We start from the raw sequence: 72,089 nt of genomic DNA on the forward strand, positions 1-72,089 counted from the left end.
ATGGAAAGAGAAGGAATCCTGTCCACCATACATCTGCGGAGATGGTTGTTCACAGTGGTTAGAGCCTCTTCCATTGCAGAGGTGACTGTGATCTTGTCTGCTGGATCCTTATGTCCTTTAAGGGCAGAAAATAGTGGAGACAAAGTGGAGGTGGGCAGGTCCAAATAACTCTTTATCCAATTCAGCTGCCCAAGAATTTGTTGTAAATCCACCAGTTTAAGATGATCAGGGAACTGTAGTTGAGGCATGACTGGAATGGCAGCAGATGCTGTCAGCTTGTGTCCCAGGTACGTAATGGGTAAAGTCCGCTGGATTTTTTTCCTTAGCCACTGTCAAGCCAACAGGTTTTATCCTTTGCAGGATTTTGGGACACGGCGGAGGACAAGGCCGTGGCTAGCAGGCCGTGGCTAGCAGTGCCCACTGACTGGCAGGCTTTAAGCATATCAGCAATGGCTATATTTGATGTTGCCATTAGAAGGCGCAGCGCTTGCTTATGGTTCTCATTTACATTAGTGAACGCAAGCTGGTTTACAGTCAGGTCTTGTGCTGCCAGGTCCTGAACTTGCCGCTTGAAGGTATTATACAAGCGATCAACAAATTGTCCATAGGGCTTTGCAGGGCCCTGTCTGACGCTCCCCCACCGGCCATTGCGCTCAGTCTTGTCATCAGGGACAGAGGCCAAAGCCTCTTGAGCTGAGGCTGTGGTGGCTACCCAATACATAGGATCAAGGGCCAACTGTTGGGCAATGGTAAGAAAATTGCCTCCTCCCGTCAGCCCATCGAGAACATCGGTTTGGGTCAGCATGACGGGGGCTGGGGGTGCAGGAGCAATCACAGTAAAGAGATTTGGAGTATCAGAGTCAAAAGGCAGCAACGGAGCGGCGGCACGGAGAGATTTTTGAAGAGTAGTGGTAGAAGCGGTGCCAGATGCCTTGGGTGGAGGAGGTGGAAGAGCGGGGGGTGCTGAATGCGAAGATTCTTGGAGAGGAGTAGTAACGGGAGACGCAGGAAGCGAAGAATGCGGAGAATGCAGGGGAGGGAGGACAGGAGCCTTTGGTGGTGCATATACAGCAGAAGGCGGCAATGCTGGATATATCAAGGGAAAGTCGGCAGGCAAAGGAACAGATGCGGCAGCCAAAAGGAGATTGGCTGGAGTCAAACTTTGCTGTTGAGACTGAAGGTCAGCATCTGAGACGAGAAGGCTGTTGCTGGCCAAAAGAGATTTAAGGTCTTCAGAAAACTTTTTCTGTGGTGCAGATAGAGATGTCCCCATGATTGCAAGAGTTGCAAAAAGAGCAGGGAGCACTTACCGAGGGATCCACAAAGGATGAGTAGGCGCCTTTAACCCTTTCCGGGCGGAGTAAGTGCTAAGTCCGTAACGTAGTCCAGAATCACGCACACGCGGTCCGAAAGAGACTGCCCCACAATGGCAGAAGAAAAGGGAGCACTCACCGGGATCCGAAGCGGATGAAAGACGCGTGGTGAGCGCTGAACGATGAGAAACAACGTGGAGTCCGAAGGTAGTCACACGGGGCACCAAATGTCGAGTGCCAGCTCAACATCCGAAGAAATCAGTCTCACACCAAGATAGGTTGAAGAAATATGGCTGCTCTGGCTCCTTTAGAGCTACTGCAGCACAGCCTTTATTGTGTGAAGTCAGAAAGATACAAAATACAAGCAAAGCAATTTGTTCTCTCTCAGCAGATAAGGGCCATCACACTAGACCACGCGAGCATCAGGCCATGCTAGTTGACCAATCATTTGGGACAGCACGAGCTAGTCACGCGCTGTTCATGCTCCAAGGATGCTCTTAGCTATGAAATCACCCTGCAATAATAAGAACTTTGCTCATGCTCTCATGTACAAGCAATCATTTTCCCACAAACAACATCTAGAGGGCACTACCTTGTCTCTCTGGACTAGGCTATGTGAGGGTAAAAGAAATGTCAGGTGGATGGGTAGGTAGTTCAGTGATGACACTGGCAAATAAGGATAGACAAGTGAATGCAAAATAACACTCAGGAGAACTACTAAGCATCAGGAGACAGGTGTTTGAAGGAAAAGAGTTAAGACTCACTCAGCAGGAAATGGTGATACATTTCAAGCTCTCCCTGAGATCGCTGAGGGCCCATGAGTTTTTATTCCAGGCCTCCTGAGATTAAAAGAATATGGAAGCTATTTAGCAATGGAGAGACTGTTAGGCAGCTGCTCAGTTTTGAGTGAATATTTCTCTGTTTCTGATATGAGTTTACTGCGGCACTTAAACAGCTACATAAGGCATTAAAGAGGAGAACAATAACATTTCAACTATTCCACTCTGCTATCATTTCTCCCATGTTGCTTCTACAGCCCTTCAAGTTACTGGATATTATTTTACATTCCCCCTCCCCACATCAATGTTTGGAGCTTGACTGTTTTGCTGGGGTTATGACAACACTGTCAATTTTAAATGATGCCTAAATGGAAACCAGGGGCTGTAAAATCGCTTGCAGTATGGTTGAGTCTGTATGGGAGAGCCTCTCATTTTATCGTCCACTCCCCACCAAAAAACCAGAGCAACAGTATAACCACTTTACAAGAAATACATGGAACTATTCTTCAGATCAGCTCATTGCCCAAGTTGCTGTTTAGTAAAAGTGTTTTGCACACATTTCTGTACAAAGTGGACAATATGTTTGTCTCTTAAGTGTCAGTTCAGATGGGAGAATAATGGTGATAAACCATCTTGTTCATAAATCAAACTGGACAGCATTAAAGGACGGAATCAGTTGTAGAAAGATTGTCTTTTCATAAAATCATTTTGAAGCATAACAGGGTCTTTAAAGGACCCAATTACTATTGTTAATAATACAGAAGGTGAGGGATGTGTTGGCAACATTGCAAATTAAATTGCAGTGACCTGTGTCAATTTCATATCCATCCCAAGAGCTCAAGCAATTTCTGTGGAGTTCCTGCCATAGGCTGCTTTGCTACAATCCATTCGTTTCCATGGGAACACACCATGAGGCATGTTGATAGCATCATGTTATGTCCCAGTGATGAGGGTATTAACTCACATCCTTGTATCTCCAATATTTATGAATGATCTCTGCCTAGAACAATGCAAGTAATTAATATGGATTCACACAAGATTGAAAAGCTTGTTCAGTATGTTTTGGGGTCATTAAAAAGTGAATTGCCTCCCCACAAATGGACGCTTTCAATGGACACAAAGTAGTGTTCCATCCAACTTTTTCCTTAATTCTGTGGTGTTATAACTCCTTAGGTTTCCTCTGCTACTCATGCAAATTATAGATCCCAGCAACTCTGAGAGTAGATCCATATTGTATTACTATCAGTAAATGTTAAAATGGCTCATAAAAGCCCAATGTTTGGCCTGTTGCGATCACTTGTTGCATATTTTGCCCAAACACTTTCCCCCTGCAGATTTACAGAATGTGCAGTTCCATCCAGGCTTGAAACATATCTGTGCAATATGAATCCTGTGCAATCATGCAGCCACTCACCTAGGAGTAAGACCCAAGGAATTCAATACGACAGACATCTGAGTTCAATAAAACAGGAATTTAAAGCTGTATACTTCTTTTTCTTAAGGCACTTACAACACCTATCAACTCAGATGTTGATAGGTGTTATAAGTGCCTTAAGAAAAACAATTATACTACTTTAAATTCCTACTTTATTGAACTTTCCCACAAATTAATAGAATACATCCAAGCTGCTTCAGAAGCTTTCTTTGCTTTCTTGATGGTACAATTTCAGTGTTGCCCATCTGTGGTGATTTTCCATAACCACAAATTAGGCAACTAGGATTTTTGCAGCAGATAAGAGGTTCTAAGTAAGGTCTTTTTGTTCCTTTCTTATAGGAACCTCTTAGCGTCTGATCAGAAAGAGTATGCATGGACATATGCTTTGGCCACAAACCTGGATAGCTTCAAAAGAGGATTAGACAAATTCATGAAAGAAAAGGCTTTCAATGGCTACCTGCCCATCCACTCCAAGTGTCCTTGTTTTCCAGGGACAGTTCTGGAGTTACAGAAGCCATCCTGGTTTTTGATTTGATCCCAGAATGACCCCCGTTTTCCTTTTTCCTCTCCTCCACATCTCAGAGAACAATTAAAATTTTTGTGTGGGTTTTTGTGTAGATGCAAAAATTGAGTCCTGCTGATCCTGAAAATAAAATTCCTGCACCCAATGAAGGAAATGGTGAAGCTGGCATATGAAGCCCTTCCTATAATTTAGAAGGAAAATGTTGCCAATCCACTTTAAATTATTTAACTGCCATTAGTCAGCCATTGTTTAGGAAATGTGTGGAGTGCTTTATTGTAAATGCAGTCTACTCAGAAGTAAGCCCCACGGTATTCAATGGAACTTACTCCCAGGTAACTGGGCACAAACTGGGCAGCCTTACACTGTAATACTAAGCATTTTTACTCAGAAAGTCCCACTGCGTTCAATAGGATTTACTCTCTGTTATGTTCCTGATAATTCCCACAGTTTCTTCTTCTCCTTCTCCTCCTTCTTATTGTTATCTACCTTAATCTATCATTAAGGTTTTGTACATGATCCCTTTCCACACACATTTATTTCCTTTACGACAGTCCTGTAAAGTTGGTGAGGTAGAGATTTTATAATGGGCTAAGGTGACAGATACATATGTGTTTATGATGCATGTGTGTGCGGGAGATCAAACACGGGAGAAGCTTCCTGATGTAGAATAGGATGTCCCTATTTTCACTGGAGAAATTTTGGATGATATGCTAGCCACGATGGCTAGGTTCTATCCCCACTGTCAGAGGCAATACGTCTCTGAATGCCAGGTTCTGGGAATCAGAAGTGCGGAGAGGCTCTTACACTCACCTTCTGCTTGTAGGCTTCCCACAGGCATCTGGTTCTCTACTCTGGGAACAGGATGCTTGACTAGATGGACTATTGGCCTGATCTGGCAGACTCTTTGTATGCTCTTGTGGAGGAAGGGGGAACATAGGTGTTCGCTACATAGCATTGCATATGTAGGGTTGAAAGAAAGGTTAGAATTGATCATTAATTTAATCTTAATGTTCTTTCTAGTTTTACCATACCCACCAACATTTCTCTGATGCAAATAGGGATGTCCCATTCCATAATGATACTTTTACTATTTATACCCTACACATCTTACTGGCTTGCCCCAGCCACTCTGGGCAGCTTACAAAATATAAAAGAGCATAATAAAACATTTTTTTAAAAAAAAATCCACTTCGCTCTACAGGATGCCTTCAGGCGGCTCAGGGGTCGGATAACTCCAAACCCTTCAACATTTCTCTGACGAAAATAGCGACATCCAACCATACGCTCCACCATCTCTCCAATGAAAATAGGAATGCCCTAAGGAAAAGTGGGACATTCCGGTATCAAATAAAAAACCGGGGTGGCTTCTGTAAATCTGGGACTGTACCTGAAAAAGAGGGACGCTTGGAGGGTCTGGTATACTCGTATATTTGCAGGCCCACCAGAACTGTATAAAATTTACTGCAGGTTTACTGCAGACCCGTCAAACTCCCCCCCCCCCCATTTCCATTGTTTTTATTCAGCTTTCATGGGATATTGGGAATACATAATTTTATAATGAGATTCTTTAAAATTAATAAGGGGGAAGCTTATGGGCCTTTGGGAAAGATTTTCTCCCCGCCCATATTTCTTCAGAGAAAACAGTACTAATCATTTTTCTCCATTTCTTCTTAAAATTGCTTCCCAGATTGCTTTTCTAATTCCAGCAAGAAGAGCATCCCTTTAATTGACAGACAGTGGTCGATAAAATCTATCACGAAAAAAGAAAATATAACGGTGTATCAACAATGGATTTGCAAATACAAAGGCAAGGGCAATCAAACAAGGCCACTAAGACAAACACAATCAAGTTAGATACAGGGGTAGCATGTGTGAAATAACATGATCCAATATGGAGAGATACATAAGGAATTAGAAAAGATCTACAAAGAGCAATTCGGCAGCTCAGCTGCTACAACTGCATGGCTGAACGTGAGACCAGTCAGCCCCAATTCATGCTCTGGTTATCTCCTGCTTGGACTACTGCAATGCACTTTATGTGAAGGTGACTACAACTAATCTGGAATGCAGCAGCTAGCTTGGTGAGAGGGAGTGCCACCAGGACCATATGACACTGGTCCTAAAGGATCTAAACTGGCTCCCAGTACGTTTCCGAACACAATTCACAGTGCTGCTGCTATAGTTTAAAGCCCTAAACAGCCTTCGCCCTGTATACCTGAAGGAGCGTCTCCATCCCCATTGTTGAGTCCGGACACTGAGGTCCAGCTTCCTCACTGCGAGAAGCAAGGTTACAGGGAACCAGGCAGAGGGCCTTCTCGATAGTGGCACCTGCCCTGTGGAACACCTTCCCATCAGATGTCAAACAGATAAAAAACTACACAACTTTTAGAACACATCTGAAGGCAGCCCTGTATTGGGAAGTTTTTAATGCTTGAAGTTTTATTATGTTTTTACATGTGTTGGAAGCTACCTAGAGTGTCTGAGAGGGTTCCTTAACCCTCTGAAGTAGATTTTCAGGGTGTGCAAAGGCCCAGAGTAGGAAGCAGGGGGCAGAAAAATCCTATTGCTTAAGTCTCACAACTTTGGATCCAAGCCACTGAAAATAGAAGGAATCAATCACCCTATTAAATTGCTGCTATGTCTGGTTGAAATATTTCAAAAATGCTGCAAACATTCAATATTCATTCATTCATTTATTATATCATCCATTCAAAAATTTTGTCTTACCTTTCAGTTTAACAAACTCCCAGGATGATGATGATACAACAAAACTATAAAATGAACCAATCTAAAACTTTTAAAATAATTCAAAAGAACAAAAGCACAATCAAGTCAATAAAGGATCATCAGATTAAAATGAGTATAATTGACAGGCTGGGAAGCCTTGGCAAATAAAAAGTTTTCTATACCTGGTGTGGGAAAGAGGGTGTTCCATAGGTGGCACATGGCAACTGAAAACAACCCTTTCTCACACTAACTAGCCAGCAATCTTCATAAGTGGGGGCCGTTGATTAACACTGAGGCATACACATGGAGAAGATAGACCTTCAGATACCAGGGTCCCAAGCTGTTTGGGATTTAAAGAGAAACACCATCACTGTGAATTGTGCTCAGAAGCAGACTGTCAACCAAAGTAGTTGCTTAAGGACTGGTGAGATAGGTTCTCCATGCTTGGTGCCAGTGAGCAAGTACATCAGCATCCTAGAATAACTGAACGTTCCAAGCAATTTCCAAAGCCATCTATGCAGAACACATCAAAACTTTTTGACCTGGAGGTTACCTGAGCAAAGTTAAATATTCAGGAGAGGTCATCATCATAGGAGCCAATTTCTAGAGGTCAATGTACCTTTGCCTTCCCCTAAAATATTTGGGGGCCCATCCCAAAGTTGATGAGCATTGCCATTCAAATGGTGTGTGTGCCCCATGTTTTGTGGTCAAATATGTGGGGAGGGGCATACATGCCCCCCCCATTTTTTTCCACAAGTTTCCATTGTGTCTTACAGTCATTTTCCAACTGGTTCTCTAATACCTATAAACACAGAATTAATGGCAGACAACTGCCCCTTCAATGCCACAGTTTCATTTCATGGATCTGATTGACAGATGAGCTTCCAAAGAGGGATGGGGAGGTTGATAGGATTAGTAGTAGTAGTAGTAGTAGTAGTAGTAGTAGTAGTAGTAGTATACTGCTTTCTGTCCATAGATCTCATGGCAGTTAACAAGATAAAAACACAAAATACATAATGAAAACAAAAACAAAACAATAATCCAAATCAAATTGCGTGTGTTTTATTTCTTAGCAACCTTTCACACTTCCCACAAAGTTGTTAAGAGTGGGCAAAGTGTGCTTTCCTTTTGAATTTTGTTAATTGATTTTTGGCTTTTTGAAGGGGAAAATTATATTTTCGTGGGAGGATAAATGGAGGCTGATGAACATTCACCTGATATCTTCTGTAGTATTGACCAGAAAAAGGAATTCAGGAGACATTGTGCCTCTTGTGTTGTTTTTTAACACATGGAAATGTTAGTGGTGACATATTAGACAAAGTCTGATTCAGAATGAGTGTTGGAAGCTGTGCTCATGCTGAATTTCACATGAATCCAAACTTAGGGCAAATTTGGAGGCTCTTGCTTTGGCAAAACATCTGAGGATTTCCAAGGGAAACTAAAAGGGCTTTGATAGGACTAACTGAATTCCTCAGGGAGGATCTGTAAATCCCAGTGCTACTGCCAAATTCCATTTAAAGCAAAATATGGGGGAAGACTTTTGAATAATTTTGAGGGAGGTTAAGAAAAAGAGGCTTGGTTGGCAAGCTAAGCCTCCACCCTTGAGAGACAGGGGAGAAGCATCCCTGTTGGATATCACATACACAAGTAAAGTGTTTTTAGTAGCTGAGAGGTTGCTTCAACTGGAACCTTACATTAGCCATTTATTGATTGAGTTTTGTATGCTGCCTTTCATGTCCATGAGGAGCCTGCTAATTGCTTGCGAAAAGCAAGCTTAAAATCAATAGAACCATACCAAAAAATATTACTATATTACATATTACAATTAACAACATGGGTTTCTGACAATACAACCCTATGCATAATTATTTGGAAAGAAATCTTGGTGTGTTAAATGGGGCATAAATGATTCAGATCAGAGGATTCGTGGAAGATGAGGCTTATTATCAGTGGCTCCTAACCATGATGACAGAGTTCTTTCTCCACTGGTGGAGGCAATATGTTTCTGAATACCAGTTGCTGGGAATCACAAGTGGTTCCTCATGCCCCCCTTGAAGGTTCCTGTATGCATCTGGTTGGCCACTGGGAGAAAAGGATGCTAGTTTCATACTCTACAAGTATCTCTCTGTGTGTGATTACAAGAAGTCTACTGTTTAACCAAGATTCACTTTATTTTTTGAACCGCCCGGGGATCTTATGATGGAAGACAGTATATAAACAACAATAACAACAACAACAACATTTCTTCACTTGCCAAACACAACTCATTCTACATACGGAAAAGGGTTTCAATAGGAAATTGACACAGGTAATCCCAACCCAAGTATCTCCATTATCATACAATTAGTGAAATGAAACGATCAGTTATCTCAACATCTACATGAAATGCTGTTTATAATGTGATCCAGTCAATTTCTGAATGAATAGGGTGTTCCTCTCACAAGGGAAAATACTATTTTTTTAAAAAATAAAAATTTACTTTTTTCTTTTTCTTTTTTTAAAAAAGACATTTTACTTTGGGATACTTACAGCACAAATCAATGCATATGTTCTCATAAGTAATTCCCATTTAGTTCATTGAGTGGGTATAGGATTATAGATTTCTGAAAATCATTTTTACTACTTTTACAGGCAACTACATTTTTCAGTGGAAGGCACAACAGAGGGGGAAATGAACAGAACACCTCTGTGAAGACAAGATCACAAATAGATAAGAGGAAAACTGTGCCCAAGACTAGCATCTTTCCAGTGCCTAAATGAAGCAATTTCTTGACTTTAGTTTCTTATAGTTCTGCCTGTGCAACACTCTCCGGTTTCTCAAAAAAATTGAGGAAGAAGTCTTCCATTTCACAATGTACTTTAGAATTTCAGAGGTAGTGGGAAAAGGATGGAGGAGAAAATCAATTTCATTTCCACTTTGATGAGAATTTGCCTATTTCACATGTCTCAGACCAATATGTGGAATGAAATACAGCTACCCTTTAAAATTCCCACTTCTCCCAATTTTGAGATGTAGTTCTCCAGCCAAACACTATGTGCATGTATGTTTATAAAAATGCATGCGTTTGTGAAAATAACATACTAAATATTAGAGAAAATTGCATGCAGAAATGTGTACATTAAGGAAAATGCATACCAAAAAACATACTGATTAACAAAGATCCATAGTCAATTTCTGATGAATTTTCATGCAGACTTGTTTATTTTTTTAAAAAAAAATCACAAATTGCTGTAGACATGTGAGGAAACCAAATTTAAGATGGGGAAAACAGAAAATCAAAATTGTCCAGGATTTATCATTACAAAATCAGGGATAGCCAACACAGTAACTTCTAGATGTGTGGTTGCAAACTTTGTAGAATAGGCAACTTTTCTACAGGCATGCAAGAGTCATTGTCAGAATTCAAGGAGGCACTCCAGCCAGGCAAAAACTCTCAAGGAACATGTGACGCAAGCACAGTGTCGTATGTGATTAGGGCAGAGGAAAGCCCTGAAGGTCAGACGAAGGTGTGCATCTAGGTAACCCCACTGCTGTCCAGAACCAACCACAACCACACACTATGATTCTTAAAGAGTTTGGAAGAGGAAGAAGAGTTTGGATTTGATATCCTGCCTTTCACTCCCTTTAAGGAGTCTCAAAACAACTAACATTCTCCTCTCCCTTCCTCCCCCACAACAAACACTCTGTGAGGTGAGTGGGGCTGAGAGACTTCAAAGAAGTGTGACTGGCCCAAGATCACTCAGCAGCTGTATGTGAAGGAGCAGAGACGCGAAACCGGTTCCCCAGATTACGAGACTACCGCTCTTAACCGCTACACCACACTAGCTCAGGACCTCCTTTCCAGTGGTATGGTGGAAGGAAAGGGCCTCACCATGGTCTAGATTCCCAGAAGCATCTGACTGACTAGGAAGATGGTGAATTAATGGTTCCTTGTTTTGACTTGCTGAGGTTCTCAGATACAGCAGATTCCTGATTTGTTTTCACTGATGAAGTAAATGTGCAGGTTCTTCCTCAAATGAAACATCAGAGGAGTAGTCAGGGGGCCTGGAAGAGTTGTGATGTGACTAGCAAAAATATTTTCACAAGAGGCTTCACACATTTCCATGTGTAATTAATGAATTAAGCAATTAACTAAACTAATCAACGTGTGCATCTGTGTATTTTCAGTTATAGCAAGTGTTTTAAATATCTGATACTTAATGTATCGGAAGTATTCCGGGGAGAATTATTTTTAAGGTCATTATTTTTTATATTTCTGTGTTCTTTATTTTTTTTCATGTGATACAAGGACCAGAATTTTTCTTAGTCTTCTCTCTTTTCCTTTCTTTTACTTCCCATTTTCAGCATCGCACCTGTGCATGTAGCAAATATTTAGTTCTGGTCTGCTCCTGCTGCTGTCATTCCTTTTTTTGAAAGCTGTCAAGATAGACACTATCCTCTGCCACTATTATGTGTAATGCTGAATTCCTTGAGGCTTTTGATCTATTCAGAAAGTGGTTGGTTGGCTATGTGGATAGACTATTATGGGAGCTCTCTGTCTGCACATTTGACAGAATCAGGTAGGAGACTGAAGTGTAGAATTTTGGACTGGAAGACTTCCATCTGAAAATGTGGAAGGGGCAGGGTCATCTCAGGTAGATAGGACTGCCTGGCAATGGAGAGCAGGTAAGGAATGTAATTAATTAACAAACAAACAAAGTTTCCCTGGTCTTCTTTCTTTTTTAAAAAATTCCTCGCATGCAAAGGTAGATAGGGGTTAGAGAGATTACAATGCTAATATTTTATTGTCTGATGTGCCTCTTTATTAAATGCTGGAAGTATTGTATATGCAGTGCTAATTTTTTCAGAAAAAGAGGTACCAGAACTCCCCATGAGTGCCTCTTATAATGAAGAAGAAGAGGAGGAGGAGGAGGAGTTTAGATTTGATATCCCGCTTTATCACTACCCTAAGGAGTCTCAAAGGGACGCGGGTGGGTTAAACCACAGAGCCTAGGACTTGCCAATCAGAAGGTCGGTGGTTTGAATCCCCATGTTGGGGTGAGCTCCCATTGCTCGGTCCCAGCTCCTGCTAACCTAGCAGTTCGAAAGCACATCAAAAGTGCAAGTAGATAAATAGGTACCACTCCAGCGGGAAGGTAAACGGCATTTCCGTGCGCTGCTCTGGTTCTCCAGAAGCGGCTTTGTCATGCTGGCCACATGACCCGGAAGCTGTCTGCGGACAAACACCAGCTCCCTCGGCCTATAGAGTGAGATGAGCACACAACCCCAGAGTCGGTCACGACTGGACCTAATGATCAGGGGTACCTTTACCTTTAAGGAGTCTCAAAGTGGCTAACAATCTCCTTTCCCTTCCTCTCCCGCAACAAAAACTCTGTGAGGTGAGTGAGTCAAAGAAGTGTGACTAGCTCAAGGTCACCCAGCAGCTGCATGTGGAGGAGCGGAGACGTGAACCCAGTTCATCAGATTACAAGACTACCGCTCTTACTACACCACACATGGCAATGGAGTCCACTTGCAGGTGCCAGAATTCAGTTCCTGTGACTTCCAACTAGAAAAAAAGTGCCCTGTGTATATGTTCTTCCTCTTGTTGGCATCTGTCTGTCTCAAGAGACAATGGAGTGCGCCTCCTGGGGGGAAGTCAAACTACTGTGTTAGCAGCACCAAAGTGCCTCCCTGTCATGCAAGCCTGGGCCATGCACAGACTGGAGGTGCTGGGCTGCCCAGATGACCACCCTGCAGCCTCACTTATGTGGTTCAAAGGCACCAGCTTAGCTGCAGGAGTTGTGTGCAAGGATGTGTACAAGGCAGCACCCAATTGTCTTAGGGACTCCACTATGGATTTGTGTAGAATTTCTTCTCCTGAAGATATCCCGCAAGGCAGCAAGGGTCTCCTAGGCGGGCTACCTTCCCAGGTTGACAAGCTCCACCTGTCCCTAATGTCCCTCCACAGCACATGCAGATACTGCCTTGTTTACTATTGGACCCACTATTGGTCTTTTCTGCTTAATCCCTGATTTTGAGACCCATCTCAAACTACCCTCGCCTAGTTTAGTCAGCCATTCGAAGATGTTTCCCAGGGTGCGGCCGCTGTTGCATGTTGACAACTTCTAAGTGCAGGGTGGGGACCAAAGGTGGACCTCAAAAGGAGCATGACATGCCCCCACCAGAGGTAATACCCCTCCCCCATGGGATCTTTACTGACCTTATCGAGATGCATGGTTATTTTTCTGTTTTACAAGAGGGTACATTTGAGTTGGACCCTTTCCCTTCTCAGATGGATATTGATCCATTATTTAATGTACTTTCATTTGTACCTTTCTAGTTTTGTGGGTAAGTATGGAGTAGTAGTGCCATCTTTGCGCATTACCTTTTTCAAAATATGTCTTTGGCATTTCTTTATTGTATAAACTAGTTATCCAGAAAATTACCATTACTTCAGAAAAGTGCACCCCCCCCCCCTTTCCTCAAACTATGCAGGGATTACATGCTCTTAAAGGTACTTTGAAAATGACGGGTTTTTCCAAAGTAAGTCTTAAAAGCATTTATGGGAGAGTTTTTAAAAAATGCTTTCAAAAAAAAGGGAGAGAGAGGGAGAGATACTTTGATACCGTTAAATAGATCACCAAAATTGCTCTCTTCACAGCTTTTCCGCAGCATTTTCTGTTGCCTTTTCATTTCCATCGCTATAATTGTCCCTTCCAAGATTATTACATATAATGTAATTTTGATTGCATTAATGGAATAGTTTATGAGAACAGTCAAAAACAGAAAAGGAGAAAGAAGTAGAACAAAATGAAGGAGCAATGCCTAGAGAAAAGTAAAACCCATTAAGAAGGCCGATGTGGTTGGCTGCTGCATTTGCATCAATGCTTGAATGGCTCTTGGGCTGTAGTTCCCTTTCAGTGCCTTCTTGAGAAAGAAGGATGGAATCCAGTTCTGATACATCTGTGCAGAAACACAATCCCTGTGCATATAAAAACTGCTTGTGTAGCCATCAAACAATCACCATGCTAGCTGTGTGCCATGAGTACCATGCTTTCATGGTCTGGTCCCCTCATCCCTAACCTGATGCTCTCTAGATGTTTTGGACTATAATTCCATCATCCATGGCCAATGGTCATCCTAACTGGAGGTGCAGAAGGAGAGGGGTGAACCCCATTGCACAAACAGAATTCCTTCCCCAGGGTTTCCACTGATAGAACTTATTAAATTAATCTTATCTATCTATCTATCTATCTATCTATCTATCTATCTATCTATCTATCTATTATCTATCATCTATCTATCATCTATCTATCTATCTATCTATCTATCTATCTATCTATCATCTATCATCTATCATCTATCTATCTATATCTATCATCTATCATCTATCTATCCTTCAGCTGGATAAAACATAAATCTTTGCTTCTCAGATTAGGCATAATAATAATGGTAAACGGTTTTTGTTAACCTGTTGCATTCCAGAATCACCACATGCGTGAACTGTCTCCCAGCTTTACGTAAGTTTACAGTCTCCATTTTGTCGTGCAGTGGTACCTTGGTTCTCAAACCTAATCCATTCCAGGAGTCTGTTCGACTTATAAAACCATTCAAAAACCAAGGCATTGCTTCTGATTAGCTGCAAGAGCTTCCAGCACTAAATCGGAAACTATGGAAGTCACATCAGAGGTTTGGCTTCTGGAAAACGTTCACAAACCGGAACACTCACTTCTGGGTTTGTGGTGTTTGGGAGATGATTTGTTTGGAAGCGAAGCCATTCGACTACCAAGGTACCACTGTATAAATTACAAATGTGTGGTCTCTTCATTACTTGCTGACAGAGCCGGCACCAAATGGCAGTGCTACCAATGTACCCCACCCCGAAACACACAAACTCCACCCATCCCAAAGCAGCCATGCAGATGTTACTCTTCTTCTTTTTTTTTTATAAAATTTTTATTGGTTTTACAACATTTTTGAGAAAAACAGACAAACATTAAAAAAGACAGACATACACGTATAGTTTCAAACATATTTTCATAAACCTCTTTTCTAGGACTTCCCCATACCCCCCCTCTCTGCATCCCAATGTCCATAGTTCAACTAGCAACTCCCAATTATTACTTTCCGATCTCTATCATCTTAGTCCTCTCTTACACTCTGACCTTATGTCCCTGTACCCCTTTGTTTCTGGAAACCACGACATTTTAACATTCAATAAGTTTATAGTAGTCCTTAAGATAGCTTTTAAATTTTCTCCATTCTTCTTCCACCGTCTCTTTTCGTTGGTCACGGATTCTGCCTGTCATCTCGGCCAGTGTCATGTAGTCCATCACTTTCATCTGCCATTCTTCCAAAGTGGGTAGATCTTGTGTCTTCCAATACTTTGCGATGAGTATTCTTGCTGCTGTTGTGGCATACATGAAAAAAGCTCTATCTTTCTTTGTCACCAATTGGCCGACAATGCCCAAGAGGAAGGCCTCTGGTTTTTTAGAAAAAGTACATTTAAGTACCTTTTTCATTTCATTATAGATCATTTCCCAGAAGGCCTTAATCTTCGGGCATGTCCACCAAAGGTGATAAAAGGTACCTTCAGTCTCTTTACACTTCCAACATTTATTATCGGGCAAATGATAGATTTTTGCCAGCTTGACTGGGGTCATGTACCACCTGTATACCATTTTCATAATGTTTTCCTTTAAGGCATTACATGCCGTAAATTTTATACCGGTGTTCCATAACCATTCCCAGTCAGCTGACATAATGTTATGTCCAACATCCTGAGCCCACTTAATCATAGCCGATTTAACTGTTTCATCCTGTGTGTTCCATTTCAACAGCAAGTTGTACATTCTAGATAAATTCTTAGTATTGGGTTCTAACAGTTCGGTTTCTAATTTTGATTTTTCCACCTGGAAACCGACTTTCCTGTCCTGTTTAAAAAATTCCATTATTTGGCGATATTGGAACCAATTTTCTACTTTATGCTTCAATTTCTCCTGACTTTGTAGTTTGAACTTATCTCCATCCTGTTCTAAAATTTCCCAATACTTCGGCCATCCGACCTCCATATTGAGTTTTTTCACTGCTTTAGCCTCCACTGGTGACACCCATCTAGGGGTTTTGTTTTCCAATAGATCTTTATATCTTATCCAAACATTAAACAATGCTTTTCTGACAATGTGATTTTTGAAGGCACTGTTAACTTTATCATACCAAAGATATGCATGCCAACCAAAAGCATTATTGAAACCTTCCAGATCCAAGATGTCTGTGTTCTCGAGGAGCATCCATTCTCTGAGCCAGTAAAAAGCTGCTGCCTCATAGTACAATTTTAAGTCCGGCAGGGCAAAACCCCCTCTTTCTTTAGCATCTGTCAATATTTTAAATTTAATTCGGGGCTTTTTGCCCTGCCAGACAAATTTCGAGATATCTTTGTGCCACCTCTTAAAACATTCCATCTTATCAATAATCTGCAAGGTCTGAAACAAAAATAACATTCTAGGCAATACATTCATTTTAATTACTGCAATTCGGCCTAACATTGACAATTTCAAATTTGACCATATTTCTAAATCTTTTTTAATTTCTGACCAACATTTTTCATAATTGTCCTTATACAAATTCTGATTCTTGGATGTTAGATAAACCCCTAGATATTTGACCTTCTTGACCACAGTCAAACCTGTTTCCTCTTGAAATTTCTCCTTTTCCATATCTGTTAGGTTTTTCCCTAAAACTTTGGTTTTTTGCTTGTTCAACTTAAATCCAGCTACCTGGCCAAACTGTTGTATTATTTCTAATACCTTTTTCGTACTAGTGTTTGGCTCTTGCAAAGTCAATACTAGGTCATCTGCGAACGCTCTTAACTTGTAATGTTTAGCTCCGACCTGCACACCTTTGACCTGCTGGTCATTTCTTATCATGTTCAGCAACACCTCCAGAACTGAAATAAAAAGTAATGGGGAAATCGGGCACCCCTGTCGTGTTCCTTTTTCTATTTTAAGCTCCTCAGTCACAACATTATTTACAATCAGTTTGGCTTTTTGTTCAGAGTATATTGCAGCCATACCATTCTCAAAACCCCGGCCTACCCCCATCCCATGAAGATTCTTCTTCATAAAACTCCAAGAAATATTGTCGAAGGCTTTCTCCGCATCCACAAAGATCAATACTGCTTTAGTGTTTATATTCACCTCTAGCTTTTCCAGAATGTCTATTACATTCCTTACATTGTCTGCCAGGTGTCTTTTAGGGAGAAAGCCTGCTTGGTCCTTATGAATCATCTCCATCAAAACTCTTTTGAGTCTTTTTGCCAAAATATCTGCAAAAATTTTGTAATCCACATTAAGCAATGATATTGGGCGGTAGTTCTTGAGTTGGGTCTTTTCAGTCTCTGACTTTGGTATGAGTGAAATATATGCCTCTTTCCACGATTCAGGTGCCCTTTTTCCTTCAAGAATCTCATTACAAACTTCTCTTAATGGTTGAGTCAACCATTCCTTCAACGATTTGTAGTATCTAGAAGTCAGTCCATCCGGTCCCGGAGATTTGCCCAGTTGCATATTCTGAATGGCAGCCTCTATCTCTTGTTCTGAGATTCTCTGGTTCAAGTCCATCTTACTTTGATGAGAGATATTTTGTAGTCCATATTTTCCAAGGAATTTGTCTATATCTTCTTCATTTTGCGGGCCTTGAGTGTAAAGTTTTTTGAAATAACTTAAAAAGCAATTTCTAATTTCATTGGGTTTAGATATATTCTTTCCATCCACCTCCAGGCTTGTAACTGTATTTAGTTTCTGCCTTTTCTTCAGTTGCCATGCCAAAAGTTTGCCACATTTATTTGCTGATTCAAAAGTCTTTTGCTTCATTTGACTTATCTTCCATTCAATCTCTTGGTTCATCAATTCCATATATTGTGTTTGATATAATTTGATCTCTCTTAGGATGTCCTGAGACTTTGGTTTTGTTCTTAATTTCCTCTCTCCTTCCTTTATCATTTCCAGAATCTTCTCTTTTTTCTCATTTTGTTTTTTCCTCTTTATTGAGTTTTGTTGAATCAAAAATCCTCTCATCACCGCTTTACTTGCGTCCCAGATCACTCTTTTCTCCACGTCGGTCCTCAAATTTATTTCAAAATAGTCTTTTAGAGTCTTTTGGGCCTTCGTGAGAATCTCCTTATCTCGAAAGAGGGTGTCATTCATTCTCCATCTAAATTGACCAGTTATTGCGAGTTTCATCTCCATCTTCACGGCGTTATGGTCGGAGCAAGTTTTTGGGCAGATTTCCACTTTCTTAATCTTTGGGGCCATTCCACTAGTAACCCAGATTTGATCAATTCTGGTCCAGGTCATCATTGCTTGGGAGAAAAAGGTTCCCTCTCTCTCCAGAGGGTTCCTTGTTCTCCAAATATCTATCAAGTCCATATTTTCAGTCATTTCAAAGAAAGTCTTAGGGAGTCTCCCTTCTTTGGTGACTGTAAGTCTTTGTGCCTTGTCCATATTAGTGGAGACCACGCCATTCATGTCTCCCATAATTATCATATTATAATCCAAATAGTCCATCAAAGTTTCATGAAGTCTCTTAAAGAAGTCGGATTTGCCTTCGTTTGGTGCATAAATTCCAACAACTAAGAATTTTTCTCCTTGTACTTGTATCTCCACAGCCAGATATCTCCCTTGTTCATCTTTGAATATCATTTTTGGAGCCCATTTCTCCTTCACATATATTACAACTCCTCTCTTCTTAACTTTGTCTGATGAAATAAATTCTTGTCCTAGCCTTTTATTTGAAAGTAATCTCCTGTGGGCTCTGGTTATGTGAGTTTCTTGTAAGCATATCAAGTCCAATTGTTCTCTATTCAATATATGAAATACTTGTCTTCTCTTCAAAGGCCCATTGAGCCCATTACAATTCCAACTAAGGAATTGCAAAGCCATCTTGTTATTTTCCTAAGGCTCCTCCAACAGCTCCGAGTTGTTGCTCTTCTTCTGATGGTGGTGGTTTTTGTCCAAATGAGAGATTCAGGATGTCCAGTGCTCTCCTCTGTTCTGCAAGTACGTCCACAGTCCCCTTCTGTAAGTCCTCCTGGTATCTTGCCAAAAATTTGTCTTTATCTTGAATTGTCTTTATTTTCACTTTCTTTGCCTTGTAGTCGAATGACAGTCCTTGTGGAAACTCCCACCTGAAACGAATAGAGTTCTTCTTTAGCAGGAGAACCAAGTCCTTGTAAAAGTTTCTTAAATCCAAAATGTATTTTGGGATGTCTTTGAAGATCTGTACAGCTGAATTTCCAATTTGCAGGGCCTTTTCAAAGTGTAATCCTAATATTTTGTCTCTTTCCTCCTTGGATCTGAGTGTAATCAGACAGTCTCTCGGTGTCTTTCTATCTTGCTTTTTACCCAATCTGAAGGCAGTCGTAATTTTGAATTCGTCTTCCTCAAGGTCCCAGCAATCCGCAAACTCCCGTGTCAAATATTCCACAAGGCTGTCTCTTTCATTCTCCGGAATCAGTCTTAATTTTAAATTTCTCTCTTTCCTCTGTAACTCCCACAAGGCCAAAGTTGCATCATGCTCGTAGACCTTCTTGGCAAGTGGCTCTAATTTCTCCTGCGTCTCTCCGGCAGTGGCTTTTGCCTCTTCGGCAATTTGGCGCGTGGTGGCGTTTTCCTCGACCAATTTGTTTATAGATTCTGTATTCTGGTTTAATCTTGCTGATATTTCTGTTAATTTTTGTGTGTTCTCTGAAGTCTGTTTTGTCAAAGACTCCAGAGATTGGTTTATCTTGAGCAAGGCCTCTGTCACAGCTTCCATAGAAACGGCTGCTCCTTTGTCTTGTCCTGTTGTTCCTGCTGATCCGGCTGTTGCACCTGAAATTGAGCCTCTTTTCTTTGCCTGTTGCTGCTGCAGCTGCTGTTGTTGTTGTTGTTGCTTAATCTTGGCTCTTGTGACTATCTCTTCTTGTGGGCCACTCATGTCAAGGTCAATTCCCACGGGATTATTCTCCCTTGGAAAGTTCCACTGTCTTAGGCCGTCAAGTTTTACTTTATCCTCTAGAGGGAGCAAATCAAAATGGCCATAGGACGAGAGCAAAATTTCCAAATACCAAAACAAAGGAGACAGTCCAAAAAGTAAGAAAAAAGGAGATTAACACAGTCAAAGTCAATGTTGCTAAATACTTATAACTTCAAATTGCCACAGTTGCCCAATTTATACTGTTTCTTCTTATAATATACAATAGTCAGGCAGTGTGGAAACTTTGTATCAAAGTATCACTTCACAGGGAAAAGTCAGTTCAGTGTACTAAAAAGGCAGACCGTTTCGTATTTTCAAACAGATGAGACAGCAGAGGTTTTTTTCCAAATAAATCATGCAGTTATTGGTCAGATTCACCTCCCCTCTGCCCTGCTTGCTAGAGGGGAGATCAAAGGTTTAAATGTCCGGTTTAGCTGATCAAAGGACGGGTTTAAACGGATGCAGGTTTAGAGCTCCGTTGCTTTCGCTTTCATGCAGTCGGGGGGAGGCAGACTTCCTTTGTTTAAATCTCCCCCGTTTTTAGCCCAATTTTTAAAATTGAAAGAGTCCCGGTTATTTTTCAGTTCTTACTCACGGGGAATCAGTCCGAATTTTCTTTTCAGGAAGGAATCGGCGCTCTCCGCTTATGGCGACGCGGCTTCACTTCGCAGGCTGGGTAGCGACTCTCAGCACCGCGCTCACTCCCGATGTCGATCCGTAGCCTTTAAAAAGGCTCTTTCACGGTACCGGGGGGCGCGAAGGTGCCCACCGAGTCTCCTTGTTCTCAGGCTTCAGCGCCTGGGATTTTAGGGGTCCCCCGCTTGCCGTAGCGGGTAAGACCCGAACTTGCGAAGCAGTCCTTCTCCGGAGCTCGGAGCTAGGACCGCCATTAAGCGCTGGCACCGACCGGAAGTCCAGATGTTACTCTTCTTCTTCCTCCTCCTCCTCTTCCTCCTCCTCCTTACATAGATGAGAGCATTGCTTTGAAGGTAAATTAAGATGTGGAGAACAAGAAATGGAACATACTTATTGCCTGCATTCCACTTTAGAAACAAAAGCAAGTAATTGAAGACTCTTAATTGAGGGTCATAATAAATAACAAGATGAAAGATGAAAAAATATTTTAAAATAATTCCATAATTTAATAATTAAAATTTAATAATAAATAATTGGGGTGTGTGAGTAAAACAGAGGAGGATAGTTTTGAAAGGGAACCTATTTGCAGTGACATAGTTGGTACTCTAATGATCTGCGTTCAAAACAAACGTTAGAAATGGCTTGAAGTCTTCCTTATCCTCCCTTCTGAAACAGGTTTTCATCAACAGAGCTTTGCTAAAATGCCAAATCTGGTATATCATCTTCATGCATCACCCTTACTGCAACTTAGCTAGAGCATGAGGAAGATTAAATGCTGATTCAATCATTTATTAAACTGAGACATATATTCTTCTGTAGCGGAGGTTGAACAGGAAACTAGCCCTCCACAGAGAAGGTCTGCGTCTGAGATGTTTTCATCAAGACTCCCGCATTTTACAAATCGGAGAGGTCTGCCACGATAAACACTTAAGCAGGAAACACTAATGTATTTTGAGATGGGGATTTAAGAGCTTCATATCATTTTATGTAATGTCTTGAAATGAAAGCCTGCCATAAAGTGATGAGTACTGAGCACTTTTAAATTACTATTAAAATTGCCTGTAGGCAGATCAAACATGCCTGGTGCCAGAGAACTTATGCCATTCTACTAAGGTAATCATTACATTTATATATTTTTTAGTGCACCGATTCTGTCATAAATATTTAATCTATGCTGTGAAACCTACATATTATTCAGTATATGACATCTTCCTCCGCCCCTCTCCCTGGGGTAAAGTTATGGTGGAGTTTATTTTTTTAAAAAAAAAATTGCTGTTTTCATTGTAAGCATAGTTACTGTTGATATCTAGCGATGGGAGTGAATTTCTTATCGTATTTCTACTAGAAATATTAATTTGCAGTAATCTAACTCCTTTACACAACAATCCTGTACATGTTTACTCAAAAGCAAGTTCGCCATCTTTGCTCAAGCTTACTCCCAGAATGCAATGTTGGAGAATTCCAGTGAAAACAGGAATGGAAATTGCTGTCATTCGCTTATTTGTCCCATATCCAGAACACAAACAAATTCAGCAAATGTGATCAGTATCCACTGGTGTTGTTTTCAATCCACAAACAATGTATAACTGATTACTTTCCCCCACTTGTAATACATTTCATTTCCACTGATATGAATAGCGTGGATTAACTTATTGATAATGTAATTACCTACACAAGGACTGCTTATCATTTTAGCTAGGCAGCAGCAAATGCAGCCTGGCATGGCTGTGGGCAAGGTAGGTGTGTGTGAATTATTCATTTCCTGCACAGCTGCCTGGCATCATCAGTGCGACACATGGCTGTGCAGGAGGGCTGGGAATTGCCCAGACAGGGGCTAAACGGTATCCCAGAAGGATTGCCTGGAATTGACTCATGTCATAGAGTGACCCTTTAATCCACAATAGACCCTGGAGGCTTAATCAACCAGCAAGCAGGCAGGTTGACTCACAATTCATACCCAATGCCTATGCCAAAGCATACTGACATGTGTAATCAATAACGTTGTGGCCATTTTGATCCCAAGACACTGTCTTGCCTTCATTTCCACCTATCATAGAATCATAGAATCATAGAATCATAGAATCATAGAATCATAGAATCATAGAATCATAGAATCATAGAGTTGGAAGAGATCACAAGGGCCATCGAGTCCAACCCCCTGCCAAGCAGGAAACCCCTGGTGACCTCAGGATACTGTTCTTGGGCCTGCAATTAACTATGTAAAATTCTGCTGCAGTGGACAGTGGGATGACTAACATAGTTTTTTTTTCAGAAGCTGAACTGCAGCAGAATGAAAACAGTGCTAGATGCAAAGAATATGGGATGGGATGGGAATCTCTACCCTCTTATTCCACAAGGTAGGTGTGCATAGCACTGCCAGATAAATGGAACCTATAACTGCCCATTGATACAGAAAAACCAGCCTGCGGCCACCTAGTTCTATAAGCAGCTGAATGAGTCATTTGCGCTTTTTTATTATTTCATCTGACTGGTAAAACCTCAGTGCCTAGGGCTTGCTGATCGCATGGTCGGCAGTTCGAATCCCCGTGGCGGGGTGAGCTCCCATCTTTTGGTCCCAGCTCCTGCCCACCTAGCAGTTCAAAAGCTTTATAGCGGGAAGGTAAATGGCGTTTCCGTGTGCTGAGCTGGTGCTGGCTCGCCAGAGCAGCTTCATCACGCTGGCCACATGACCCGGAAGTGTCTCCGGACAGCGCTGGCCCCCGGCCTCTTAAGTGAGATGGGCGCACAACCCTAGAGTCAGACACGACTGGCCCGTACTGGCAGGGGTACCTTTACCTTACCCCTCTTCAAAGAAACCCCAGAATGGCTTACATAATAAAACATTAAAATACAATGATAAACTCCCAATTAACAAATACAATTAAAATCCACTTAAAACACAAATGTAACCAACATGCAAAATGCAGCAGTGGGTAGAAACAAGTAAAACAACCATCTAGCTGCAGAAAACAAAATATTAACTACTTGGCAAAAATCCCAAAGGCCACAGAGAACAAGCATCAGAACTGAGTAACTAAATGCATATGTCATAGGAGCATAGGAAGAGTCCAAACCATTGTTCCATTTAGCTTTCCTGGCAGTGGCTCTTCTGCATCTACCTGCATCTCTCCTAAATCTAACTGTTTTATTTTGAAATGCTGAAACTCAGTTCACTTATGATACTGTCAGGAGTTCAGCCTACAATCGAGTAGGACCCTGGCAGAGACACATGCCCTACTAGCATGTTCTTTCCCTCTGGCCGATCATTCGGGAGCTTCAAAAGCTTTCTTCTGCCCGAACAGCACAGCGACCAATGCCAACTCGGCAGAGAATATGGGATGGGAATCACTGTCCTCTTATTCCACAAGGTAGGTGTGCATAGCACTGCCAGATAAATGGAACTCTTTGCAGAGTTTGCACATCATGCGTAACAGACCTCAGCAACTCAGCATTTTGGCTAATCTACTTTATTTACATATAAACACACACGGAGCACTGCAACATGGCTCCCTCTCTCTCTAGCATCAGACAGCAAAGAGAAAAAGAACAAAGGACAATAGTCCCCCTTCACAGAACACAGTAACACAAACATCCTGTCTTCGTCACTTCCCACTCTGTGGAGTCAAAACATACACTGTCATGTGAAAGACAACAATCCCATGACTGCAATCATGGAGCAGGAATTCTAATAGATACTCCTATGTCATTGCTGCCTTGGTGGTGGTGTTGATACAACCTCTCCAATTTGAGTGATTTCAGCACCTTTCATGGGAAATTTAGGACCAGTTATGGTGCCTTCATATGATCAGTAAAGTTAGCATTGACCCAGGGCACGGTGGAAGAAAACAACCCAATTCCACACTTCTATGATGCTATGTGGAAGAGATCATGCTGTCCTGTGTGAACTAACTCTGCACCAAATGACTGCCTTCAATTTAAAAATCTGTCAGTATCCTCCTGAGATGAGAAGCTCAAAGGTGGTTGGATGCTAATGCTTTATGCACTATTCCTCTATGGACTGTGGACATCAGAAGAGCATTTTATTTTATTTTGATTATTGACAAAATTTCCATGCCACCCGTCAATAAAAAGTCCTCTGGGATATTATAAAATCATATGGTTGTTTCCAATGAAGTGTTACTTAGTGCAAACCCACTAAAACTAAGCCTTATGAGGAGTGCTTCAAGAAGCTGGGTATGTTTAGCCTGAAAAAGAGGAGACTGAGAGGAGACATGATAGCCATCTTCAAATACTTCAAGGGCTGCCACATGAAGGAGGGAGCATGCTTGTTTTCTCCTGCTCTGGATGGTAGGACTCAAACCAATGGCTTCAAGTTGCAAGAAAGGAGATTCCGACTAAACATTCAGAAAAACCTTAGGACAGTAAGAACTGTTCAGCTGTGGAACAGACTCCCATGAGAGGTGGTGGACTCTCCTTCCTTGGAGGTTTTTAAGCAGAGGTTGGATGGCCAACTGTCATGGATGCCTTAGCTGAGATTCCTACATTGCAGGGGGTTGGACTAGATGACCCTTGGGGTCCCTTCCAACTCTAAGATTATAAAATTCCATGATTCTATGACTTCCGTTATTTAAGTACAGTGGTACCTCAAGTTACAGACGCTTCAGGTTACAGACTCTGCTAACCCAGAAATAGTACCTTGGGTTAAGAACTTTGCTTCAGGATGAGAACAGAAATTGGGCGGTGGCAGTGCAGCGGCAGCAGGAGGCCCCATTAGCTAAAGTGGTGTCTCAGGTTAAGAACAGTTTCAGGTTAAGAACGGACCGCCAGAACGAATTAAGTTCTTAACCCGAGGTACCACCATATATTGACTTCAGTGGGTCTACTCTGTCTCTGCGTATGACTTAGAGGTTATCCACACTATCTGCACTTTCCAAGCACAGGTCTATGCTTAAAAGCTCTGGGTCCGAGTGTAGTTCCCCACTACCCCCTGCCCTGGAGCTTTCCCTGCAAAAACCTGCTCTTTAATGTTCAGTTGGAACAAACATCAGTTCAGGGTTTTGTTTTTGTTTTTTTTGCAATTGCCATTTGCTCTGATTAAGTGTTAAAGAGTGCAAAAGGGTGGGGGCATTTGGACACAGAACTTTATAGCATAGACAGTGCTTGGGAAGAGCAGAGGAAAGGTAAATGTGGATAAGTCCTTAGTTGGATACAATCCACAGAACACAACAAAAAAATAAATAGCAGAACATGTGTTAAAGAGTACAGTGGTACCTCGGGTTAAGAAGTTAATTCATTCTGGAGGTCCGTTCTTATCCTGAAACTGTTCTTAACCTGAGCTACCACTTTAGCTAATGTGGCCTCCTGTTGCCGCTGCGCAATTTCTGTTCTCATCCTGAAGCAAAGTTCTTAACCCAAGGTACTATAGAGGTTAGCGGAGTCTGTAACCTGAAGCGTTTGTAACCTGAGGTACCACTGTACATCAGTGACTGTGTACAAAGCAGACTGTTAAGCACATCTCCTCCTCCACCATAACACACACACACACACACACACACACAGAGAGAGAGAGAATCACGGGACCTGTAGTTTAATTAGGAGCAAACTACAATTCCCAAGATTCTGAGATTTTGTTTTGAATGTATAGTGCAAATGCAGCCAGTGTCAATCCAACCTACATAAAAGTAACATAAACCAACAAAACACAGCATAAGATCAGGATAAAACCATCTCAGCATAGAAAGCAGCATAGAAACATCATAGCAATAAACAATGCTTTTAATTTTTGTTCTTTGCTGAATATGAAACACATACACATATTTCCTTTTATATATAGAAATTTTTATTGTTTTTTCACCTTTTATAGAGACATATACACACAAAAAAGACAAAAGACAAAAACATGTACAATTTCAGAAAATCTTACTTTCCTAACCTTATTCCCTGACTTCCCCCCACCCCCCTTCATGCATCCCAATTCCCAGAATTGTGTCAGCAAATTGGTATTTCTCTTCTTAGTCATCTTAAAGTTACCTCTTCTATAAAGAAAAATAAATTTTTCCTAAGTTGGACTCCAGTTCTCTTCCATTGATTTCCCAATTTGTCTTAAATAAAAATCATATTAACTAAACCCAAAAGTCTTGAGTGTTTTTACAATTCTATTTTTCCCTCCCTCCCATCCCTGGTTTTCGTCCCTTCCTAATACATGTCCAAAGTATCAGTTCTTAGCCTGGGTTCCTCACGTCCGAGGCTTTCAAGTCTCTTTCAGTCCCTCTCCGCCGGTCTTGTTGGTAATCCTTTATGTCGGTCATGGAATCTCGAAAAAATTCTGTCACCATCCAACCATATTCTCTTCCCACAAGTACATTTGGAAGCAGCTGCTGGAAAATTTCCACAAAGTCTGCCTCTTCAGAGTCAAAGTCAAAGTGGAGGCCCCCATCATATTTCTTTATTTTAAGTTCCTGTATTCCATAAGCTCCCGGGGCCTCCTCCTTCATCTTCTGCATCTTTCGCAGGTTTGTGGTGAATGTAATCCAAAGGTCTCCTTGTTTATATTCCACAGATGCCAGCTTCTGGTTGGTGCTTCCCAACTTTGCTTTCTCTTTTTCTTGTTTAGTCTCTTCCACTTCTTTAGATATCATTTCGAATTCAGCTGTGGATTCTTTCTCATCCAGGTCCTCAATACATTCAGCAGAGCTGCTTGTTCCAGAAGTCAAGGTCATAAGTTGTTTATTCATAGCCAGACTCTGCTCTTGCAAGACTCCCACCAGATGAAACATTCTTTCGATTTCCACTAGTAACTTTCCATCCACAGCCATTGTAATTTCACAGACTTCCCCCTAGAGGGAATCTGGTTACTTGGTAATCTTTCTCCAACAATCCTCCAACTTGTTATTATTACTTTGTTTCCAACAATTTTAACTCAATTGTAACTCATTTTAGTCCAGAGGGATCTTAAATAACGATTTTTCCACTTGAACTGTCCGTTTGACAGCTTTGACAGCTGTCAAACTCCGCACCTCTTCCACAAGCTCAAAAGCAGGACGCTCCCGGGCCCGGGAGGGGGGGGGTTGTTTACAACAAAAAGAAAGCTTCCAACACTCCACTCTCCAGTTCAAAATTTCTTTACCAAATCTTGGAAGTTAATGTCTTTTTCAACTCACCCCACAAAGGGTAGGCACTCCAGCTTAGCTCTTATATCGTTGCTTTAGATCGTCTGCAAGAAGGGGGGGTGCGGACTTCCTTTTAGCACACCCCCCGGTCGTCTCAAATTCACGGGATAATATTCTTAAAGTCCAATTCCGTCTTACTCACGGGTTGTTGTTTTCAGTCCAAATTTCAAGGAAGGAAGTCAGCGCTCTCCAGTCATGGCTCGCGGCTTCGCTCCGCCGAGGTAGCGATCGACTCTCAGTGCCACGCCGCCCTCCGTATCCTCTCCGCAGCCTTTAAAAAGGCTCTTCGTGGATCGGGGGGCGCTTAAGGCACCCGCCGAGTCTTCAGTCCGCAGGCTTCAGCGCCTGCGGTTTTTAAGGGTCCCCGCGTCGCCGGCGCGGCAAGACCCGTCCTCGGTTGAGCCGATTCCCTCCGCAGCTCGGAGGGAATCCGCCATTTCCAGATCGCACCAACCCGGAAGTCTCACACATACACATATTTCCTGCTACTGTCATAATATTGTCATAATATTTTTCCATTTTGATTTTATGGTTTGCAGTCCCATTATATTGCAAACTGAAATGTTATCCTTGGATATGCAGTAACCTAACTCTGGAAGAGGGTAGCCTTGAAACACAGCCTCAAAATGCCTAAATAAATAAATAGCAAATAAGGGCAGTCCTGTGACACCAGGGATACAGTACTAAGTGTCATAGAGCCAATTTCATACTATTAATACAGTGATGGCTTTTTTTGTTTTTAAAAGAAAACGCAGGCCTATTTAATAGTAGTAGCAGCAGCAGCAGCAGTAGTAGTAGTAGTAATCAATGTTGTTGTTGTTGTTGTTGTTGTTACAATTTACTTGTCACAAGAGACGTTGCAAGCATCCAAGCAACTTGCACATTTTAAAAGCATAGAGGACGGCATAAAATTAGAAAAGGGACAATGCAATACAATAAAAGCCATACATTCGCCTGTAAAACAAGCCAAACAAAACAGCCGCAAAAACTTCAGCAGTAAAAACACACCCTCAACAGACGGCAGAACCACCGTTGTCATAATCCGCCAAATACCTGGGAGAAGAGATAGCATGAACCGCTCTCGCTTTAAAGCAGCTTAATGCACATTGCTTCACATATTTCTTTCCCTTCAAGATTGTTTTTCATTTTAATACATTTGAATAAATCCACCTCACTTCATTCTCCATTTCCTCACTGCCAGATACAATAAGAAAAGGGAGTCATGCTGTGAGTCATCGGAATAAACAAACAGCTGGTGGAATTCATTCCTAAACCCTACACACACACACACACACACACACACACAACTTGTGTGTCGTTCCCTGTCGTAGATGATCTAACAATGCCCGGTAGAAATCACATCCATCCAGAATTCACTTACTCTGCCTCATGACTGATAGCTTCTCAAACATTCATAGCTAGCGAAAGATCCCATCAGCTACAATTTCAGACGGTCTTTGCAGAACAGGTCTTTAATTTTAACATCTGTGAAGGCTGGAGCTGTTCCTGACCTTATAGTTCAAACCAACCTCCAATCCTTATTGCCACTGACATGCAGACCAATAGTTAGGCAATTATACTGCCGCTGAGGGGAAGTGGATTGAATGGATGGACACCTCTACGATCCCTGTGTGTTTGGAAATATACACACGCATGCAGTATATTATCGGATGCCTCCCCAAGCCGTTGAAATAATGAGACCACTAAGGACTCCCCTCCCCTCGCAACCTCATAAAGGCACATAGAAGCTGCACAATCTGTGGGAAGGGTTTGTGACATTCAGGATAGCACCAGCAATACAGCCTCGCTCAAGCCTAGCTAGCAGCAGGCTTTTCCAGCTGGGCACCCATCCCAAGTGATGTGCCAGAGGCTCACAGGCACCTGTTGTGCTGGTGTTGTGGGAATGGCTTCTATGGCTTGATAAGGTCCCCCTGGGTAGCACTGAGGAAGGGGCAAAAATGTGGAGAATACATACCCTCCAACATTTCTCCAATGAAAATAGGGAAGTCCTATTCTATCATCATCATCATCATCATCTGTTCTATACCCCACTCATCTAACTGGGTTGCCCCAGCCACTCTGGGTGGCTTTCAGCACATATAAAAACACAATAAAACATTATACAGGGCTGCCTTCAGATGTCTTTTAAAGTTTGTATAGTTACTTATATCACTTAAAAAGGACCCCTGGACAGTTAAATCCAGTCAAAGATGACTATGGGGTTGCAGCGCTCATCTTGCTTTCAGCCCAAGGGAGCCAGTGTTTGTCCACAGGCAGCTTTCTGGGTCATGTGGCCAGCATGACTAAACCACTTCTGGTGCAATGGAACACCATGACAGAAACCAGAGCGCACAGAAACGCTGTTTACCTTCCGCCGCAGCGGTACCTATTTATCTACTTGCACTGGAATGCTTTGAACTGCTAGGTTGACAGAAGCTAGAACAGAGCAATGGCAGCTCACCCCATTGCGGGGATTCGAACTGTCGACCTTCTGATCAGCAAGCCCAAGAGTCTCCATGGTTTAGACCACAGCGCCACCCGCTCCCTTTTATCTCGCATAACTCCATACCCTCCAACATTTCTCCGATAGAATCAGGGACATCCTAAGTAAAAGTGGACATTCCGGGATCAAATCAGAAACCAGGGGGGCTTCTATAAATCTGAGACTGTCCCTGGAAAGTAGGGGCCCTTGGAGAGTCTGTGAACAATGAATGCAAATGTTGCCTTTGTACAGCAGCTATCCTCCATTCTGAGGAGCAAAAGGCATCATCAGAGGTCAAGAACACATTCCAGGAAGGGAAAACACATCAGTTGTGAAAAGCAGAGCTGGTGAAAGGTGTCTGGAGTTGGTTGGAGAATGGATGGCAGCTAACAGATTGAGTTTGAATCCCAACAAGACAAAAGTACTGTCTCTGGGGGACACGGAGTGGGCAGGGAAGCTCACCACCACCAGCAAATGGAGATGGCCAAACCAGTAGAAGATGCTACTCCCACATAAACAGTTGGGAGTTGGCGTAATCTCTGGGCATGAACTGGTGCTTGTGGAAAGTCGCGGGAGAGTTTTCTTTGCTTAGCATTGTTTGGGTTACTGAAAAAAATCACATTTTCATGAGGAGCTGAGTTCAGTTTCTTTCAACCCACCAGAAAAAAAATAAATGCAGGCATTTTAAGAGAGAGATGATATATACCCCAACAAGGCAAAATATAATAATTGGAATGCTGGAGAACTATTAACTAACAGTGGTATGGCTTACACTTCTTTAATGATATATTGCTTCTTGTCAGTTTTCTGGAGTGGGTGTCTAAGAGCAAACTGAAGTAATTGAATAAACACAATGTAATCAAATCATTGTGTTACAATTACAGGTTGCTACATAGTCCTGATGCATTTTCAAGATATGTACATCCCCCACCCCACGGGCTCATATTATGCAGTTACAGCTCACAAGCAAGAGTAATAAACCCTTTTGAAATGCTAAATTTGCTTTATTTTATTTTCCCCTCCCTCTGCTTCACAATTTCACTCCATCTTGCAGTAATATGGTTTCCTCCCAGTTTAGAGATCTGCTAAGTGGTGGAGGAGAGGGAGCGGCAGATTGTTGGATGTGGAATTCAGCGTTTCGCTTTTGGCAGAACGTGTGGTGGCTGAGGAAACAGATAGAGCCCTATCCCACACATGCAGATGTACATTACCATTAATTAATGATTAGTGTATTAATCCAAATCTCCTTAAAGCCCGGCAGAGTCTTTGTGCCTCTGCCTCAAGGATATATCATTGGAACATATTGACAATATTTCTTGAAATACAAATGTTTGAACGGGATCTCCCCCCCCCCCACACACACACCCTTCTCGCCTCATTTTATTCAATTTCCAGAAAACTGAGAAGATCATTTTGGTATTTTCAGAAAATACATTCTTTCTATCCTCCAGATTCTGAATCAGTTAGCTTTTTCATAGGAAACCTGTACCTTTGATATTCAATGTTGGCAGGTGTCATCAGGGTAGGACTGGGGGGGGGGGGCAACAGAATGCCTCAAATTCAGGTGGAGCAGCTTACCACATGTTGAAGGAAATGAAGCAATGCACATCAGCATCCAACTGCACCAACCCCCTCCCCTGCTGTAAGGCCATTAATATATTTATTTGTTGGTTACATATCTTGACTATCTTTCCTCTCAATAGCACCCAGAGCAAAGTACATCTAAACACGAATACAGTGGTACCTCGGGTTAGCTACTTAATTTGTTCTGGAGGTCCGTTCTTAACCTGAAACTGTACTTAACCTAAGGTACCACTTTAGCTAATGGGGCCTCCTGCTGCCGCTGCACAGCAGGAGCACGGTTTCTGTTCCCATCCTGAAGTAAAGTTCTTAACCCAAGGTACTATTTCTGGGTTAGCGGAGTCTGTAACCTGAAGCGTATGTAACCTGAAGTGTATGTAACCCGAGGTACCACTGTAACTCAAAACACCATTAAGTCCCGTGGTTGGTCCCTGGAGGATCATTAAGTCAAGAGAATAAAATTACTACTAATAATAATGGTAATGATAATAATGTTATTATACTATTCATGTACAATCTAAATTTCAAGAGAGTTTGAGGCGGAGGTGGAGGAAACGGAGCGTCTTTGCATAAAAAAGCAAAAGAAAAGGGATGGAATGAACCTGCAACTTCTGCCTGCATCTGTCTCTGTCTGCCTATCTCCCCCTTCCATATCTCCTCTTCCTCTATTGTAACAATTACCCAGAAGGCTGCTGCCACCACCCCAGTGCCACTTCCCCACTGGTTGCTACAGCCAAGGGAGCTGGGTTGGTGCTCTGCACTCTCTCCTCCCCACTGCAACATCTTGGAGACACTCCCACAATCCCTCCATCCCAACTCACCCCCTGAGAAGTATCTTAAGCCCCAGGATTCCTCAAGCACCTCCTACCTAGGTCAGACCATCTGGGGTCATGAGTGTTTTGCTCATCTATTTAAAGCTCTAAAATGACAATTAGCAGCACAGGGAAATCACAGGAAACCTGTCAAATTTCTGTTTCAGTTTGCAGATTGACCAGATTTATGTTAGTGACTCAGCATTTAGCAATTCAGTTAGATTTATATTGCAGCTCTCTGCTTCTTTGGATTTACACATCCTCCTGCCTATTATCACTGGCAGTAGCCTGTCTGCCATCAAATTCTGCTCTATTGGAACTCAATGGAAAGGAGCCAAGGTTGTGTTGAGAAAACAATAGCATGTGTGGCTCGTTTCAAAGGATCTTTCTCATCTTGCGTCATAGCGCTAGGCTGCAGACAGGAAGCAAACGTGTCAGTTGGAGCTCGGCTTCCTACTATTCTGCACACAGAATAGCACAGGAACGGGAACAAACGCCTACGAAAGAAAATAAATCATCTCGTTATTTTTCAATTAGAATAAACCCCAACAAGAGAACATATGTAGGTCACTCTTAAATCCTCTCCCCTACTTCCTATGAGCAAAACAAAAAGCAAAAAACTGAGCAAGTTATTCTCCCATTTCCATATTTTTATGCGTAAAAGCAGCTTTATCAGGACAAACAACCATGCTAAAAAAACAACAACCCAACAACCTGTCTTCCTCTTCATGAGATCCTGAAGGGAGCATCTGTTGATAATATCAGCCAATGAATCACCTAAAACAAATATGGGCAAAGTAAGTTGCATGCAAAAACATATACTGTAGCATTGTGCATAGTGACAAATTCAGGTGTTGGGTGAGGATCTACTAAGCATCAGACTTTGTTAGACCTTGAGGGTGACACGTATTGTAAGAGTGAGTGACAACCACCTGAAATCATAATATGCTTCAGTAGCATTTGCAATTCTGTTATTAGTTTAGATGCATGTTTTTTATAGAGTAGTATGTGCTACCATGGTGTGTCTGAGAACTGTGGTGTTATCATGTCAGATAGGAGGGAAATTGTATGAAAAGACCCCATGACCCCTTAGTTCCCTAGAGGGAGTGTGGTGTCCACACAGGACACCAGTATATTTGGTTTTGGCTGGAATACGGCCACAACTTTATTAGTTGCAGTAGAGAATGGTTTGGCATAGGCATTAGGTAAAGCCATTGCTATTCCACTCCAGCCCATCTGCTGCGAGTACATCTAAGGGTAAACTACAACCATGGAGGGGGGTGCCCTATGACCTACATCAAATAAGGGTAGCCCCTGTGGGGTCCCCGTTGCAGGAGTGGTATGGTCCTAGCCCCTGTCTGCGCATTGGGTAGAAGCCACTCCTCCTGGATCCTTTTAAGGAGGGGCAGGCAGGCAGAGGCAACAACCTCCCCTCCACTAAAAGATCTAGGCTTATCCTATGCCTGAATGCTGCTGTAAACGAAATCAGCTAGCCACCACTCCTGCCCTTCACCAGATCACTTGTTTGGCCACAGCACTGCCCACCGAGGAAGGTGAACATCCTTGTTTTATGGCAGGCTTCCTGGCAAAATCAAAAATGGCACAGCTCAAATGATAGGTTTGCTGCTATAGCAAAACATCAGGTCCAAACTCTAATAATAATAATAATAATAATAATAATAATAATAATAATAATAATAATAATAATAATAATTTTATTTATTATTTATACCCACCCATCTCTGGGCAGCTTCCAACTGAATATTAAAAACAGTACAGCATCAAACATTAAAAACTTCCCTAAACAGTTGTCTTTTAAAAGTAAAATAGTTGCTTATTGCCTTGACATCTGAAGGGAGGGTGTTCCACAGGGCAGGTGCCACTACTGAGAAGGCCCTCTGCCTGGTTCCCTGTAACCTCACTTCTCACAGCAAGGGAACCACCAGAAGGCTTTCGGCACTGGACCTCAGTGTCTGGGCTGGATGATGGGGGTGGAGACGCTCCTTCAGGTATACTGGACCAAGGCCGTTTAGGGCTTTAAAGGTCAGCACCAACACTTTGAATTGTGCTCAGAAACATTACAGATTCATGGTGATTAGGATATGCTCTGCAATGGTATGGAGCAGACCCTTTAACATTGTTGTACCCCCTTTGTGGAATACTCTCCCTACTGACATAAGACATGTGTCATCGTTATTATTTTTCAAATGCATGTTAAATACTCCCCCCCCCCGCAAGCATCTTACTGTCCATTGCATTGCCAATATGTCCTTGCCTGTAATGCTGAGGAAAGGGGGAGTCTGAAGCTTCTGCCTAGAACAAACACAATAGCTACTTCCATAATCCAGTCTCTCTCTCTGTTTATATGCTGGTTGAAAAACCTTATTTGTCCACCAGTCCTTCCTGTCATTACCCAATTCCACCTCCACCCCAGCCATGTTCACTCCAACTAATGTGGAGGTGCAGTACCATGGCAAATGAATCTGTTCACCAGCAGCACCTGACAGGGGGATAATAAAGACTTTTTTAAAAAAAAGACTATCTAAATAAATGTCTTTATGCCCCACTAGGTATCTAATTTGAAAAAAAGAAAGGGAATATTTGGAATCGAGACATAGTTAAAAAGGCAGCAACACCAGCTGCTTCTGCTAAGATGCAAATATTTTTTTAAAAAAATTCTGCTTCCTCTTCAGAATTAAAACTCTCCCTTCATTAGGCATACACTGATTTTATTTATTTATCTCAGGTAATTTTATACCTCAAACTTCAGCTGTAAAGGCTCTCAGAAAGGCTAATTCAATATAGGGCTAGAAACTAATTTTGTTTGGTCCACATTTTTTAAGGAAACTGACCTCATTCACACCTCCTAGAATAGAGTATAATCAGCATTGGGTTTCATGTTTTTCTGCATTTTGCTATGTGGCTCTTGACTTAATAATAATAATAATAATAATAATAATAATAATAATAATGATGATGATGATGATGATGATGTACCTGCCTGCCTTTGTAGAACTCGGGAGGGAGGAGAATGGGGACACAAGGTCAAATTAGTTGCCTATCATTGGGGCTGGTTCCATCTTCTATTGGTCTTTTGCCTTCCACCCTACCAGTCTCAATGGGCTCCAATGGCTGTTGTACTCCAAAACATGGCCAGAATGCACAGGATGGAGCAGCTTTCCTGAAGCTGCCTTCGGATTCATGGAAGGAAGATGCATATAAATGTATTAATATGCACACCAACAACAAATAATAATGTTCCACATGAGAAATATGGTTACACACTGACACACACAACATAGCTGTCTATCTGTGTTCTGTTTCACCAGTTTTGCACTGGCTTCAAATCCCATTACTTCTAAGGTATCAAATATTAGGGGGCGGGGGGAAACATAGCAGAAATATTCCATTGCTGACACTGAAAACTTGAAATTACTGATAAACTAATGTGGAAATTATTTGCATAAGATTGTGTTAATAGGAATCATGCGCCATTTGTATGTTATATAATTTGCAAGAACAATGCTATGTTCTACATAACAAGAGGATCTTGTGAGAAGTTTGTTAATTAAATAAACATAAGCTGCCAGTATGCATTCAATACTGATAAGCAGACAGTGTAAACAGGATACTAGTCCTGTTGAGCGTAAATAATGAAGTATGCAATAAGTCTGCAAAAATGCAATTCGAAAATTGTTTTTTGTTACCTGATTTCCATCATATTGAATTAGTATCTTGTTAAAACTAGTCTATATTGCCACTTAATAGAAAGTAATATGATTAAAGCATTATTCTCCTTTAGAGTAAATGCTTACAGTATTATACTGTTAGGTATAAAATGATATAACATTATATCGCTAAAGAGGGATATTTGTAAAGTGATGTAATTAAGTGGTTCTAGCTTTCTCAAGCCAGGGAAATACACTTCCAGGGTTGTTCCCATGAATAAAATAATGCAGAGTTCCCACATATTGTAGTCTAATGCTCTTCAACCTTGGGTCCATCAACCATTGGGTTATCATCCCTGAACATTGCCCAAGCTGGCTGGGCATGATGGGTTTTGCAGTCCAACAACATCTGGGGACCCAAAGTTGAAGAACACTTCCCTAGTCAATGCCTGGATGAGAGACCACCAAGAAACCCCAGAGACACCGGCCATCAGTTCCGTGATAGAAGAACAGTGGGAAACAGATGCATATCATAATACATAAAATGAAGTGTCGGCATTTGACAACTGTTCTGACTGCAGGGAGGAGAATTCATGTTGCACAAGCAGAATGGCAGCGTTGGAGATAACCCTGATTAGTTAAATCAATTTGTTTTGTTTTGTTTCACAGCTCTGTAATGATCCATGTTTATCTCAGGCTGGATTCTGGGTTTTGACATGAGCAACTGTTTCAGCTTCATTCACATTCACTATACGAGGTTGAAAAGTAACAGACTCAACAACATGTCAGATTTCCAAACCAGGACACAGCCTCTTTGTTTAATAATTAAAGCAAATGGCTTCAGGCACAAAACCTGAGGTCTGGGTGAAAAAGAAAGAGCTTGCAAAGTTGATCTTCCTTCTGGTTTCACTTTGAAACCCTTCTTCATGTCTTATTTTGCTGCCCTGTCAACATTGCTTCTAAACCTCCAGACATAGTTGCGTTCTACAGTGATGATGACTGTCTCCAATTATTCCACCCCCAGAAATATGTTTTGTTAACCAATCATCTATCTTAGTCAATGTCACAGTAGTGTATTTCCTTACTCCTTACTGCCCTAGCAAGCATGGGCAGGGAAGATGGGATTTGTAATTCAGAACTTCTAAAGGGCCAGAGGTCACCCAAACCTGAACTACATTTTTCTTTTCATAATATGGGGAATAATGGTCCCTGTCCCAGAATCATATGAGTGCAAATAGGATGATGGCAGTACCATTTGTTGAACAGGCTTCACTTAATATTAAAATCTAGTTTGATCCTTTTGGAACTGAATCACACTTATATATGCCTTTCATTAGCAGTAACTTTCCTTTCACTGAGATGGCTCAACAAAGTGTGTGGTCAAAGCGAACATCTTTATTGGCATGTCAGTCTGCCTCCATGGATTTTCCAGAATCTTCAGGCCTTCTGCCTATTACCTCTGATGGTTCATTGTCTGCAAAATGGGTCACGTTGACCTACAAAAGGATAATATGGGAATATAATTTGCAGAGGAAATACAAAATGGGCAATAAGAAAGGTATTTACCAAATAGTACAATAGCTGTTCTCGTGTCAAAAAATCCTTCAAGACCCAAATGTAAAAAAAGAAGTATTAATATTGTGTGAGAACTAAAAGTATTTGATACATAACAGGAACTTGAGCTTTGTGAAAAACTTCTGAGAGGGTGGAACGGAAACCTCCTTAAAACGTTTGCTGGCATCATGCAGGATATAATGTGTAGTGAGGAGTGACCAGATCCAAAAGAGGACAGAGCTGTTGTAACTTTAAAACAGGAGAGAGAAATGGGGTTGTTGTTTTTTTAGCCCTGAGGGCTTCTGGGAAACTTTCTGACAGCCACATCCCATTGGTGGGTGGGCCGGTCACAAAAGTGGGCAAAGCAACAAATGTCAAATTCACCTTTGAACAGTAGACTATTTTCTAAACACACTAATACATCCTTCTCTATCCTTCAGGTAAGCAAGAGTCACTATCAGAGTTTAAGAACACATTCCAGATAGGCAAAAGCATTCAAGGAAGGGATAAGTGGAGGTGTGGCCAGGGAAGGCTGAGACCTTGGGAAAGTCCAATAAATCAGACAGAGGTGTGGGAAGCTGCATTTAACTCCTATAACTCCCATTCTTCACGCTTGCTTTAAAGAAGCTTTAAAAGTTGCATGGAAGACAAAACAAAAACAGGTCTACCTTCGCACAATAGTGGGAAATACTGTCTTCTGTTCAACAGTGAAAAGTACAATGGAAACAGGAGCAGGTACTGCAAGAGTCAGCCAGATCTAAGAAGGGGTGGTTGACGAATAAGATATTTCTGGATTCTGGTACAAACTGGCTTAACCTGTACTCCCCAGATTAATGTGCAAATGACATATCAAAATATGTTTTAAATGCACATTTAAATACATTTAAGGATACATGGTGCATGAAAAAATCTGTTCAAAAATCTGTATTTTTTATTTAAATGTGACAGGCTGATGGTCTTCCTCTTCAGTTACGCTACGATGGACAAATGAAACTGTATGCGGACTCCTGATTCCTCCTAGCTGCACAATGAAACAAAACAAAGCCAACAAGCATTAGGAATTTTTAGCAGAGTTTAACTAGTTGAAGTCTATGTGAGATCCATGGCTCAATCCAGCAGGAAGGTCCCATGTAGGAGTCAGGAAATGGTACACCATCAGTGCCTATGCCCATAAACAACAATATCCACAATATCCAATTAGCGACAAGTTATTCAGAAACCTTTGAAATTAGGAAATCCAAGGTGAACAGCATAGAAGAATCAAAACGAATGAAGCAGTAAATGTAACTCTGCTCATTAATAGGCAAGATAAAAATAACTCCTTTGTTAAGAGAAAGCATAAATCACAACCCCAGTAGGAAGCAGTCTCCATGTAATTTCACACATTTTCTGTATTTAATTATCATTTCCTTGTGCTCAAAAATAGACAGACCTCTTACTTTTCAAAAATAGCCTCAGGAAATCTCATCAGTGGGGAGATGGTCCTCTGCGCTGTGGAGTGTTCTTTTATCATCCTTGAAAGTCAATGGAACATCGGAAATCTCTGACCACAAACTTCGCTCTTTGATACATAACGGTATGTATTGATTTTAATGCCACAAACACTTATATATGTGAAACACCAACAGTACGATTTAAGAGTGCCAATTAAATCATACGGCACACTGTTTAAAAGACTCGCATATATTATTTTGAATGTCAAAGCCTTAAGTATAAGAAAAAAGTTTAAGAAAGGGGACAGTGTACTCTAGGGCAGATATTCTGTCCAGGATTTTACTTGTTCACAGATCAATACTTTATTACATACTCAGTGAGTCAACAGAACTGTTCAATACTTTGAAGGGATGTTGGTGAAGTTCGCCCAGGTCAGGCTCTGGAATGAACTCCTTTCAGGGTCTTATTAAATCGGACCTCAGAATTGTGACAAGCTTTCGCCAAACTCATAGTTCTTCTTCAGATGCTCACTGAGATGGAGGCCAATGCATTTGGAATAGGGTCAAAGCTCAGTAGTAGAACATCTGCTTTGCATCCAGAAGGTTGCAGGTTCAGTTTCCAGCATATCTAGGGAGGGCTGAGAGAGACTTCTGCCTGAACCCCTGGAGAGCTCCTGCCAACCACTGTAGACCGGTAGTCTGACTTGCAACTTCCTATGTTCATTATGACAGCAGAAAAGAGGATGCAGGTCCAAACTGTCAAGGTGGGGGAAGGAAGCCCTGTTGCTTATGGGGCCAGATTTGGTCCTGGGGCTTCCAATTGCTGATTCCTGCTTTAGCAACCACAGAAATTTCAATTCAGTACAGTGGTACCTCGGGTTACATACACTTCAGGTTACAGACTCCGCTAACCCAGAAATATTATCTTGGGTTAAGAACTTTGCTTCAGGATGAGAACAGAAATTGTGGGGCGGCGGAGCAGCAGCAGTGGGAGGCCCCATTAGCTAAAGTGGTGCTTCAGGTTAAGAACAGTTTCAGGTTAAGAACAGACAAATTAAGTACGTAACTAGAGATACCACTGTACTCTTGAAGTTGAGACTTGCAAAATCCACAGCCTGGGGTGAACTCTTATCCCTCTCTCCTGTAGCTGAAGAGAATGCACTGTTCCATATATCACATCCTAGTCCTCTTTTGATAGCTCTTCATAAATAAAATGTGTACTTTGAGAGCTAGAATTCAGGGCTTGCTGCTCTCCTTGGGATGGTGAGAAAAAGCACACAAGAGAATGCCGAGAGAAAATTCTTAGTATCGACAGCTAAATTAAAAGATAGCATCACATTCACTGAGTTGCCATATATCTTCCAACTATAATCCCCCTATGTAGTAGAGCTAGCCATGCTTATGCTGACCTATATTGAATAAAGCTCTGTAGCATGTAAAAATAATAAAACTTAACAGCTCCACAGTGGTGACACTTGGGACTGGGCAGACTGATCCAGTAATGAGGCATAACATTTGAAATAAGGGGCAGCATTATAGCATTGAACCCACCCTGGGTTTTACAATTCTTATAAGCTTTCATGGCGACCAATATATCTCACCCTGCAGATACTTTTCTCTTTCTAGTGGGGATTTTGTGATTTTTAAAAACAGCCCGATACACATACATTCCGGGTGGCCAAACCTGAGAAATCCCGCTAATCTTACCAAAACAATTCTGGCTTCCCTTGAAATTCTCTCACCAGATTTGACTTTCATTTAGGTGGCATAACTAGCAGAACTAAACATGAAGCATTTTCTGCCACAGCACCTGCAAGCCAGAAAATGGGGGTGGTGGTGGTGGTTTCATAGAGTCCTTTTTGTTGGGGATAACCCAGACTGAAATCCCCAGGTTATTTATGCATGCAACAACTGCGGCCTGGGTTTTGTTGGTGAGGCTGGCAAATTAAGTTGACAGAATCTGCCTAACTTGCAGATTTAACATATAGAATAAGAGAGCAAGAAGAACGAACATTTAAAGAAGAATGGAAAACAGTTATCGAATATACGAAAAATAACTATACAGCTGAAAATGCTGGCAGCATTAAGATAAATTCAACAAATAATTTTTGATGGATGTAAAAGTGGAAACTTGATCTGAATGGTCATAGTAAAATAAAATAATAATAATAATAATAATAATAATAATAATAATAATAATAATAATAATAATAATAATTTATTATTTATACCCCGCCCATCTGGCTGAGTTTCCCTTCATATACCACATGTGTTCGTCATGCAGAATTTTGGATTTACTATAGAACTGTAGAAGTAGCAGAGTGTAAATAATATTCTCTGTGTCAAATAATATCTAAATCTGATATCCACTTTTAGAGTCACATATTTAAACCAGCCAACCTATTTTTAAACAAACAAACAAACAAACAAACAAATCCATCAACATTACTGAAGCAGTTCAAGTTGATGCTCCAACAGCAAATCCAGCAATAGATGAAGCAATGAGGCCAGTAAAGATGCTCTAGCAGGAAAGCCAACGATGGATGGAGCAGCAGAAGCAGGGATTCGATGGAATGAAACAGCTGAAAGCAGAGTGCATAAGAAGCCATTGTGGAAAGGGAAGCATGACTCCAAGCAAGGTGAGTGCTCTGCCAGAAGACATGTATCTTCAGCAGTGCAGGATTTATGTATAAGCTAAACAAGCTATAGCTTAGGGCCCTACTCTCTTGGGGGCCCCAAAAACTTTTAAAGGGGGGAAAACTGGATGTACATTTCCAAAATATAAGATAATAAATAAATAAATAAAACCTACATACAGCAACAGTGTTTTGTGTTGCTTAGGCTCCTATGATGTAAGTAATAAGCCCCCACCTGCTAACCTGCTCCCTAAAATATCACTGGTTTGCTCATTTCTATATATAGGGTGCCTACATTCTGCATGCGCAAATGGCTTTAGAGACCTATTAGGTCCAACACACACACACACACACAAAAACAGTGACAATTTGTTGTTGATAAAAGGGCCCCATTACCTTCAGTAGCTTAGAGCCTCATCAAACCTAAATCCAGCCCTGGTCTTCAGCATTTGCCGAAAGCTGAATAACAAAAGTGCCACCTGAATCTCTGTGGGGAATTACACAACTTAGGGGTTGCCACAAAGAATGTCTGTTCCCAGGCCAACCCCCCCCGGGGGGGGGGGACTTCTGAGGGCAGAGGAAATACCAAGATGGCCCCCTCTACAGATCTTAACACCTGAAAGGGTCTGTAGAGGATGAGGTAGCACAGATGTTGGGGCTTAAGTTGTTTAGGGTTTTAAATAGAAATGAACTGGTAACCAATGCAGCTGTTTTTCAACCAGGGGTTACAGTTTTGAATGAAACCCCAGCCAGTAATCTGGCTGCTGTGTTTTGGATCAGTTGAAGCTTCTGAGCTGTCTTCAAGGAAAGCCCCATACAGTGTGGGGGCTCTTTTGTAAGTTGGGCAATATATATATATATATATATATATATATATATATATATATATATATATATGCTTTCGTAGATTTTCACGGGTACAGAGATTCTGTAACTCAGTTGTCAAGTGGTCTTTGTCAGCCAGGCGTTTGGTTCCCCCAAAAACTGACAAAGGCTGACAAAGACCACTTGACAACTGAGTTACAGAATCTCTCAAATGTGTTAATCGCCAACGGATACCAGCAAAACAGGGTTACGAAACTAATCCAAAAAGAAACACCCCCCAAAAACCAAGACACAGAAGAAAACAATGGCATGGCCCTCCTTCCTTATATCAAGGGCACTACAGATAAAATTAGCAAAATCCTCCATAAACACAATATCAAAACAGCCTTTTGCACCAACCAAAAAATAGCCAATATCCTCAGAAACCCCAAAGATAAAATCCAGTTAGAAAACCAAGGGGTCTATGAAATACCCTGCAAAGTCTGCCCAGCCACGTACATTGGACAAACAAACAGACGAATAAATGCACGTATCGCAGAACACAAGAATGCCGTCAAAAAAGAAGAAAAAACTTCCTCTCTTTACCAACACATGAAAGAAACAGGACACGAAATTAATTTTGCAGATTCCAAATTGCTCTTTAACATGGAACATCACCACAAGAGAATAATCATGGAAGCCATCGAGATAGAGAAACACCCTCACAACATGAACAAGCGTGACGACACGTCCCGCCTGCCAGACATCTGGAAATTAGCCCTCCCCACAAAAACCGACACCAGAACCAGAGGCACACAGAACGCCATCTCCAATCAACCACACCAGACCCAAACCCAGACTCTCTCCACAGATAAATTACAGACACCATCCAGTAGACAAACCATAGTGGCACCTCCGGATGCTGCACCCCCCTGCAATCCCTACACAGATCTGGCTGGCACAGGGCACAAAACCACAGCTCGCCCCTATACACGAAGCCAAGCCAGAGCACAACTAAGTGCAGTACAGCCATCTTCTCAGAAAAACTCTTCACAAGCTCAAGAGGTCAAGACACGAAAGCTTTAGCAACTAATTCACACCTAATGACCCTCCTAAATGGTACTCAGAATATCACTCAAGAAATCTCTCAAGATATCCCTCAAGTAATTAATGAACAAAAGAAGAAAAGGCACACTAACCTGGGAACTTCCTCTCTGCCCAGAACGTTGGAGGCTATACACCACACCCCCTCAACAGTATTTATAGGAACTCAAACACTGAGATCCTGCTCTGTTCCAGTAACAAGAAGCCAAAAGCACCAGCCTGAAGATGACGAGTGAGACCTCGTCGAAACGTCGCCTAGACACCCCAACTCTTACACGGGAAGACACCCGAAGACACCAAAACCTGCATATATATATATATATATATATGCTTTCGTAGATTTTCACGGGTACAGGAATGCAGGTTTTGGTGTCTTCGGGTGTCTTCCCGTGTAAGAGTTGGGGTGTCTAGGCGACGTTTCGACGAGGTCTCACTCGTCTGAAGATGACGAGTGAGACCTCGTCGAAACGTCGCCTAGACACCCCAACTCTTACACGGGAAGACACCCGAAGACACCAAAACCTGCATATATATATATATATATATATATATATATATATATATATATATGCATGATGGGAGTGAAGTTTACTAGAGAAGAGGATGGCATGCTGGTATGGTAGTACCGCTGTAAAAAAAAAAGTGATAGTACATTGCAGCATTTTGTTTCAGATTCTATATAATTCCTATTTTTCATACATGTTCTACATAGGATGGAGAGCTAAAGATATGCAACTCATTTTTTCCATGCAGTTAATATGCATCTGAGAGTAGATGCTTAAAAAAGGGAAATGGCAATTATCACTTTTTGTTGCCAAAAATATGTTACGGCTAAATTAGACATGCCTTACATAGCTTATGCGTCCCATTATACGGCAAGGAAAGGACAGGATTCATACTGCGCTGTTTAAAAATACCTAATAGCAATTAAATATACCGAAGTACCACTTTGCTCATAGTTTTCACACCAGGGGGGTGCTGCACAGACTGTGAAATGGGGATCTCACATAAATCTTAATGGAACCAGCTTCCCATTTAGCTTGATTACTCTGACATTTTTTGCCCTGTGATAGGCAGAATTGAGGCTTATTGAAGCAACAATATACCAAGACAGGCATGAGTCAGCCGTAACATCTGCACAGTGCTCAGCGTTTCATTCCGAAAGACAGGAATAGTATGCTGCATTGTGAGGCAGTGTTTCTTTCCTTCTTTTCACCAATGTATATTTTAAAGACTGCATATTCATTTTCTAGGCATTTTCCCAGAGCAAACAGGAAATGCCAAAGGTGTCAGTAGGGGCTGGGAGACCTGCCTCTTTCAAACTTTTGTTTAACTTCCATCAATGGTCATCTGTGCCAATATATAATGGCACATCAAAACTGACTGTTGGGTCATATTAATGTACCACAAACTGACTACTAGTGAGGAAGAAATCAACGTAGCGGGGAAGAGAGGTTATTTTTCTCTTTCACTCCATGCTACACAGCTACAGACTTGCATAGGTTTGGAGGGGGGCTTTGGAGGCCAACTAATCCAACATCCTGCTCAGTGAAGGAAATCCAGGAGAAACTTATTGGCTGTGACAATGATTGGACAGTGGAACCAATGACCAGGAAACCATGCCCTACAGCAGGCTTGTCCTACTTCCAAGAGACTGTGATCTACTTCCACTATATAAAAAAACTGGTGGCGATCCACCCACTGAATTGACCAAAGTTCTTGAGCTTCGTTTGGAAAATCAATGTTGTTGGGTTTGCGAAATCAAATGTGTTTTCTTGGGGGTGGCAGAGGTCCCATGATCTACCGTGATCTACCATGGTCACCCCATGATCTACCAGTAGATCTACCTGTTGGCCATCCCTGCCCTACAGGAATAGTGGAATTTCCCATGCTGGAGGTTGGATAGCCATCTCTTTAGATTTGGGTACCCACCACTGAGCAGAGAGCTGGATTTGTTGGCCTTCAAAGCTTCCTCCAGTCCTATGAAATGGCCTACTCTGTAGTTTAGTCACTTGGGGTGAAAGAAGAGATCTTGAAAATGAAACATTGAATGAAAATATTAACACCCCCACTCCCATTCAGTAATATTTCCTTATAACAGTCTGTTCATTTATTTTCTTTTTTTCCTCCTTCTCCTTCCCCGCCTTCCCTGTGAAAATTCATATTGGTCAACTTACAGCTTCAGCATTCAGGAAACAGGCTTACATTTTGAGAAATTCATGTTCTTCCCTTTGCTTTCATCCCTTAATTTTGTCAGCTCATCTATCAATTTCAAGACGACAAAACAAGCACTTTAAACCTTGTACTACTTCTGCTGTCTCAGTGCTATTGCTGCTGTCAGTTTTAGTTATTTAATCAACTAGGTTTGTTGCATGTTCCCTTGAATGTAGCTGTTTGCTAGCTTGGAGAGACTTCCTGTATATGGATTTTCATTCATAGATATGTGGCTTTAAGGACAAGGAAAGCTGTTGATCATATCCGTCTGCTTTTCCATTTCCCCAAGCTGAGTAAAGTTCAGGGCAAATTTACAGGTGCATTTTCTGTGGAGGAGACAGTCATGGATATTAAGTGCCTTTATAATAATCTGCTTCGGTGCTCAAATTTCAGGAGCGTAGGTGGGACCCACAACAGCCCCATGAACATATAGGAGTGTTCATGAATCTTTATTTCCATTTTAAGGTTTTTTATTTTAAAAAAATCAATTATTTCCCTTTCATTGGGAAGGAAATACTTTTGTGTCCTGCCAGCAAGGAGACACAAAGGGAATAAAATGTCTCTTCCCTTCATGTCCCATGCAGGCTTCCTTCTCTCAGTGGTGGTGGTAGCAGGATGACGATGATGATGAAGAGAAAAACTTTCTCCCCTTTGCTCCCTTTTCCACTGCCATGAAGAGAAGGAAGCATTCAGCCTCATGTCCCATCCTGCTGCCACCAAAACTTCTTGTCTTCATTTTTCTGGAGCAGGCAATGAGGTGGGGCTTTCTACAGCCACCCACTTCTTCTAATAAGTGGAACCCAGAACCAGCAATGCATTGTTGCCAGGTGCTGACTCCTTTACGTTCCTGCTGGCCCAGCCCCTAGTGGAATTCCCTCCCCACGTAGATTTGTCTGGCACCTTCTTCTTCTTTTCAGAGTAATTGGAGAGTCCTTTATTACAGACGTGGGTGGCACTGTTGTCCAAACCACTGAGCCTCTTGGGCTTGCCTATTAGAAGCTTGGCGGTTCGAATCCCCGCGACAGGGTGAGCTCCCGTTGTTCAGTCCCAGCTCCTGCCAACCTAGCAGTTCGAAAGGACGTCGAAGTGCAAGTAGATAAACAGGTACCACTCTGGCGGGAAGGTAAACGGTGTTTCCGTGCACTGCTCTGGTTGGCCAGAAGCAGCTTAGTCATGCTGGCCACATGACCTGGAAGCTGTCTGCAGACAAACGCCAGGTCCCTCGGCCTATAGAGCGAATTGAGCACACAACCCCAGAGTCATCCGCGACTGAACTTAACAGTCAGGGGTCCCTTTACCTTTACCTTTTTATTACAGATCAGGCAGATTATAAAGGCTGACAGTTGTTAGGACTATGTAAACCAGAAGAATTTTTTTTTTTTAAAAAAATGTACTTTTTTAACCATTTCAAAAACCATGTAGAGAAAGAAGCTGAAGGAAAACCCCAAAGAAGAGGCAAGTGTGCCGCTGTTCCCCATCTGTGCTGTGCTAGTGGAGTCATTATACAACCTTGGTCATATCCCAAATACACACCTCTGTACGTTGACCTTTGACACCTGAAAGATCTATTTTTAGGATCCACTCTAGTTGGGATTGTAAATGGTTTAAAAGTGTTTTAAATGTTGAAATTTAAATTGTTTTGGGGACCTGAGATGATGAAGGACTTCAATTTGGGGTATGATTTGGGCATGTAAATAAAGGACTCACTATGTTTTGTCTCTGAATTCATGCCTTGGAAATGTACAGACTGAGCGGGCATCAAGGAGTCTCAGAAGCAAACACAAAGATTGGCAGCATGGGGCTCAAAGCCCCAGGATCCCAAAATCCCTAGCCAGTTCTTTTTGCCGTTGTAAATTTCAAAATTCCACCTTGCCCACAAAGAGGATGTTTGCAAGTTGGACAGTAGTCATCTGGGTCTTGAGAGGACTTGTTTAGGAATGACCACATGCCCATATCTACCTTCTTCAAAGTGGTTGGAGCCGCCCTCTCTCTCAGCAAGGCAATTACCACTTCCCCAACACAGAACATTCCCAGATGTAACTCGTATGTAGCCACCAAGGAAGAAATACAACATGTATACTGGATTGCAAATAATGAAAATGTGCAGCTTTATTCTGTTTGTTCCTCAGGTGTCAGCAACTCTTTTAGAGTAAGATAAAATCCTGATCCATTTACATGTGCTTATTTTGTGCATGAATGGAGTTTTATTCCTTAATGTTTCAATATTTGCTAGCCAGAGATTTCGTAGTGACAAGTTTAGGCAATGTGCTGTTGGTATATGAGAAGTATTAAGGATGCATCTTCTCACTAAAAGTAAAATTTGTGCTCCTTCATCCAAGTGTAATGTTCTAGTTTGTTTTGATTTAATGGAACCTCCTGCAAAAGAAGATTAGGGAGGCCAGCTGGAAAAATGTTTGAGATGGAAAACTGGATCAGCACTAAGAGGGCCTAGAGGATTTAGTCAAGAGCTATGTGGTAAATAATAAGACAATACAAAAAGAAAAGAAACATAGAGGTCTGTTGTATTTGAATTCAGGCATATTATGTTGTTCATGTAGATCAGTGGTGGCCAAACCTGGCCCTCCAGCTGTTTTCGGACTACAGTTCCCAGCATCCCTGGCTACTGGTCCTGTTAGCTAGGGATGATGGGAGTTGTAGTCAAAAAACAGCTGGAGGGCCAAGTTTGGCCACAACTGATGTAGATGCTCAAAGGTATAATATAATACACTAATGTCTTAGCAATTGGGAAGTATGTTTCTCATGCTATTATCCTGATATCTTACATTAGAAATGGAAATTTGAAAGAAACATTGTTAATATGTTAGTAGTGGATAATAAATCATCAGTAGGCTTTTCCTGCATAAACAATAGTAGCTGAAAGCTTGTATTCAAAGGTTAAGAGAAATAAATAAATGCATGGCATGGAGAAACTTAAAGTCAATTAAGTTGACACATGTGCACACACTACCACTTCCTTTGTGAATCAATTTGTCATCCAGCAGTGGGCATCTCCTTTAAAAATTTTGAATGGGTGATATTGTTAATTGTGAGTGTTAAGTGTCTGAGCAGATACAGCTCTAGCAAGGAAGAAAAGTCAGGGCATGGAGAGAGAAACCAGAAGGGTTCTTTTCCTGATCATGATTCCTGTAAAAAAAATAGTTGGAGGCAATTCTTTCAGGACCTTGGACAGAGCTTTTGGAACAGATAAATTGTTCTGAGAAGTACAGTGGTGCCTCGCAAGACGAAATTAATCCGTTCCTTGAGTCTCTTCGTCTAGTGGTTTTTTCGTCTTGCGAAGCAACCCTATTAGCGGCTTAGTGGATTAGCGCTATTAGCGGTTTAGCAGCTATTAAAGGCTTAGCGGCTATTAAAGGCTTAGCGGATTAGCGGCTAAACGGCTATTAGCGGCATAGCGGCTTAGAAAAAGGGGGGGAGCGGGAAAAAAATCGGAACACTCGCAAGACGTTTTCGTCTTGCAAAGCAAGCCCATAGGGAAAATCGTCTTGCGAAGCAGCTCAAAAACGGAAAACCCTTTCGTCTAGCGGGTTTTCCGTCTTGCGAGGCATTCGTCTTGCGGGGCACCACTGTATTGTGGTCTTTGCTTCTCTCTCTCTCTCTCTCTCTTCCTCTTCCTCTCTTTCCTGATTTCCATTGTACCAGAGCATCATATCCAGATTTCCAACATTTTAAATGCCTCTGAATTCTACAGTTATCCCAGCATCAAAACACGCTAATATCTTGGAGGTGTTCTAGTATGAGGACTGTATCTTAAGAGACGTTTATCCATTACATTTCCTATGAAGAATTTGTTTCTTTGCAGGAAAATTAGAGTTCAAAATAATAAATGAAGAGTCCATGCATGCCATTGTTGGATTTTCTCTCTCTATGTGTAATATTCATTCGTTCCAGAAAAAGAGAAGAAGATTCAAGAATCAGCAGAAAGCTGAGATTGTTTTGACTATGCAAGAACATTGTCCATGGGAACTGTTCTCTGTACATACGCAGTTATACAGGAAGTTGATAACAATGTTCTGTTTAACTTGTTTGTTCTTCTTGCTTGTGACTTGCTGGAGAGAGAGAGAGAGAGAGAGAGAGAGAGAGAGAGAGAACACCTTTACCACAGCTGTGGTGAATGATTGTATATATTTGCTACCAATATGCTTTTTTAACCTGTCAAGTAAATTCTACACTTGACTGAAGTCTTATGGTGTCCATGAGTCTTTATTGCCTTCTGTGTGTAACCTCATCACCAAAAATGCTTTCTTGTGATAAGGGGTTGCGCTAGATCATTCTCTGCTGCACAGATGCCAGTACACATGTGCAGCAAAAGTGTTGCCGGACCATGTCTTTTACAGAGCATCCATTGCTTTTATGGCCTTGATTCTTCCATCATTTTGTTACAGATACAGTGGAACCTTGGTTGTCGAACGTAATCTGTTCCAGAAGACCGTTCGATTTCCGAAACATTTGACAACTGAGGCACAAGGGGCAGTCGGCAAGTTCAGTGGGGAAAATGGAGAAATGCACCTTGGGAGCCGTTCATCAACTTCTGAGGCGCATTCGAAAACAGAAACATTCAGCTTCCGAGATTCTCAAAAACCAAGGTTCCACTGTATACATGTGAGGAAGACACATTGCACATCTGTTTTTAACATGGAGTACATGTTGCTTTATTCCTACATGGAGATGCTCATTGTATATAAAGAATATTATATAGCTGGATATAGCTGAATATTACATGGTTTTCCCAGTAGTGATGTATGGAAGTGAGAGCTGGACCATAAAGAAGGCTGATCGCCGAAGAATTGATGCTTTTGAATTCTGGTGCTGGAGGAGACTCTTGAGAATCCCATGGACTGCAAGAAGATCAAACCTCTCCATTCTTAAGGAAATCAGCCCTGAGTGCTCACTGGAAGGACAGATCCTGAAGCTGAGACTCCAATACTTTGGCCACCTCATGAGACGAGAAGACTCCCTGGTAAAGACCCTGATATTGGGAAAGATGGAGGGCACAAGGAGAAGGGGACGACAGAGGACGAGATGGTCGGATAGTGTTCTCGAAGCTACCAGCATGAATTTGACCAAACTGTGGGAGGCAGTGGAAGACAGAAGTGCCTGGCATGCTCCGGTCCATGGGGTCACGAAGAGGTGGACATGACTAAATGACTAAACAACAAAATATAGCTGGATAGCTCAGTGGGTTAGAGTGCGGTGCTGATAACACCAAGATTGCAGGTTTGATCCTTGCATATTCCCGTATTGCAGGAGGGTTGAACTAGGTGAACCTCAGGGTACCTTCAAACTCTATGATTCTGTACACAGCAGCATTTATTATGAAGAGAAAAGCTTATATCCAAAGACAGAGTAGATCCAAACCAACAAGTTCAAATGAAAGAAGAGGGATTTAGACTAAACATTCAGATGAACTCCCTGGTGGTACAAGCTGTTTAACAATGGAACAGAGTGCCTTGGCAGATGATGGACTCATTACAGGTTTTGAATCAGAGGCTGGATGGCCTTCTAATAATGAAATGATGCTGTAGAAGCTGATTCCTTACATCCTCAGGGGATTGGACTAGAAGGCTTTGGAGGTCCCTTACCATTCATTTGATGATAAGGCTTCTGTCAGTGGAACAGGGAGGAAAGGAAAGTTAAAGTAATGGATAGCTGTCCTCCCTTTCCCTCTAAAAAATATCCTACAAAGAGTTCACCTGAATACAAAAATGAAGTTCATATTATATACTCTTGTAATTTTATCTATGTTGATCACATTTTTATATATTTATATTGTATTAAAGTTATAATTTGTCTCTTACAATATTTGGAAGCATTTTACTTTGTTGTCTTCAATTCCCACCCAACTTAGTTTTTGAGAACAGACTGAAATGGACCATGAACAACATTACTGAGTCCGAAAAGCATGTCCATCCATGCATATTTATATGCACTTTCATTTATGTCTATTATACAATTAGCTGAAGAAGGGTTACTTGGAGGAGCAGGGAAAGTTGAAGCTAACTTGTAGATTTCATTATGTCTTTGGGAAATAACTGATTGTTTCAAACCCGGGACAAAATTCCCAGCCTTAACTTCATCTTGATTTATACCGCTTGAGCAAAGGGACCCACCATTCTAAATGGAAAATATTATGGCTTCAGTACTCCTCTTAAATCAGTGTAAAAGGTGATGAATTGGTAGGAAATGTTTCACCTGGAGTTGGTAGCATGCAGCTGTGCAGTGGTGTAAAAGAAGCGAGACTAAAAGTATATTTATGGAGCACATATTTTCATTATTATTAATAATGAAAATATGAGAACATAACTTTGGTTATATATTTTGTTATATATTTTCAGGCTGTGATTCCCATGTAAGGTATATGGCCTTAATACATATAGCTGGCAAGTTCTGATAAACCATCATCTCCTCCCCCTCCCCCAATATGTTCCTAGATAATACTAATTCTCCATCCAAGCAGAAAGAACTATAAATTTGGTTTGCAGCCCAGAGTTATTGCTGCCTGTACATAAATACAGCAAGAACAGAGGTCTATATTATATTCATTCCTCAGTGATAGTGTGGTTTGTGTGAAGATAAAATGTTCAACTCTACATAGGTGTAGCATTCATCTGTTTTGAATGCTAGTATTCCTGGCTTCCTATGGCACTGCTATCTATTTTGTAATTGCTGTGTGTGTGTGTGTGTGTGTGTGTGTGTGTGTGTAGGTGCACACGCAATCATTCAAAATTAAACCTTGGCACTTAAATTAATGCTAATCGAAAAGAGGCAACATACTGAATATACTCTTAATGAAGCAAAAGAAAAGGAACAAACACTCTGATCCTGACTCCATCTATTCATTATAATACTTATTTTAATCTCACCCTTCCTAAATTTGAGGTGGCTAGCAACACATGCAAAGGCAATCTCAAACGTTTATTGACAGTGAGCACAAATGTGAAGCAGGTGGAAGGAGGGAACATCTTCTGCAATTTAACATATAGGATTGGAGCCACACTTTTATGAAATCCTTTCAATCATTGAGAACTGAGTTAGTGAATATGGATCTATCTCTAAGAATGGCAGGCGCAGGAATCCAAATTGGTGGAGTCCACCAGTTTGGTGCAGTCATCAGCAAGCTGCCAACACACACACACACACACACACACACACACACACACATTAATCTCATACAAAGTCCACTGAGTAGCTGCTGGGAGGGGCCAGGGCTGAAGATAACTCCATTAGCTGGGGGGAGAGCAGCTCTGCAACCTTCAGTCAATTTGACCACACCAGTTATCAGTCAACATAGTCGGCTTTGGATTGTTTCACAGGGAGGGTCAGCAGTGGATGGACATTCCACCTGGTGGGCTGTCATAGAATCATAGAATCCTAGAGTTGGAATAGACCGCAAGGGCCATCGAGTCCAACCCCCTGCCAGGCAGGAAACACCATCAGAGCACTCCTGACATATGGTTGTCAAGCCTCTGCTTAAAGACCTCCAAAGAAGGAGACTCCACCACACTCCTTGGCAGCAAATTCCACTGTCGAACAGCTCTTACTGTCAGGAAGTTCTTCCTAATGTTTAGGTGGAATCTTCTTTCTTGTAGTTTGGATACATTGCTCCGTGTCCGCTTCTCTGGAGCAGCAGAAAACAACCTTTCTCCCTCCTCTATATGACATCCTTTTATATATTTGAACATGGCTATCATATCACCCCTGAACCTCCTCTTCTCCAGGCTAAACATGCCCAGCTCCCTTAGCCGTTCCTCATAAGGCATCGTTTCCTGGCCTTTGACCATTTTGGTTGCCCTCCTCTGGACACGTTCCAGTTTGTCAGTGTCCCTCTTGAACTGTGGTGCCCAGAACTGGACACAGTACTCCAGGTGAGGTCTGACCAGAGCAGAATACAGTGGCACTATTACTTCCATGGGTGGGTTTTCCAGTCTAGGTCCCCATTCCCTGGAAGTGGGAAATAGCTCTGTGTCCTAACCCAATTCAGCCTGGTAGATCCAGAGCTTGGATTGAGAAGTAAGTTCTGAAGCCAACTCATTTCATTGTGTGTGATTATACTGCCAACCTAGCAGTTTGAAAGCACACCAGTGCAAGTAGATATATAGTCACCGCTGCGGCGGGAAGGTAAATGGTGTTTCCATGCACTCTGGCTTTCGTCATGGTGTTCCATTATACCAGAAGCGGTTTAATCATGCTGGCCACATGGCCCAGAAAACTGTCTGTGTACAAAAGCCGGCTCCCTCAGCCTGAAGTGAGATGAGTGCCACACCCCATAGTCACCTTTGACTGGACTTAACTGTCCAGGGGTCCTTGACCTTGACCTTTTACCTAAACTGTATATATGTAGTTTCACTTTTTCACAAACAAGCACTAATAGTGGGGTGGAAATATGTTCCAAATTACCTATGATGTAAATATTTCGCTTTTCTACACTTTTTGATATTGCTCTTGCCTTAGTTTCTGCTACTTTCTCTCAGTCCCCAACCTGCTAGTTGCTGCTTCTTTTTATTACTTAACTTAAGTCACACAGGAGGTCGCAATCAAACAGGAATTGTGTAGTGAGTGGAATGACATTAAACATCTTATCAGTAAAGCCACTGAGGGCAAATGAGGGCAAGCAAGGCCCATGCTTCTCGAATTGTTCTGATAGACATTATCAGAAGGCAATGGGAACTGTCTGGAGGGCTTGAGGTAGACTAACAAAAAGACCACACAGAAGTACTGTTTGTAAGTTGGGGGAGAAGAACCAGTCCAAGAATGACCATTTCCAAATCACCCAATAAAAATGGTGATATTTAATATTTGCATAGGGCTTGTATAGCCACCATGAAATATAAAGAAACCAGCCTTTCCCCCTGCTGCAGTATGAACACTTCCACCCATGCAAACACTTCAAAAAAATTATAAGGTTAAACGTGTTTGCAACTGCTAACTTTATACCCCGCTACTCTTGCATCACTGTCCACGGTTCCTTCTTGATCTGTCATTAGAAACAGCTGTGTAAGAAATTTACTCAGATTTCTGAGTGCATCTGAAGAAGGCTGTAAATAAGAAAAGAACAAGCTTTCTTTAAAAAATTGCTCGACTTCCTCATTTTCCATCTGTGAGAATTTATATCTCGAGACAACTCATTTAGCTACTCTGAAAAATTGCTCAGCAAACAAGTTGTTTTAAAAGTGACCCTTTGAACCATTAAATTCCTGTTCAATGAAGCCTAGAGATATTCTGAAGGGTATTAATACAGCATGTGCATTTATGTGTGAATTTATACATAATGGTTATTGTTGTTCTCTGTGGAAATGACATTTTAAATAAGTTCTTAGAGAGGGGAAAAATGTGTCGCATGCAGCTCTGTCATCTATTCTTTTCATCATTTACCTGCCCTCAGCAGTAATACCAGATAAACGATGGGCCGGAAATTTCAGCTCAACTTGGCCCGCAAATTCCAAAGGTAGAAGCGACCTTATTTTCTTATTTAATTGTTTATTGCATTTCCGAATCACCCAGAAGGGACGCATGGTTTGAAGAAATTAAAAACAGCAGCATAAATTCAAGCAAAGCAATCAAGTACAACAGTTGCCAAGCTACAGTCATAACGTTTTGTCTGGGGTGGGGAATAAAAAGGAAAAGGGAAACATTAAAGTCAGCATTGAGTCAGCAGCCCCTGCTTGTTAGCTTTGAATGGACTGTGTAATCCAAAAAGAGAAGTCAGAGCTCCATATATATAGTTCTTAAAATAAAATAAAAAGGGGAAAATATTAAGCTCCTGCTGATCAGATGGTAGGGAAAGGTCCACAAGAACACACCTTACAAGGAAGGTATTAGCCATGATTACTAGCTTCTACTTCCACTGCTTCTTAATGCCAATTGTTGAGAATCACAAGTGGGGAGACTGCTGTTGAGCTCAGCTTCTGCTGGCAGGCTTCTCATGGGTGTGGGATGTGATACGTAAGTAGCAATCAAGTACAACATTCCATGTTTTCCTAGAGTGGACAGGCGGGAGAATGTTTGTTCCAGCCAGTGGAAAACTTCCTGTTTCCTCATGCCTGGGACATACTTCCTGTGACTAGAGGTGGGCGTGACCTTAGCTGTCCAGGTAACAAAAAAGGACAAGGCACGCACTCTCTCTTTGCCTTTCTCCGTCGTTGGAGAAGCAGCTTATAGGTAGAATTGCTTTGTTGGCTCTCAGCCAAAAGAGACACTGGGAATATCTCCACATGGGATAGATCCATATGTATATACTTTGTAACTAAGTCTGCCTTCAGGGATACAACTGTGAACTGATTGTGTGAGTAAACTTCTTTTATATACTTTACACAAGATTGTGGTGTGTTTATTCTTTTAAGATGGATATAAGGGAAGTTACCAGGAATCTAATATTGAGAGGCTTAAACAAGCCTGCAACCAGAACCAGCTATCTGCTGTGTGTTTAAAAGGGGAATGTAAAACTCTGATAAGTTGTAGAACTTGCTAATGCAAGTTGGGTAGGATATTAATAAACAATATATCCACTCCTGCCAACCTGAACATTCCCACAGTGGGCCACAGCGGTAGACTCGTAATCTGGGGAACCGGGTTCGCATCTCCGCTCCTCCACATGCAGCTGCTGGGTGACCTTGGGCTAGTCACACTTCTCTGAAGGATCTCAGCCCCACCCACCTCACAGAGTGTTTGTTGTGGGGGAGGAAGGGAAAGGAGAATGTTAGCCGCTTTGAGACTCCTTCGGGTAGTGATAAAGCAGGATATCAAATCCAAACTACTACTACTACTACTACTACTATTCCTCCTCTTCTTCTTCTTCTTCTTCTTCTTCTTCTTCTTCTTCTTCTTCTTCTTCTTCTTCTTCTTCTTCTTCTTCTTTGCCCTCCCCCCCAGACTTCCCTCAGCTCCTCTCTCTGGTTTCTCATCACATGTTATTCTCTGCATATTATAAAATTGTAAAGATCCTTGATTTATCTGTCTGTATATTACCAGTTTGTGAATGTTTATTCAAAACCTGCCAAGGAGTCCAGTTCATTTTATTGTTTCTTTAAGTACTTTGTAAAAGGTTCCCATTCTTCTTTAAAGTCACAGTTGTCCTTATCACATAGTTTGTGTGTCAATTTCACCAATTCTGCATAGTCCATCAGTTTCTCTTGCCACAGTTCTTTAGTCGGGATTTCCTCATTCTTCCATCCTTGTACTATTAAGACTCTTGCTGCCGTTGTCGCATACATGAAAATGTTTTTTTTAGTTTCCTTGGCAGGTCTTTTCCTACAATCCCTAACAAGAATGCTTCAGGCTTTTTTTTACAAATGTTAATTGGAACATTTTCTTCAACTCATTGTATATCATTTCCCAATTTTTTAAAATTTTACTACAGTCCCACCACATATGATAAAAAGTCCCTTTCCCCCCCTTACATTTCTATATTGTTTTCATATTGACCAGAAGATGAATTCTGACATAACTTCAGAGGATATGCACATAGCCTTTGTTTCTGACCTGTCAAAATCTAGTCCTAAAGCCTTGAAAAGATGGCAGCAATGAGAGCACTAGTGGAAAACTCTTTCCCATCAAGAGCAGAATTCTCTCTTGGAGATACTCTGCCAGCAGTGTGTGGGACCAGAAGATGCTTTCTGAAGTCCAGCCTCCTATTCTCCACTCCCAGCTGCTCCTCAGTCAAGCTGAGCAACAGAGGGATGATCAAGAGAGAGGAGAGATTTAAACCAGAGTTGTTTGTCACCCTGCCTCTCCCAGCCCACTTTTTCCTGCTGGGTAACCCTGTCTCTGCTGATTAACTCTTCCATCTCCTATGATTCCAATATGATTGCCCCCATGCTGCTATTAATCTATCTTTGCATCTTATTTCTACCAATGTATGAATTTTAGGCATACTTCTCCCAAATGTGCCTTTGCTTTTTTGGTTGGAGAACTGCATTACAACATTTGGAGAAGCTTAAATTCCCAAGGTTTGCTGCATTTAAGTTTGTGTATTGTTTTGTGAAAGGCGGGTTTGCATTAAAAGCCAAATTTCTCCCCACCTCTCTTCCACATATGGTAAGTAACACTTAGCAGATAGAAATGGTGTCACCCCCCCTTTTTCCCCCTTTCATATTGGGACTCTAGCAGACAGTTTGGCCCTGCACTTCAGCAAATGCAGCAAAGCCTCAGCTCTTCTAGGGACCACCACCATGCTGTTAGAAAAGTGACTGAATGAATCACTGGAGGCAACTCAGAGCATGAAAGAATCTGACAGCTGAGTGAAAGCCAACAAGGTTGGGATGATGTCTTGAGTTTTGAAACAAATTCATCTTTCTTGCTGAGTCCTAGAAATGTCTTGTCTCTGCACATTTTCACTTTAGCTAACAGGGGTAGAAAGGAGCCATAACTTACCCATCAGCAGAACCCGTGAGAGGACAGGAGAGGCAAGAGGGCATTCCCAAGCTCTGCCTCATTGGGATGAAGTCTATGACAGTAGGTGAGCTGTTTTCTGCTCTCTCTCCTCCTCTTCCTGCTCAATCCTATCAGTTAATAATCAGTAGGGCTCACTGGGTTGGGCAGAGCTAGTATGGTAGTTTCCCAGAAGTCGTGTCACCGTTGCTTTCCAGCAGAGAGAAAAGCAAGGCTGCAGGGAGGTTGATGTGGTGCAAATGCACTGTCAGAGCCAATCTGGCAGTCTGGCCAGTCCATTCAAATCATGCCCATCCACCACCTTCTCCCTTCCCCTCCCAGTAAGCAAAAGCAGCCCACTTCCAGGAAACAAGGGTTAGCAGCTCTGCCCCATCCCTGCCCCACCAGTAAGCCTCTTCTGGCTACAATACAACTTTACCTTTTGCTAGATTGGCACTTCAGTATAAAACACAAGGAATGATTGACGCCTCTATTTGCATGTTGGCTGGATTAACTGCCAGCCAGAAGAAAATTGACACAACAATTTTTAAACTTGTTTTGTCTTTATTTGCTTACAGACAGGAATGTGGGGATTTTGCAGTCAAAGTATAAGCCACTGCTGCCTTACAGGTTAAAACAGATAGGGCTGGTGGTGGCACGTCAAGGTGGCATATTGGCTATGACAGGTAGGGGGATTGGTCTCACATCCAGTTCCCTGAGTGACAACTTTCTCCTGAATTGGATCTCAAAAACAGACTCAGCCCACTGTATGTCCCAGCACCAGCCAAAGGCGATGACCATTTGGATGTTGTTGTTTGCTCTTTTCTAGATACTGATGGACCTTCTCCATAGAAAAAAAATATGCAAATAGTATTAGTTCCCTACTGAGGATTACTGAGCTGCTTGGTGACCTTGGGCTAGTCACACTTCTCTGAAGTTTCTCAGCCTCACTCACCTCACAGAGCGTTTGTTGTGGGGGAGGAAGGTAAAGGAGATTGTTAGCCGGTTTGAGACTCCTTAAGGGGAATGAAAGGTGGGATATCAAGTCTTCTTCTTCTTCTTCTTCTTCTTCTTCTTCTTCTTCTTCTTCTTCTTCTTCTTCTTCTTCTTCTTCCCAAAGTTAAGTGTTTGGGGGATAATAAGGTAGGCAGCAGAATTAGTGGAGACAGACATTTCTCAAGTTCCCACACACCTTCTACGAGTGCTTGAAGTGATCTCTTCCAGGATCTCAACTTTCTTTAGGGCAACCAATGAAATGTTTATGCAACCCTTCTCTATCCCTTCTGGAGTCCACATAGCTATACCCTGCTCAATATTTTTTGCCTTCATTAACTTCCAAAAGAAATTGTAAAATATACTTTATACAGAACCTGCATACTACTCCTAATTACTGATACTGTAGTTGGCCCTTGAGTTAAATCCACTGCTCCAGGTAAGCTTTCAATTCAAATATTTAGATTTGGTGTTCTTTTAAATATGTAGAATTAATTCAGAGCCTTATTCGAGGGATGTAGGCATGTATATTTTTTATTTATTTTTGGTAAGTCATTTGAGAATTTGCAGTTCATTGTTTGGCTTAAATTTCTGACGCGTCCTTTGCTATTATAGCTCTTGATTTGGTTATTCTGAAATTTATTCGAATTTATGTCATATTTGCAGAAGTGGAAACAAGTGTCTGATTTGATTAGCCAGGAGGGCTGAATTGAATTAAGCAAAGCCAATGTTGACAAAATAAATTAGTCAGAGTTCTCAAAATAGTGCCAGTTCAAATGTAAGTATTAAGCAAAATGTCCCAGGCTAGTTCTAGGTATATTAGAGGGCTAGAAACCAGAAGAACTGAAAGTTTTTTTTTGAAAAATAATCCTATTAGATAGCTACACCTTATGCCACACTGTGTGGTGCCAAAAGCTGTAGGATGGAGTCCAAGAAGCTTTTGCACTATGGCAGTATCTCAGCTTGTGGTATGATTTCATAAGCATTGTAGCAATGCACAAGTTCACAGAGTTAACAGAATTTGGATGTGGTGGGTCTTGGGCTTTCCCAGATGAGCTCAGCCGGGGCAACACATGTGAGCCATTACAACAAATCCATAATCCTGGCTCAGCCAGGGCTTACCCAGAAGTACTTAAGCTGATGTAATTTAAAGGTAAAGGTAAAGGTAAAGGTACGCCTGACCATTAAGTCCAGTTGCAGACGACTCGGGATTGCGTGCTCATCTCGCTCTATAAGCTGTTTGTCCGCAGACAGCTTCTGGGTCATGTGGCCAGCATGAATAAGCTGCTTCTGGTGAACCAGAGCAGCACTCAGAAACGCTGTTTACCTTCCCACTGGAGTGGTACCTATTTATCTACTTGCACTTGACGTGCTTTTGAACTGCTAGGTGGGCAGGAGCTGGGACCAAACAATGGGAGTTCACTCCATCAAGGGGATTTGAACCGCTGACCTTCTGATCGGCAAGCCCTAGGCTCTGTGGTTTAGACCACAGCGCCACCCACGTCCCTAAGATTAAACTTAGGGCAAAACTTCTCCGGCGGGAAGGTAAATGGCATTTCTGTGCACTGCTCTGGTTTCGCCAGAAGCGGCTTAGTCACGCTGGCCACATGACCCGGAAAAACTGTCTGCAGAAGCAGACAAATGCTGGCTCTCTCGGCCTGTATAGCAAGATGAGTGCCACAACCCCAAAGTCGTTCACGACTGGACTTAATTGTCAGGGGTCCCTTTACCTTTTTAAGTTTAATCTTACAGCTCCTTTTATCCTCTTTCTCATCTTCTTTTGTATGTTATCCAGTGCACACAAGGAACACAGTACTGAGGGTAGCTGTACCTGAATCTTGGTTTGAGGGATATGTTTTTCAAACCAATAAATCCAGAGGTCATGGAAGAGCACAAGGCCTGGCTCCTAGTACATATACCAGGTTGGGCCAATCCAAAGGCTTTCACAGGAACAATGGTGTCTCTGGGTTTTAAAAGTTCCTTGAGCAAGGTGTGTTCAGTGGACCCTCCTACCTGAGTAAACCAAACTCATGGATGCCCCCACTGCCCAAACTGCACAACTGCCCATAAGAAGAGTACAAGACATGTGAAAGGTGATGCCTGTCTCTTCACTCTTGGTACCCAGAGAGCATCCAGCTAGGCAGGTGTCTACCTATGATGCCTGGCATGCTCAGGAGCCAACAGTGCACATCCTTATCATTTTCTCAGTCTGAAGAGACCTGAGACAGTAGGTCTCAGTCTCAAGCCCTGAAATTCCACTTCTGATTCAAGCTTCTTAGTCCGCATTCAAGGAATGTCTCACTGTGTGATCATTTTCTTAAAAGATGCTCCTGTATGATTCATCTTCCATTGTTTCAAGCATTTCCAGGCTTAGGAAACATCTTCAGCCACTGCCATGCAATACAATGTGCAGCGGTGGATTAGAGGATTTCAGCTAAGGTTTCAGCTAAATAACACATGAATTAGTCTTCTAACTTTTAATCTTGGTGAACACAGACTTTTCTGTCTCCTAATATAGGGAGCTATCCACTCAAGTCCTTCACAGTATTGCAAGTGTCTGAGCACATGGGGAAATCATATACTTATGTAGCAAAGACTATCTCAAGGAAGTGAAAAGAATACCTCTGCTGAATAATCATAGAAAAGGGGGGGAAAGATTGCTACAAAAGGAAAAGCCCAGTTTCAAAAGTTGCTATTATGACTGTAAAATCAGCAGGCATTTTCATGGTTGTCAGGCAATCAAAGGCATAAAAAAACAAGACTTACTGGACTATGTACACAAATTGTCCATAATTTTCTGGATAAAGGGACATGCTTGATTGTCCTACAAGGAATAACAATGCTTACAGAGAAATTAAAGTATTTAAAGGACTCTTTAATGTCCTCCTTACTGCGTGCTTGAAGAGGAACATTACGGCATCTCATATGCAAGTAGAGCTTGGAGTTTTATGGTCAGCAGACCTAAGCACAATAACGAAAAACAGAAGGAGAGATAAATTAAAGGAAAACTAAATGGGTTTTTCAAATGGAAATGTTATCCCATTGCTCTATAACAGGGTTTCAAAATTTCTATCTTGAGGCAACTCAGAAAAAAGGGAGGGCGAACTGTCTATTAGGCAGACTGAGGTGGATTCCTCAAGCATGTAGGATACTGACTGTGGCCTCCTAGTCATTCCTCTCTGTTAGATGACACAGCAGTGTAGTGACTCACACTTGCATGCATGAAAGGGTTAACCTGATCCCTGAGCTCCGGTTACCAAAATGGGTGTGGCTTAGTAAGCTCTCAGCAGCTTTTGCTCTTTCCCTTCTCAATTTCGTTCTTCTGTGTGCTTCCTGGAACAAGCAAATAAATGGCATCCTAATAACAGAGGGTCCTGGTTGTGCTTGGGACACAAGAGCTCACCTGACAGGGTTAAAATGGGGGTGGAGGAGCAGTAAGTCCTGGCCATTCCCCTGGGATCATGCCAGGCGGTTTTAGCCACTAGCCAGTGGGTGGCGTGATCCCAGGGGCTTTAAAAACAGCAGTGTGATGCAAGTGGGGCACTTGCATTTGCCCGGCTGAACACCCGCCCACCCTCCCTAGTTTAGGTAGAGTCACTTGGCCTTGCTTTGGTTTGGGTTGACTGTTTTGGAACAGGGGCTGGGTAGGATTTTTTATTTATTTGGCAGATTGGCTTTAGCCATTTGGTTTTTGCCTACCCCTTAGCAAATTGTCACAACTTGTAAGGTGGTGGTTAGGCATTGGCTCAGTTGGATTGTAGGGATGGGAGGTGCGGCCATCACCTACCCCTCCAGGAACTGGGTATTCCGTTAAAGGAATCTGGGGGTCCTGGATCTCGTCCGAAGTCCACCTGAGGGGCTAGGGCCATGCCAGGACCACAGGAACCCCGGGGTGAGCTTAGGTTGGTCCTCATCGACCTTGCTCCCTCGTTTGGTTTACCCCATTGGACGATCACCCTGAGAGGTGGAGTCAGTTATAGTGGGGAGTCAATGCCTAAGCCAATACCGTTCACGTGATTGTATTTCAATTAAGCTGTGGCCAAAATTTGCCCCCAAACTTAAACTAATATAAGTGTCCATGTGTATTTATTTGGGGGGGTGGGTCTTGGGGTCTCGAGACGCAAGAAGGAGCTATGTGTCCAGTGGCTCCCACCTGAAAGAAAAACCAAATAAGTAGAATCTCCCCCAAAGGGGGATTTTAAAGCCTACATCGTTGCTAACCCAAAGATTTCATGGTTCTTTTTTATTATTCTTTAAGTAATCTGGAAAAAAATTCATCTTTGTTTTACTGACAGCAGATAAAGATATGTTTGCTGTAACTTCTGGAAATTCTGTGAGTAAAACATTTACTTATTTGCAAAGCTAAGTGCCTGTTATAAAGCTATAAGTGCCTGGGATGCGGGTAGCGCTGTGGGTTAAACCACAGAGCCTAGGACTTGCTGATCAGAAGGTCGCGGTTCGAATCCCTAAGACGGGGTGAGCTCCCATTGCTTGGTCCCTGCTCCTGCCAACCTAGCAGTTTGAAAGCACGTCAAAGTGCAAGTAGATAAATAGGTACCGCTCCGGCGGGAAGGTAAACGGCATTTCTGTGTGCTGCTCTGGTTCGTCCAAAGCAGCTTAGTCATGCTGGCCACATGACCCAGAAGATGTACGCTGGCTCCCTCGGCCAATAAAGCGAGATGAGCGCCACAACCCCAGAGTCAGTCACGACTAGACCTAATGGTCAGGGGTCCCTTTACCTTTTTAAGTGCCTGCTATTTATTCTAGCCCCGGGTTCCTCAATCTCAGCCCTCCGGATGTTTTTGGCCTACAACTCCCATGATCCCAAGCTAGCAGGACCAGTGGTCAGGGATGATGGGAATTGTAGTTTCAAAACATCTGGAGGGCCGAGGTTGAGGAAGCCTGTTCTAGCCCAAGTATTTTTCATGGGGAATGCTGTTTAAAGGTAGATGAGGGCAGATGTAGATGTAACCAAGTTTTAACTTGTTTGGAGCAATCACCAATGTGCTTAACTCTGCTATGAGAGAGTAAGAATCTCTCTTTCAAATCCCTCTCTCCAACATACGATATGATCTGTCCTAGGACTACAAATCTGGTCTGCTGTCTTGGTGCAGTGGTGGATATTATCCCACTGCCAGTAGCAAAATAAGATTCAACTGGCAGTTCAGATGGCTTCTGTATATAGACTGGAGAAGAGGGAATATATCATCCTTTGCCTTAGGCCATGACATATATTGGGTCACTCCTACAAGAGAGGCTACTGTAGGACATATACTCCGTTCAGTGGAACAGGAAACACTTTAAAATGTGCAAACGTTATTGAAGTTGTTACTAGCATTACCAAATTACTGCATTTAAATCCAGTTGAGGCATCAACTTACGTTTGAGCACCGACTATGAAATATTGAAATGCAATAAAGATATCTTGCTCTTTCCCTTGTGGCTATTCTTTTAAAGTCATACATGTTAAAGTGTCTGTTTTGTCATTTCCCTCCTCTAGAAAGGCGTTCACTTCTCTTGGCTTTCAGCCACTGACAACAGAATCCTTGAGGGATGTTACATGGATCCAAGTGATACAGAGTATCTTCTTCATTATTCACTGTATTGCCTATTACATCAACAATTACGTACCTTTTAATTGGAACCATCACAGGACAGACAACATTAATACAAAAGGTGCATCATTTGCAGCAAGACCACCTTAAATCTCATGGAAACTTCAGAAATTAATTGGAGTTTGATGCTAACAAAGTTAGTGGCAATCTTACATTTGTATAATACGGTTTAATTATAAAACCTTACACCTTTCTTGATGCTTTATATTTATTTTATTTTAAAACCATCTCTTCACAGTTGGATTTCTCTCTTTATGCTTTATGTAGAGCAGGCATGGCCAAACTTGGCCCTCCAGATGTTTAGGGACTACAATTCTCATCATCCCTGACCACTGGTCCTATTAGCTAGGGATGATGGTAGTTGTAGTTCCAAAACATCTGGAGGGCCAAGTTTGGCCATGCCTGATGTAGAGAGTGTGGTTGCTGTGGCAATATTTCACCTCTAAATTGTACTGGCCTGCAGAAGACAGGAACCCCTGACAGCTAAAATGGTCTGAGATACTTTTAAATTTTGATTAGGCATGTGCATAAATAAATCACTTAACCTTAGATTCAAGCAATTTTATTCTGGACTTTTCCTTCAATCTGGCCTCAGCTAGAAATATTTCCTTGACAGAATGTCGACCTGGTTTGTAAAAATGCCATGAGCAAGCTTGTGACTGTTTGCCTAATTATTTGATTAACTTTGTTTCTATATTTGGTGAGATCCAATTAAGCATTCTGAACTCATTTTGTGTTTGCTTAAATATTTTTATCCATATTCTTCCTCCAGGTAATATACCTGCTTGTGAAAAAGATCACAGTGGCGCTGTGCTCTTGCATAAAACAGACGGCACTCGGTGCTGAGCTGTGATATGCAAGATGATGGCCTTAATTCCCTTAATGTTTCTTCCACATACAGACATCGTCTGTCCTAATTTCTTTAATTAAACTCCCATTCCAAAGACCCGTGATAAAATCATTTTTAAGAAACTGGGCAATTACCTCCAGGTAATTACCTTTGTGCATCTAGGGGCACATTAGTGACACAGGTATGCATTCAGCCAAATCAGCCAGATTCCCCTCCCCCCCCCCACTTTCTTTAGCACAAACAGGTAATCCCCAGTTTCATTACTTACATAGCAAGACAACTATTTGTAAACCATGAGAAGCTTCAGATTTCTTGACACCTACCTCCACATTTATTTTTATTCCCTACATTTGCATCATACCCTTCCCCCAAGCAGTCCTGCGAGGCCCAAGGTTATGCTTATTTGATAAGTTTCATGGCTGAAGGGGCATCTCACCACACCCTATTCAGACATTAGTCTCCATGTGATCCAGATTATGTGTAGCGACTGAGACAGTAGGACCAAGTGCATCAGCTCCACCATCATATCTCATGTGTTTGGCACAGGCACCATGCTGTCTATGGGGAAACGTCTGAAGAACAGAAGCCTACTGAATGTGCCTAAGCTGTCTCAGTCAACTGGAACCCTGAGCACACAGGACTCCAAACCATGGGGACAGCCTACGTATGTTCAGCAAGCTTCCATCTTCAGATTTCCCTATGCATTGGCGGCATTAGGGAGTGGCTGGCACAGGACACAGCAGTTGAGGTGGAGCTCCTGCATGTGGCCCCACTCTCTCTCCATGCAGTCTGAATCACATGGAGACTAATGCCAAAATATGATTGGTTCCTCTCAAGATATGCCATCCAATTGGTGGACGAGTCAATCAACTCATAGTTATGCTTGAATGATTGACTGTGTGAATAAAATGTCTGAGTGCCATGCTTGGGAGGAGATGAGGAGTGACAGAAAGGCAGAGTTGGGAGTGTGAATATTGGCATTAAGGCTGCAGGAGGCTCCTGATAATGTACTTGATATATTATTGAGAGAGCTAAATACACTCAAACCCTCATCAGGTATCATAGCCATGAATGGGCAGCAGAAGTAGAAAAGGTCTGCAGGGCAATCTCGTTGGCTCCACCTCCCATAGTTGCACACCATGCAGTGGTTCCTTGTGTTGCTGATTGCAGAAGGGAACTTTTACTACTCATCAAAACTCCCTGCATGATTACATGGGATTCCTAATCACATGGGTTGCTCCATGAGTAGAAGAATTTCCCCACTGAAGATATTACACACAGGGAAACCAGAAAGAGCCATATGATGACAGGTGCTGGGGTCATGGTGCAGCCCCCTCAAGCCCTTTCCCACTTATTATGATTACCCATCTTGTTCCTTCCTATTATTAAATTTACTACTTGTCTTGTTCCTTCATGTCTTTAATGCCTGTGGAAGACTTCCCTGTCATCAATAGCTGCCTTGTTGATACTGTTTTGAATTATCTGCAATTCCTGCATTGCAGGGAGTCTGACTCTTTGAGTCCCTTCCAACTCTACAATTCTATGATTCTACGATTCTGTGAACAAGAATTATACATGTTTTAGGCACAACAGTGTTATTACAGTGGTGCCTTGCAAGACGAAATTAATTCGTTCCGCGAGTTTTTTCGTCTTGCGATTTTTTCGTCTTGCGAAGCACGGTTTCGGAAAAGTTTTGGAAAAGCTTCAAAAATCACCAAAGTCTTCAAAAACCTCAAAAAAGGCTACCACACCGTGTACTATGAGTTGCTCCTCGAAGTCAAGTCACAACTGTATTAACGGTGTTAAGAAAAAGGAAACAAACTTGCAAGACGTTTCCGTCTTGTGAAGCAAGCCCATAGGGAAATTCGTCTTGTGAAGCAACTCCTGAAGAGTCAAGGAGGGATTTGAATCCAGGTTTTCTAGATAATTGCTTGTGGGTTTTTTGTTTTGTTTTTGCTTTTGCTTTAAATGCAACAGCAGCCAAATAACAATTATTGCATATTTGATGATTCAGGTAGGGATCTGAATCTACACTTTCTAAATTCAAATATATTTATATTTCATATAACATATATATTTCAAATAACATGCAATTTCAATGAAAAAACTTATTAACTGTAATAGTCCTTCAGAGTAATCATACATCCCTTTGTAGAGCTTCATTAAATCTCCCCCCCACCCTCCCCAGGAGTGTGACATCAGATGTTTGCCAAAAACTTCACAGGATGAAATCTCTCCAAATTCAAGACAAACAACACATCACCCTAGCTATAACACATTATACTCAGAAAATGAATAATTCTTCATTAAAATGCTTTTTAGTTCTGCACTTAGAAAGTTCAAATGAATTTTGGAGACAATGGTAGTATGAAAAGAATGAGAGCATTGTTGATTAGTAAACCCATTATTTCAGTGGCACTAATAAACCCACAACTCATCCTTATGTGCGAGCCTATTCCAAAATTTTGGCACTGCACCAGTTCCTGTGACATCATATGTTGGTTTTCAGTGGCTTCCTTTGAATTGTATGGGATGAGGCAAATGGGCTGCCGTCTGACAGGTGCTGGACTTGTTCTCATGGCAAGACTTTATGGTCACTAGACTCAGTTTTAGCTTAGCAGAACACTGTTCAAAACACTTGGGAAAATTCTTCCATGCAAGGAACACCTTTCCTTGCATGAAGCTCTATCTGCACACATCTGATGTCACCTGAATGTCCAAACACTGCATAAATGTGGTAGTGAAGCTGGGGGGGCTAGAGCACAAAGCCCCTCCATGTGCGCTTTCAACATGGCGGAGGAATTCACATGACCCCACCCCCCTTCATCCATCACTTACGTACAAAGGATAGAGAAACTTTGTAGCCTTGCCTTCTCGCCATTCATTTGCTTCACATATACCCACCTAGGAGAATGTGGCCAGTCCAGTTCCAAAAACACAGTTGTAGATGCATTTTTGAGTTAACAAACATTATGGAAATGGACTCAAGTGAGAAGAAGGCAATCAAAGCTATAATCGATCTCTGCTGAACTTTAGCGAGCAGCGTAATGTAATCATAATGAATTAAAGGTTTCTTTATTAAACAGTTTGTTAATTAGAATCTATACAACATTAAGGATTTGTTTTCAGATTATTAAAAGCAGGTTAAAGTTTACTCCCTTTCAGAAGCTGGGAAATTAATTGAGGATAATGGATTAGTCTATACTGGTTTTGATTATTCCAGTGATATGAACTAATGATGGTTGTCTGGGATTAGAGTTAATTAACACGGCTATTGAATTGCTGATAGCAATCTGGATTTGTTTACCTCCATTCTTACTGATGCTTCTGAAGTTGTATACTTAAAATGAAATTAATATAGTAGGAAATAAAATATTTGATTCACTAGAATGGTGTAATGCAGGGAAAGGGAACATGTGGTCTTTTAGAGGTGCATTTTAAATGAAAGGACACATTCTACTCATGTAAAATCACGCTGACCGTCCACAGGCTGGATTTAAAAGGTGATTGGGCCAGATCCGGCCCTCGGGCCTAAGCTTGCCTAACCATGGCTTATAGCTTTCAGTGTTTCTGTTGCAATTTATTTGCCTTTGTACATCTTCTACAGTGTTTTACAGTGTGTGGCTTTAGATCCAGGAAACCGAAATTATATGAGAACAAATCTCGTGTTATGAGTTGGGGTGGGGGTAGGTTGTATCTCAAGAAATACCTAATGCCTATGCCATCCTTCTAATTCCTGGAATAGCCAGGCTAGATTCCTGGTGGGGTGATAGCCTAGGTAACAGACCATTAAGAGAACAAAGGGAGTGGCTTGGCACCAGAATGCAAATGAGTGGGCCCCTTCCCTCAACTGGCTGGTATTTAGAAAGACAAAGGTGAGAGCTGAGAGTTGAGTGAAGCTAGAAGAAACAGGCTGGGAAGCCAAAGAGTCAGAGTGATGCTTGATTTCTGTTTGAATCCAATGCTGAGGCTATAGAGGAAGCAAGGCCCTTTGTTGTTGTTGTTTAGTCATTTAGTCGTGTCCGACTCTTCGTGACCCCATGGACCAGAGCATGCCAGGCACTCCTGTCTTCCACTGCCTCCTGCAGTTTGGTCAAACTCATGCTGGTAGCTTCGAGAACACTATCCAACCATCTCGTCCTCTGTCGTCCCCTTCTCCTTGTGCCCTCCATCTTTCCCAACACCAGGGTCTTTTCCAGGGAGTCTTCTCTTCTCATGAGGTGGCCAAAATATTGGAGCCTCAGCTTCATGATCTGTCCTTTCAGTGAGCACTCAGGACTGATTTCCTTAAGAATGTATAGGTTTGATCTTCTTGCAGTCCATGGGACTCTCAAGAGTCTCCTCCAGCACCATAATTCAAAAGCATCAATTCTTCGGCGATCAGCCTTCTTTATGGTCCAGCTTTCACTTCCATACATCACTACTGGGAAAACCATGGCTTTTACTATACGGACCTTTCTTGGCAAGGTGATGTCTCTAATTTTTAAGATGCTGTCTAGGTTTGTCATTGCTTTTCTCCCAAGAAGCAGGCGTCTTTTAATTTTGTGGCTGCTGTCACCATCTGCAATGATCATGGAGCCGAAGAAAGTAAAATCTCTCACTGCCTCCATTTCTTCCCCTTCTATTTGCCAGGAGGTGATGGGACCAGTGGCCATGATCTTTGTTTTGTTGAAGGTTTTTTGAAGCAAGGCCCTACTGGGGTGTTAATGCTGTATACCCTTCCATTACAGGCTCAGGTTGTATTTATGTGTAAATAAGCCATATATCATAGAGACACCACAGTCTCCACTGTCCCTCATTCCAAAGGAAACACAAACCCTGGAATCTTGCACTGCTTGGATATTGTGGTGGTGTGCAAAAGTATAATCTGAGCTAATATTAGTCAGTATTTTCTCCCTTTTGCTGCAGTTTTCAAGGGAGAGATGACGAGCGTTTGGGAGACTAATAAGCTTTCTGGCTGTGCAAAAGAAAGCAATGAATGGAAATGAGGAAAGGATAAAAGATAGGATTAGCTTTGTTTCATCTGCATTTGACCAACTTTAGAACAACAGCTTATTAACAGCATGCCTCTTTTTTTTAAAAAAAAAATCCTTCTGATATTATAGTTTCTTGTTCTATTTTCAGAAACTTATTCCCCATTCATGGGTAGCTATATTTAGCCCCACAAGGGCTTTTGTTTGCATCCCTTCTGAAAGCAATCCGAGTTAAAAAATGAGTTCTTTAACACCGCAACACATTTTCCCTTGGGGGTCACACTTAGTGTCACCTGCTCCTATTTCCTCTTTCATGGGATCAGAGGATTGAAAGTAGCTCTGGTTCTAATCCTGTGTCCAGGTGTGAAGTGGGGGGAAACTCGCTTGCAGAAACATTCTGAACGATTTCACTCTTGTATCCCCACTAAGTTCTCATAAGCTCACTTGAAAAAGCAACTGTCGCCAAAGGATTTTAAAAATGGTTTATTTGGGATAAACCCTATAACGATATTTCTGAGGACAGATTATGCCATAGGCTACATGATTGCACAGGGTGGTGTTTTTCTTCCTCTTCTCCTCAGCTGTCTAGGTGTCCTTTTCATTTCGCTCACAAGAAACTAAAATTCAGCAATAATTGTAACAGTTGCAGGACACTTTCTACATACTAGAGATGATCTGGCTAAAGTAAGGCGCTTTTGTCAGTGGAATCTTCTTGTGTCAGTGGAATCTTATGCATATTTGTTCAAAAGTAACCAATAGGAATAGGGATGCGGGTGGCACTGTGGGTTAAACCACAAAGCCTAGGCCTTGCCGATCAGAAGGTCAGTGGTTTGAATCCCCGCAATGGGGTGAGCTCCCGTTGCTCAGTCCCTGCTCCTGCCAACCTAGCAGTTCGAAAGCACGTCAAAGTGCAAGTAGATAAATAGGTACCGCTCCAGCGTTTCTGTGCACTGCTCTGGTTTGCCAGAAGCGGCTTAGTCATGCTGGCCACGTGACCCAGAAGCTGTCTGCCGGCTCCCTTGGCCAATAAAGTGAGATGAGCACCGCAACCCCAGAGTTGGCCACAACTGGACCTAATGGTCAGGGGTCCCTGACCCAATAGGAATATAGGAAGCTGACTTATCCTGAGTTATATCATTGGTCCTCTGGGTCAATACTAGCAATGGCTCTCTAGGTTTTTCATGCAACAGTTTGGAGGTGCCAGAGACTGAACCTGGTATCACCTCCATGCAAGTCCTGCCCACTCTCTCCACACAAGGCCAACCCAATACAGTTTTTCCATCTCATCCAAAGCCAATATTATTTTGGTACCCAAGGCAAAAATTCCCATGTGATTCACTTCCCCTACCTGGCAAGTGAGAACTGTTGGAGCGACAACAGGGTGTGACTTGTGTGTCTGAGCTTGTGTGCATATTTGTGTAGGCTGCAGGCCATAGGGGGGGAAAG

This window comes from Podarcis bocagei (genome assembly GCF_964188305.1).
Source record: "Podarcis bocagei genome assembly, chromosome: 17".
Taxonomy (NCBI): Eukaryota; Metazoa; Chordata; class Lepidosauria; order Squamata; family Lacertidae; genus Podarcis; species Podarcis bocagei.